General features: G+C 42.2%; 1 protein-coding gene across 1 annotated transcript; it reads right to left on the reverse strand.

Moving 5' to 3' along the window:
• Positions 1-2,260: 2,260 nt before the first annotated feature.
• vps50 (VPS50 EARP/GARPII complex subunit) lies at positions 2,261-60,564 on the reverse strand (the record flags this gene model as incomplete). Its single annotated transcript, XM_071532933.1, has 18 exons — positions 2,261-2,341; positions 6,829-6,950; positions 8,350-8,456; positions 10,333-10,451; positions 12,289-12,474; positions 14,341-14,431; positions 16,299-16,397; positions 17,619-17,713; positions 18,031-18,122; positions 28,664-28,796; positions 38,878-39,018; positions 44,046-44,144; positions 45,724-45,766; positions 52,237-52,319; positions 52,787-52,822; positions 53,551-53,668; positions 54,391-54,461; positions 60,511-60,564. Coding segments are annotated over 18 exons (1,770 nt in total), but the record flags the coding sequence as incomplete, so codon positions are not given.
• Positions 60,565-64,328: the final 3,764 nt, after the last annotated feature.

Below are 64,328 nucleotides of genomic sequence, written 5' to 3' on the forward strand. Positions count from 1 at the left end.
AAAGGATAAATATATTCCCCACAGTAGGCTGCTGAGCTCTGAGCGAGCCAGACACAGCATCCCTGACATTTTGAAACGGCTGACAGTTTGTTTAGCTAAAAGACCGCCGAGGTGTAAATAGCTGCTTCGTTGCCCCCTGAGGGGGGGGAAACGCTGCCCCCTGAAGGGGAAAACCGACATGTCATGTCTGCGTAAAACTGCTTGACGCCTATCACTGTTTTGATCACTCATTCATTCATTATTCATGTATTATTCATTCTGGCTTTCTTTTCTCTCTTTTCTTCTTTCCTTCTTTCTGTCTTTCTTCTTTTGCTTTGTCCATCCTTCCTCCTCCGCAGGCCACCCCAGAACTGCTACGCTATAAACATCACAGCAAAGTAGCCGGTACCGCTATCACAGCAAAATGCCACACTGCTCTGTCAAATCAATGCTTTGTTTCAAACAGGTGCTTTAGATGCTGTGTTTTCCCTGCTGTGGAAAATTGCTGATTGCATACCTATGCAAAGGCGATGTCAGTATACGTTCACCTTGCTCACCTTGCGTCACCTTCTGCTGTGACACACTCCGCCAATAGAGTGAGACTGGCCTTGCTGATCGCTATGGCAGCCTGTCACTGACTGTGTTTACATGCACACAGCATCCCAGTTACTAACGCACATCCCTTTTAAGGTCTTATTTTGGACATGCTGTTTACATGCACATTTAATATCCCACTTTCTAACATCCCTGTATCCACACACATCTGCAAATAATTTGTAAACAGGATATGATGTTTACATGCGCCATCAGAAGAGTTACTGCCACCTTTCTGTGGCAGGAAATATGAGGTACTGAAGAGACAAACACTGAATTATGTTATTCCCTTATGCCCTTGGACAGTTTGGTCCGAATTAGTGAACATTCAACAGTGTCTCCAATAAGCCAGCAGGAAGAGAGAGGAGACTGAAAGGGGTTAGAGTTTGTCTTGCAGCCTAGTTTGTGGTGTTACAGCTTCATAAAGATAGAATCAGAAGGATGGATATTGGAGACAGAGAAAGTCCTACAGGTGCTTGGGAGATGGAATAGATGATTATAAAAGTATTTAGGATGATTTCATCATGGGAAAAAAGGTACATTTTATGTTCCGAGCTGATAGAATATTGATAAAGATCTCATTCGACATGAATCAACAACATCAATCAATCAGCAGCTGTAGGCTTTACATTGTCACAGATTAGTCCTTGTGTGGTTTCTAATGCTGGGAGACTGGACCATCCGGAATAACAATGACATGTGTAAATTCTTTGACTGATAAAATTTTTAGAATGGATTCAAATGTTTGTTGATTCTTCTTATTCACATCTGAATTCAAGGAACAATGACTAAAACATGAGTTCAGGGAGTTTTTGATTCACACTTCAGAAATTACACTCAAGGGTCAACTTGTTGTTTTCTCCCTTTTCTTCACTGAAAACCATTGAAAAATAAAGAGCACGGTTTCGCAAAGCCAAAATGTCAATCAAACATCATATTCCCCTCCAAAGACACAAAACTTCGGTGGCACCACAGATTAGCTAGATTAAAGTCGAAGCATCACACATCTGAACACATGCCAAGACGGCTGTGAGATATGGAGATACAGAGACGAATAAGAGGCAGAAGAAAAATAAAGATGAGATTTGCATCATACACACGTACCAGATGAGATGAGACAGAAGGACACACTATTAGAGAAATGAGTGGAGAGAATGGACTGCACCATACTAATTGTCACTATCCAGTATTGGTGAAGGGAGCAGTGATTGAGGGCCCTAATGGGCTCACACGTGCACACAGACACACACACACACACCTCCCTCTTTTTAAGTGGCTCCATACACGTGTTGTCTGTGTGTTTTTTGTGTATGTGCCTGTGGTGTGTGTGTGTGTGTGTGTACGTGAGAAAGCGAGAGAGACCAGCGGCCAGATAATGATGACCCATAATGCATTATATGGCCATGCAGGCTGTGGGCACTCTCAACAATAAGGCCAGATACATGGACCGAATGGATAGAGTGAATGAAAAAAAAAAAGAGAGAGGGATAAAGAGGAGAGAGGTACATAAAGAGGGGGGTGTGGGAGGGGTAGAAAAGAGGGAAAATGAGTGTGTCAGAGAGATAGCGAGAAGGAGAGAGGAAATGAGGCATTGAGAGATGGGAAAAGAGAGAGAAAGAGATAGAGAGCGAGCAGAAGAGAAAGTGAGAGAGAGAGAGCAGAGGAAGAGGCTGAGTTACAGTCTTACCATGTCAATGAGGCTCTCCTGGATGCGGTTCAGTGTGGTTCTCAGTCTGCTGCTGATAAGGCCCAGACCGGATGACTCATACTGTAGAATAGACACACACACACACACACACACACACACACACACGCACACAGTTAGTATCTGTAGCATGCACAAAGACACTCTCCTGTATAAGAACACCCAATTTAGCAGTGTGGAAGCTACACACACACACACAGCAATATCAGCTATCATCTCACGTACTGCTAGACAAGAGAATCTTTACTCCACACCTTCCTGTCTGCTCTTACCCCAATCTAATCCAAAAGGAGGGAGGAGTAACTGGGAGGAACACACATCAAAATTAAACATTCACACCGACTACGGGACATGACAGAAGGGAGGAGAAGGAGGAGGAGGAGTGTGAGGAGGGTGAATGCACAGCAAACTTAATGCCCAAATGCCTCTGAAATCACTTTCAGATGTGCTTGATGTCACTGGGCTGGTGGCTCAGTTCGTGGGTTAGCACTTGAGAACATACATCATGCACACCTCAAGCGCTTCAAATCAAGCACACCGCAAGTGTTAAGCAGTATTTGGACTCACAAGGCGGGGATGACCTTGTGCAATAGCTACAACGCCTCTGGAGCTCCACTCTTACCAAGCAAGCAGGGCCCACCACCCTGGCAGTGCCCACCTCTCTGCCACCCTGAGTGGGCAAAGATGGGCTTGGGACAGGCTATGGATGACAAATGGACAGCAGAAAGGAAAAAACAAGAACCAACAGCTCAAATTAAAAAAAACTAAAATAAACAGGAAGAAAAAACATTGAAGTATACAGAAAAGAGCACAACAAATCAGCACTCTGTCATTGATTAGTGGAAGTGATGGGTAGCCTGGAACGATTTTGTACAACCTCACATTAAAATGGTTTTAGCATTCAGACCGGGGCGTCACTGACTTCTCAGGGAATAGCTGGACCAAAACTCTATTCTGGCCAATAAGAAACCTTTGAGCAACAGCAGCCCACGTGGGGAAAGAAGTACCTGTGACTATTCAGTCAGGTTAGGTACGGGAAGATCCAATCACTGTTGATATTGATGGCCTTGGTACATGTCAGCTTCCTGGTTTGACACCATTATGTGTCCACACATGAGCATCCATTCATTTTGAAACTGTGAAAAATACTCAGGAGGCATTGAATCGTGGGTGTTATGAAGACTGAACGGTACACCTGTTCCATCTGAACAATGTCCCTTATTCTGGCTTTATCCTGAAGACGTCTCTCAAGGATGACAGTGAGAGGGGACTGTGAGTGAGGAAGCAACATGTAAAACCAGGATGCATGCCAAGCTAAATGACGGCAGGAAATTAGGTGTCGCCTGCGTATTTGTCCTTGTTTTCTGTGTTTCAAAGACTTGACATTGGTTTTATAGAACTTTAAAGAGCATCGAGTTCATACAGCTTCTTCAACTTCAAGCGCTATTCAAAAGCTTTCAAGTTGGATTGACAATGTTTTTTAGCAACTTCCAAATTACCTTTTGATGCATTTCATATTATATATATATATATACACACACATTTACATATATATGTATATATATGTGTGTGTGTGTATATATATATGTATAGCCCTAAACGCAGCCTCTTGCATCTCAATGATTTTTCAGTTGCAGTGTGGACTCTGTACTGATGGATTTAAACATCACTGGCTTTCTCAGTTTGTCTAAGGTCACTTCTGCAGTGTGGCCCATTCAAAACCAGCTTTCAAACTGTAGTGAATAAAATAAATCTGACTATTTGGAAGTTTGTTTAATCACACAGTGGTCCACTTCTATTCTATATGGCACAGTACCAAAGTACTGTGCCATAGTAATAGGACTATAGTCGGTGACTATCTGTCTGTTCTATAGTTGAAATCCCTTTGAGACTCACAGTTACACAAGAAGCTGCATTTTGAGTATGGTAAATCCTCTCAAAGCAAGATATCAAGATATCCACACACTTACTGAAGTTGTAATTCATATCAAATAAGTGTACTTAATTGATATAAAATATTTTAACACACAATAAATGCACATATATAGAGTCAAAAGCTGGCAGTGTGCAGTTCTGCCTTATGTTCTTCTTTGGGTAACAGTGCAATTTCCATGAGTAAATGATAAAAGGAACTAATTTCACATGACTGCTCCAATGGTTTTATTATTAAATTAATAACTGATTTACTAGTGTAGCAGTGAATTTATTGGAAACCCTTTTAATTACAGCCCTCTATTTAATACAGTGTAATCAGTGGCTACTAGCAGCAATAAAACTTTAGGGATACAGCAAACACTTTGTTTCATGAAAGGAATTATGACTGTCAAGTGATGTTGACAAAATCAAGGACGTTAAGACACTTTTTAATTCAAGCACTTCCCCAAACTTTAAAATATCCAATCCAAATCCAGTCAATCAATTCAAAAAGCAAAAGCAAAAAAATACCCACAGCAACCGTGTGTGTGTTTGTATATATTGTAGTGTGTATGAGTGTTTAAGCTATTAAGAGAGCAAGGATATACACACAGGCACACACACACAGGCACACCTACAGGGAGCGACAGATGAGGAGACAGAACAAGTGGCTTTGCATACTGAGTAAACAGCATCAGGATGCTTCACTGTAGGCAGGCAGACAGATGGCCAAGCAGGGACAATAAAACTAGAATCTTCCACTATTGCTCATATTGTTGCTCACTTTCCAGAGAGCCCATCTATTAAAGTGTCAGCTCTCCGCTCTCTCTCTCTCTCTCTCTGGACACCTCTGCCTCTTCACCTCTCCTACTTTATTGCGTCTCTTACACGACCTCTCTCCTTCCCCCCCTCTCTCTCCAAATCGCAATACATTGTGATACATCCACCCTGGATATCCGCCATCTTTTTCTCTCTTCCCTACATCCTTCCATTCGCCTCCCCCTCTCCCTCACTATATCCTTCTTCCCCTTCTCCCTGGAATGGGCACTTGAGTGAAGAATCCAAGTCTTTCTCCTGGGGCAAAGCATTTCATCATCTGATGCGTGAATCACTTTTCCAATAAGGTATTTGTAAATCTGTCTCTCCCTGTCCCGGCATTTGAAAGGCCAGTTATTAATGGGAGTGGAGAAGCCGTGAGCGCGGCATCTAATGTATCTTTAGCATGTGTGTGTGTGACAGAGCCAATGGCGCAGCTCGACTAGACAGGGCCAATATGCACAGATAATGGGGTATTTACCCTTTTGAATATTAATGCCAGTCATTACTTCTCAACTCGAGAAGTCAACCCACTCCATCTTGATGCCAGCTGTGTAAAGAGAGCAGTCCCTAGGTCAAAATACCAGCATATGTGCATAACAATTTCCAGGAGCATTTTAAATATTCATGGAGACATAATGAGGTATAGAGGTATAGTGGAATAGAGGGACGGAGAGAGAGAGACACAATGAGAGAGGGAGAAAGAGATAGAGACGAGAGAGAGAGAGAGAGAGAGAGAGAGAGAGAGAGATGGAGAGAGACGAAGAGAGGGAGAAAGAAATGGCATGGGAGCTGATGTTGAGAGGAAAGAGAAAGAAGAGGAGGAGGAAAGTAAAAGCTATGCCAAAGGAAAGAGCAGAACATGCTGAGATTAAGGACATGGCACTCAAAAATGAGAAGAAAGGGAGAGGGAGAAAGAGGGAGCGAGCCTGAGAAAAGGAACCCACAGTAAAGAAGGAAAGGGGAGTTAGCGACCAGGCAGACAGTGATACTGAGGGAGAGAGATATGAATACAGGCAAACAGAGAACAGACAGAGGGAGAACGTGACAAAAATACAGAGGCACACATGGACCCACAGTGATCAGATGGAGGGGAATGAAAAAGGAACCCCTGACAAGTTGTCAAGCTGCAACCGGGGTGTCCCCCTTCCCTCGTTTCCCCATCACACACACACACACCGCAAATCTCTGTTGGAGGGGCGCCCTGCAGAGCGCTCGCCTCATCCTCTTCATCTCCTGCACCTCGGTGGGACAGCAGTCGTTTGGTTGCCATCATTACTAGCTCCCTGAGGGCGCTATCAACACAAATGCTGCTTTCTGTCTCTGTGAGCCACTAGCACCTCCGAATGGGGCTCAGGCACGGTACAAATGATATGGTAGATGAAGAGGGGGGGGGCACTCACTCCCAGTCTGAGTGACCTATCCTTAAGCTGGGATTTCCGCTGTGAGCGATGAGAGTGATGAGAAAAGAGGAAAAGAAGGAGAGGTGGACAACAAGAAGTACTGCCTGAGGGGAAAGGCACAGCATTTTGATATAGCTATTGGAAATATCAGTCCAGGTGTTAACCAGCTGATCCCTCCATCTCTCCACAATCTTTCCTGTCCTCCTTCACTGTAAACTATCGAACAAAGGAAAAAATGGCAAAAAAAAGACACCAAACTGACAGAATGACTAACGCTTACAGTAGGTGTGTGTAACTTGTCTGGTGTGTTTGGTGCCCCAGAACGTATTCATGGGTCTTTGACATAAATATACAGTGCGCAATGAAACAGTATATAATATACAGTATGTAAAGTATAGTGGACCAGTGATACCGTACCATGTCATTGCGTCCAAAGAAGGTGTAGACGGCGTACAGGTAGTAGTCAAAGAGCTGCGACACACAGTGGATGACATCGAAGGCGATGGGTTTCAGGATGTTCATCATCTGCATGTACTTCCCTTTATGGAGATGACACAAGAATAAACACAGTTACCATCAGATAGAGGAGGGGTTGTGGACTTGCGTACTGATCTTTACTTGCTTGTTTGCAAAAGTGCTCCAAAGCTGCTATTCAGCCTTCATCTCTTTCAGGATCGGAATCAAGACACAATCAAATACATTGTGCACATGATGTTTAATAAAACTTTGGTTTGTTTGTTTCTTTTGGTTTTGCTTTTTCAGAAATTCAGGTTTGTAGGACATTCATCTCTTTTGTCCTGCTTTCTGTGTTCCTGATTGTACAGGGTCTTGTACAGTGGCTACCCATCAGTATCAGTATCTTTTGGAATCCAATATTGCTCTACAGTGAATTAAATGCTTCAACTCCAAAGTAAATCTTGTAGGAGATTCAAAGAGTTAAGCTACAGTAAGTTAATCATGGCGGAACCACATCCTTTAGGGAAGAACCTTAGCCGGCACACACTGCATTTGCATACACTCGGGGGCGGGGATTTAATTTGCCAAAAAGGTAATAGAAGCAATAAGTACAGAGGTACAGGGGTGTGACAAGGTTACCATTGAGTCAGAACTGATGAATGGAGGGAAAAAAAGAAGAAATCTACTTGGCTCTGCCACTGCCACTAGTATTTCGCTCACACTCTCATTTTTCACGCCCTCTCTCTTGAATTGTGCACCAAGAACTCAGGGCGCAATCTAACTCTATCAACGAGCCGCAGAGACTGAATTAGAAGTGATTGCTTCGAATCAAAGTCTGGCTTTAGCCTCAGTTTGCCACTTGAAGTTTTTCCAGACAGTTCTAAATCAATATTACCTATTGTAAGAAAGAAAGACGAATAAAGACAATTATTTTATTTTATATATGCAGGAATGTTCTGAACTGTGAACGCGAGCGGGGCCGAACGGTTTTATTGAAAACAGCGCACCGGCCTGAAAATATGCACGGTATGAAATGTGAACATTAAAAGCAAATCTGAATTTGCATGCCATCAGCCTCGGTTAACAAATTAATTCATATTACAAAAGGACAATTTAACCACCGATAATTGCCTAGTCTAATGCCTTTTCGTACTTGACAATCAAATTGAGAAGGTTACGGCGCCAAAGGGCACGTTTTGCCAAGCAAGGGCCCCGCTGCCTTCAAACCCATGTCAGAAAAACATGTGAGCATTTCTTACAAAATGAAAGGTCAGAGTGAAGGCTAACGATGATTAGTGCAGGCCAGTCACACAGGTAGCGGCACAGACCTGAGGCCGCCTGTCTCAATGAGCTGCCCACTTAATTGGTGGTTAAATGGAAGTCTCAGCCAGTCAGAGAGGTCAACCACTACTGTGGCTATGTCTTGACCGCTTTCGAGGAGATGTGTGTGTGTGTGTGTGTGTGTGTGTGCGCAAGACTCACCGACAAGCCGGATGACGTTAAGGGTGGTGTTGGTGAGGATTGGTGCGTTGGTCTTATTAAGGCTGTAGTCCGACTTCTTCCTGCTTCTTATGGTCTCTCGGGACACACTGATTAGCGAGAGGGGGGGTGAAAGAGAGGATGGTGGAAGGAGGGTAGAGGCATGAGAAAAAGAGAGACTTACTAATATATCTTAATGTCACTGACCCTCGGCAGGTTCAGAGCCCCGGCTCTGTTACGTGCCACTCTTGCCACTAGACATCTGCTCACAGTCAGGTAATTGATCAATCAGAAGCCATTACACAAAGCCTGAGAGACACAAGGACCCCTGCGGTGGAGTCTTTGAACTGGTGATCTTAGAGAACCGGACCTCTGACACTGATCATTGAGCCGTATTAGCCCGCATTCATTATATGGGCCTTCTAATTTCTGGATGTGACCCGGCGACCCACCTGATAATTAGCGATCAGTGATTCCCGCTGATAAGAAGGGGAGATTAGCATTTTCGTGACTATAGGCTACCGCTGGGGTGATACACAGGGGGACAGGGGCTGGCAAATGTGATGCGGTGTAGGCTAATGCAAAGCATTACGCACGTCACCATGTATAACAAATGAGACTCAACACACTAACATCACAACACCAAGAATAAGTCATCATATGTTGTATTAATTATATGACAGGAAATGATATCATTATAATAATGCCTCCTTGCAATGAGAAGCTGCTGAATAAGTAATGGTATTTTATGTGTCGTTTCCCCTGCACATCTGGTGGTTAGGTGTCAGCTCCTAGGATGTATACAGATAGACACAGTACACACACACACACGCACACACACACACACACACACACACACACACACACACACACAGTCTCAGCCAGGTTCTTACCAACTGACTTTTCATAATGTTGACTGTAACTGTTTCCTCTGACTTGTCTTTGTTTGCTGATTGTCTGCTGTGTGGCAAAGTGTGAATTAACTGCACTTTTATATATATATATATATAACTGTATTGTTGTTAGTAGGTTTCTTGAAAAAGAGATCTTGATCTCAATGAGACTTCCTGCTTAAATAAAGGAATTCATTCAATTCAGTCCACCACTAACACACACACACACACACACACACAGACACACAGGTTCACTCACACAGCAACCCAAAAACAGCAAGGAGTGGGGTGTTATAACATTCATAACTCTGTTATAACATTCATAACTCTGTGCTCCATAATAAGCTCCCTAAATGATGTGGTGATGTATGACACCCACCACACCTGTTTAAAAAAAATGACCTAAATAATCACAGGTATAATATGCTGAACTGGCTACTGTTTGCATATATTATAGAATATATTATAGAACCGTAAAGATCCTTGCATCTTTCAACACTCCCTGACTAAAACCCTTTAATGAAATAAAATCCAAAATCGAGGTTAAAAACTCTTCTAAAACCACATTCAAATGTCTCTTTCACTGTGAAAATTAATCCTTTTATACAAGGCGTAGAGGAGCTAATGATTGCCTATGTGTTTATCAAGCAGCCACTAATCTCTCAGTAGTCACTGGGCAGAGGTGGGTAGAAAGAGAATTTTTTATGACGTGTAGACAAAAAACTCAATGCAACCTTTCCGCCTACTTAGCAGGGTTAGGTAGAGGCGAGCTAAAAATATCATTGCTAAATGTGTAAAAATCGGCATAATGCATGAGGGCAAGTCCCTTAAGAACCTCCTTAAAATAAAGATTCAACGATAGATAATTTGACTCAGTGCCTGGGGTGTATTACATTTAGAGAGTTCTGTGTTCACTTTCTTTCATAAATTTTGAATGACTAGGAGCGGAAATGAGTGAAAAACTGGATGATCCGAGATGCCGTTGTTCAGGACAACTTCTAAATACTGTAGGTGCACAGCATCACATCAGTTCGCTGTCAGCACCTGAGCTGGGGAAATGACAGAAAACCACAAACTTTGACCCGTGACTGACCTCTTGAGCGGGGCGTCGCCCGTCTGCTCATCCACATAGTCCTGCTTGAGCTCCTCGGGGACATCGCTGTCGCTGTCATAATCCTGGTACACACTCTTCTCCAGCTCATCTGACTCATACTGTTTGTGTGTACGTGGTGTGTGTGTGTGTGGTGTGTATGTATGTGTGTGAGAGAGAGAAAGATGGAAGAAAGAGATCAGAAGATGGACAAAGGGACAGAGCAAAGGAGGGATAGAGGATGGATGTGAGGAAGTGAGGAAGAGGGAGAACGAGTCAAAAGTTGTTATCACACACCGTTTGACACATCATCAGTGGCTGAAAACAAGAGTGAATGAATTTGCTGCCACAGAGATATCATGTCACTGCTGTTGAACACCTCAAAGGAAGGTCTACAAAGGTTTGGAAAATATGATTCCCTTTATGAAATACAAACTGGTTAATCAAGAGGCCAACAGTTTAAAAACCCACTGTGTCACAGGGCCTGTGATTAAAATATCAAAAGGTTAAATGAAAACAGAGCGTTAAATTCCCATATTTGAGGTCTATCGGGTGAATTACCATGAGAGAATTGGCTTCAGGTGAAAAAAAAATCATTCAGCTCCCAGAAAACAGAGTTCAGATAAGGCCTTCCTTAAATGAAAAAAAAACAAGATTTTCTTTTATCCCTCCTTCACAACTCTAATAACTGCACAAGCTCAGGTAACAGCCATATAGGAAAGACCGTAAGCTTATAAGCAAGCTATGGCTTCTATAAGGCTGGTGTATTAGGTAGTGCGATATCGCTTTAGTTGTTGAGGCCTGAAAGAAAAATATTATTTTCAAAAAAGAGTAGGTGACAAAGCGGCAGGGAGCCCGTGTAAATTCACTTCTCCATTTTGAAGAGAAATGTATCGCTTCTTTCAACAATTAAGGCATAAGGCGGAGCGTTGCCTGTACTTAATACACACCACAGGGTGGAAAATGTGTTTACAGGAAAATAAAACGGATTCTGATATCAAAACGATGCATTTGAACACTAAAATAGTATACTAGCTCTCAAGGAGTCCAAGTATTGCTGTGCTGAAGTTAAATCAAAGGGTTATTGAATTTAGATGGATACACAAAAACCCCCAAAAAAACCACACCACTACACAACATCGACTGTGCTGTGCGATCGCTCCAGTGTCAACACACAACCACATTTTGACAAAGTCACTCCATTATCATACACAGCTCCATTCCCAAGTTCATCCCGCTTAGCAAAGAACAAGCCCTGCCCCCATGCATACCCACTCTGTATTTTCATTAGGCCAGCAGCTCATATTAAATGTCGGGCTAAGCATCAAAGTGTTATAATAATCATGGCAGGCTGTGCACCCGCGGCCCTGCACAGATACAGATCCAAGTCAATAAAAGTCTGTTATGACCCTGACGATGACAGCTAGAGGGCTGCAGTAAAGCACTTAGCGACCACCAGTGATTATGTCCCACTTCATCACCTCATCTCTTTATTGTTTGCAGTAGTAGAATGGGTGTATCTGATTGATGGCAATGAACGACGGGATCGCCACAGCTGATATGATCCGAAGGCAGAAGACTGACGATGGACATGATGGATGAGAGGAACTAGGCAAAAACTACTGTGCTTATTTGGAATGAGTATATGAATGCTGAGTTTTGGTTTCTCCATGTCTGTACACATCTGTCCGATATATGATATGATATGCTACGATTTACTTTGAGTGATTTAATCTTAATTAACCCTACTAACTAACTACAAGTTAAAAAACAAACAGCTTAAAATCTTACTACCCTTGCCGACAACTCTCCTCAAAATCAGCAAAATGTTGTTTTTTCAGCCTTTCGACACACTGGCCAATGCATAACTCACACGGATACAACTAATTCCAAATTAATATGCAGTGAGAATCATTGTTTTCTCATACGTGTGTGCAAACGCCTCCCCTTGGCACCTACCCCGTTAGACGCCAGCACATCCTCCGTCTCCTCCTCCTTGTGCTCGATGTGCATCTCAAAGGGGTTTCCCTCCTGGAGGTACTGCTGGAAGAGAGACAGCTCCTCCTGGGCCGGGCCGGCCGAGGACACGGCCTGTCTGCTGGGCGAGACGGACGGGGAGCGACACTGGCCCATGAACTTAAACTCCTGGATCGGGGAAGAGAGGACAGAGGGACACAGATGTGGTCTAATGTTTGGTATAGTCAAAATATGAGGCACATGAAAAGAAATTGAGATTCAAAGGGGGTGAAAAGTTTGTTAAAAGGTGTTGCACAAGTTTAGAAACTTAATATGCAATTATTGATATACAATACAAAGTCAATATATAAAACCACTTTATGGTGATAATTAACAACGGCTGCATCATCAGCAATTTTGAATTAGGCTAGCACTGATGACAGTGTAGAAACGAGAATGTGGCCATTTGCACACAAGAACACAACACAAAGGTGAGATGGATAAAAATGGCAGCAATCTTGTCAGATTTTTGTACCAGCCCAGGAAAATGTCCAAATGTCAACCCACACTCTTTACAGTTTGCAATGCGTGTGGAATGGTCTGTGCGATTGGGTCACATTATGGCAATCCAAGAGGCCACCATTATTCAGCACTAGGGCCCATTAGGTCAATTCACATCATCTCTAGCAGCGCTACAGCACTGTGACAAACCAAGTGCACTCCAGCAGATGTTTGAGTCCAAATGAAACCTGCAGGAATATCTTGACCCACAACTGAGGCACAAGCAAACCGCCTGCTTGCACCTGCAGATGATGTTCCTGCCTCCCTGTTTTGTTTGGTGCCTTTTCCGAGTCATTAACCTTTAACAATGAGATGAGAGCGCTGTCCTTAGGCCGGCTGGCTTGAACAATCAGCCCTCTAGCTGTATGATTCATCCATGGAGAAATGTTCTAAGGTCTAGAACAGAAAATTATGTATTTCAAATGGATCCTATTTAACATTTGGGGAGGGCAATAGAGGTGAATAGCTTGAAGTGCCATAGTTAATATAAGGAAATGCTTGTGTATATTTGTACTGTATATTTGAGAAAAGCCTGAGTAGTTTTAATCAATCATGCTCTATACTCTTGCCAAAACCTGTGTTCCAACCTTAATAAACAATACCTGTGTGTGCTTTTAGCATTTCAGAATTTAATCAACCAAAAATGACAAATATTGAAAAGATAAGGCTTCTCATATAGCCCACAAAATTAAGCAGTATCACATGTCAAAGCTGCTGTCACAATAAAACCATTTGCTTGAGCGGATGTCTGCAACAATTTTTTGTACCTTTCCGCATCCAAACAAAGCAAAGCCTTAATCATTCTGTAATGACAGTCAGGCATGGGAAAGGCCATTACATCGGCTGTTTAGCATAAACTAATAGAGAGACATGCAAAATGCTCATGCCAGCGGGTTTATTCTGAAGATTCTTTGGAAAGTGTGTTTGTGGCTAAATGTGCTCAAGCAAGACAGGGATGTAGCAAAAACAGATTGGTTCAGTGACTAAGCTCAAAATGAAAAAAAGAGGCACATTGAATTAACTCCATTTATCTTTCTGACATTTCTTTCTTTTCCATTATCATTTCTCTGTTGTATGTGAAGTGAGTTGAACATATTGTAAACAGAACAATCTCTTTTCAGAGTTGGTTACACTGTATATTCACAGGACAACAGCAACATCTTAGAGATGGTTGTGAATGGTCTACAGTGGGTTCTGACACTCAGTGGTTTTATTTTTGAACACCTGCAGGGTATGAGAGAAGGGTATTTCATAATGTGAATGTCAACTTTACTGTACCACTTACTGATACACAAGCTGATGCACTTGCACGCGTACACACACACACAGAAACCATTGAACAGAACCTCTGTGATTCATATCCATATGCAAATGTCACAGTGAGGGATGAATGACAGTGTAGGGGATTGCTTTCCAAGAGACGTTAATTCAAATGTCAAATGAATGCTGCCTTGCTTCAATTGCCTCGCTTCAGTGACGTGACGTCTTACTCACATGAAGCTGGGCGATGTTGAAGTTCGACTTGACCGGACAGAGTTCCCATGTCTCATTTTCCAGAAACATTCTCAGTTCTTCCAATCGCGCCCTGCAGTGTTGGGGAGACAGGGGGAAACGGGTGTGGGTGGAGGGCGGTGGAGGAGAAAGAGACAGGAACACAGGAACAAAGAAAGTGAAAACGAAGACAAGAAGTCAGCTTCCGTCGATTAATTACCTCCTGCCATTTACTTTCCAGCGGCTCCTATGTTCATGGGGTCTAGATTAAATGCACTGACATAAACACAGTCTGCAAAGGTCACTGATGTGCTGTGAAAGGGAAAAAGTGTGTGTGTGTGTGGGTGGATGTTTGTGCTTTTTGTGTGTGTGTGTCCATGTTCACTGTGATCACAGCTCATGACACACACCCCAGCGCTTACTTGCTGGGTCAATATCAAATCCTTTTGCGCAAAATGTCAGTGCAGTGTTCACTTCAAACACTCCGCACCCCCTGGCTCCCGGCCTTACAGGTGTTTGAAGCAGGGGGAAATAACAGAATGTCGCACACACAGGCAAGAGACAGGGGAGACTTGGTACAGAAATGATACAGGGATATCAATTGCATTTTCACTCCTTTTGACTTCAAAATCATATGCTCAATCAACTTTATTTAAACAGCCCATTTGGCAAACTCTGGTGCCATTTTCCTATAGCTATTTTCCTAAAATGCAAAGAATTAAGAATTAAAGGAAAACTTTCAAAAAGAATCCCATCACTCAGAGACAACTAGATAGGAGAATAATAAAAGCAGAAATGTCCTATGGTGCAGCTCTCAGATCTTTATCATTTTTAAAGCTTGACAATGTCATTGTGTCCTTCGCACCCGCAGGCCAACAATACACCCCCTGATGACTGAGTCTGTTACTGCAGGCAGCTGCCAGACAAATGGAGGCGTCAGGCAGTCAAAGTTGGCTGACGGGTGATCTCTCTGGGGACGGCGCCCAGGTCGCAAATGGATCAAGCCTAATGTGAAAATGATGCGCGTCGGGAGCCTCCTGGCCAGCAGTGCCGATGTGTGTGTGTGTGTGTGTCTGTGGTGTGTGTGTGTGTGTGTGTGTGTGTGTGTGTGTGTGTGTGTGTGTGTGTGTGTGTGTGTGTGTGTGTGTGTGTGTGTGTGTGTGTGTGTGCATGAATAGAGGGAGGGAGCGTGGCAATGTGCCCTCACATCGTTGTCGGGTGGGCGAGGAAGGGCTGGGTTGAATTGATCACAGATGGTCTGGCAAGTAGGCCGATGTCTCAGTCCACCTCTTCCTGTTGCAGTCTGCCTCTCTCTCTCCCTCTCTCTGCAAGTCTGTCATTCCCAACACCTCTTATTCTCTTTCCCAGTTTTAATTACGATTTCATCTACCCATCCCTTCTCTTTTAACATCTCTGTCTCTTCCCTCTCGCCCTCCGCAACCCCATCCTTTCGGTTTGTATGCATCCTGCCCTGCCTCTGTGTCTGCCTCCTTTGCCCTTTCCGTCACAGAGATGCAGCTTATTAGCATTCTGATGTTTAAACATCTTATCAATGACACTTGACAGGTAATCACAACACCGATCAATGCAAATCACCTCTGATGATGCACTGATGTCGGTGTGAAAGCATACATATTCATGTGATCAGCAGGGGGTTATGTAATCAAGATTTAAATGTACTTCCAGCTCAGTGAGTGTTACCATATAATTACACATCCACTCCTAGGAGGGTTACGCTGGAAACAGAGTGTGTTCAAGACAGCCAACGGTTGCAACTGTGTGTAAAACTTTCTGTGAAGCAATGATAATCTGCTGTCAATGATATCTACATGTCAGATCCATCTACTTTATGCCTAATTGTTCACACCCAGTCGATCGGCTTTGTGGATGAAAGGAAATGAGGCCATATGGGAGAGACCCAGCAGATTAGACGGACACGGCCTGGCAAGGTGCTATCTCACCTGTGATAGTTTTTGAAGTAGTTGACGCTCTGGCGTTTGATGGACTCCTGCAGCACCTCGGACTTACTGCCACAGAACTCCTCGCCCACCTGCATCAACCTGGAGGGAGACAAGGTTGTAGGGTGAGGGATGAAGGAGGGAGGCAGAGAGGGCAGGGAAGAGAGAAAGAGAAACCGAGGGGGTAAGTGAGAAAAAGGGAGAAATGGGGCAGCAAGGAGGAGTGTAGGAATAAAGAGGGAAAAAAAAAAAAAAAGCCAACCAGTGGAAAAAAATTCCCCCACCCAAGACTAATTAACCCAATGCGAGGCATTTTACAGTGCATGTGGCCTTGGAAACTCCAATCTCCAAACCCCTTTTCTCTTTCTCTGACCCAAGGACCCAGCTGGCCCTGTGGTCCACCGTCAGTGGGGCAGTAAATTGATGGAGCAAATGGCAAGGAGATCAGGCTCAAGGGGCAACAAGCGGACTCATTGATGCTTGCCTATTGATCCTCCCTGAAACCATCCATTGGTTGTTGTGCTTGACAATGGCTACATTTATGTGTGCACAATATTGCGACCATTGCCAATACTGCAAGTAAGACAATATTTTGATTAAGCCACTTACATGATTCCACAATTTGACAACTCCCTATAATAGTCCTGATTACATGAGTACTTATTTTGATTATCCAGAGAATTGCGGGAATCGGAGGTTTGATTGCTTAAAAAATACATTCAATTTCATTATGGAGGTCAAAGTCAGTCAAAACTTACTGACACTCTTATAAAAATGTCACCATTTCAGTGGTTATGCATATCTAAAAATTGGATGATATTCACGTCTTGCAACACACGTAACATATACTCTGTCTCTTCAAAACACTACAAAACTGGTGTATTAGTGCCCCACATATATTAGTGTGATTATGCTTAAATTATGGTAAGAGAAAAATCACATTAATATAATCAGAGTATGGTGTTTAAATGGGCTCTGCCTTACTCACATTATGGCCTTAATCGCATAAAAATCGCATGTTTCATGTGCATGTAAACGTGGCTAATGAGAAGTTTATCGTGGGACGTGGGGCCATAGAGGCGGGTAGACTGTGTGTGTGTTGTTTTTTTTGTGCAATTGTGTTTGTATGAATTGAGTCAGTGAGTGAGTTACTGACTGAGCAACTGAGCAGGAGAGTGCTGTGAAAGTGAGTACAAGAGAGAAAGAGAATGCATGTGAAAGAAGATCCAGTTGAAAAAGAAGAGACAGAGGCAGGAGAGCGGGATAATGAAGACCAATTAGCGATAACGAGGAGAGCAGGCAGGCCCCGGCCCTGCAGCATACCTGCTGATGACATCCAGCACCACTATGAAATCGTCGTATTTGAAGTTGGACATGTCCGTCCCCAGGATATAGGCCTTCACTTTCAACTGGACATCCTGGGGAGAGAAAGGAGACCGCCACAGTTATTAATGGGAGGAGAACTTTTGATTGAACAACACCGAAACGGAGCAGGAGGGAGTGAAGAAAATGAACAATGGAAAAAACTAAGAGATACAGCGGCCAGAGTGCGACTGTGTGGAAAAAAGAGTGAAACAGAGGTAGAGGGAGGGAGAGGGAGAATGTGTGAGAAAGTAAATGAAATAGAAAGGGAGAGGGGAGATATTCCACATATAAAGCAAGAAGAGAGAGAATATGTGACAAAGTGTGTATGTGTGTGTGTGTGAGAGAGAGAGAGAAGTATGATCTCTCCGACCTGCCATATCCGTGTCAGTCCATGCTCCAGCTTCTTCTTTACATAACTGCGGTCCACCACCGACTCATCAGACTCCGCCGCCGCAGCGTCATCTAGGGACATGCAAACAAGGCACACGGACAGATTAAAAAAACAATAAAGAGACTGATAAAAATCCTATTCCTTCTTATCCAGTCATACAGGAATTCATCTGCTCATTTGAATGGACGTGAAATCGGTGCATGAGCAGACTGGATCAGAATCCGGTCAAAAATGACCAATCATACAGTTGATGAAAAAAAGGAAATGAAAAATATTGCTTTGATAATGATACAATATGAGAGTTGAATTCCTGCATTCTAATCTAATCATCTACATTCTAATATGAGTGGGGGGCCACTGTATTGACATGATTTCTATTTTTCTTTTTTTTTAAAATCTGAATTAGATACAAATTTGTCGGCGGCGCTATCAAGATTCATTTTGCATAGGGAGTCTCCTCAAACCCTTATCTTTCCAGTAACAAAGCTGTCTATTCACATTACTGATCCACAGCTCTGACAGGCTTGGCTGTCGTCAACAGTCCTGGCCTTCATCATTAGTTTCAGCATGCACTCGGTACAGTCTGAACATCAGCTCAAGGCTCCCCGAGACATTCTGTACAGAAGCGGTTGTCAGTCAGTATCCAGAAGCTGACATGAGCGGAGGTCACTGAGACTCTTGGGAGAGGGAAGACTGACAGTGACCAAGAGGGAGGGAGGGAGGGAGAGAGAGAGGGACGGTGGGATAGAGAGAGGGAGGGAGGGAGACTGCAGCCTAAGAACCCATTGGGACAATACTGGATGACAGTTAACTAAGGCGCTGGGTTCCCTGCTTGCAATAGTTGCACCAGTGACCAAAGAAGGAGAGGTTTGTAGTATTTGTCAGGTGGTGAAGCTTATTATCTTTGCCTCTTCTCTACCACTGTTGTGTTTTTTCTGACCAGTCAGACAGAATGCCACCTCAGAATTACTCAGAGAGTTGGGTGGTGCAGACATGACGGCTACTGTTTCTTTCATTGTTGCAGCAACAGTTTCCTTGGGTTGAACTTGATGAATTCTGTACTGTTTGCACCATTTGACGATGAAGAAAGCTGGCAGTGCTTAGCCTGAATTTTGGCTGACAACCCCTCATCAGGTCCCATTAATGTAGTGGTAAGACAAATAAAAAAAATCACATACCTCAAATGTATTCCCAATCATCAAATTAATTTGTTTTTCCTTGTTAAGTTTTCTGCCATTTTGCTGTTGTATATTCTGAACATTTTACAGTAATTAAAGTAAAAGAAAAAGTGGTTATTTTCATTTTTGACAGTGAAAACATACTAGAGGCAAGTATAACTCCGACCTTTACGCTGCACCCTGGATACTTTGTGATACTTCATAGTTTGTTGATCCCCGTAGGGAAACTCTGTTTCCAGCGCCCGCCCTCTACAGGCAGGTCAGAGCAGGGGGTCGGCTGCAGAACAGCACCCCTGGTAGGGATTAAGTGTTTTGCTCAAGGACACTTCAGCAGGACAGACGCTTGCTGACATGGGGGCTTGAACCCAGTAGGATGGTCTCCCTACCGACTGCATCACAAGATTCCCAAGCACGGATAAGAAAACAGCTTTTGACAATCCCCCTCAAGACAAAACCCAAGACATGACACTGAAATGAGTTATAGGAAAGCTGCCAGTGCAACACACCATCCAGCATATTTGCAAAAATTCAGCTCAGCATAATATCTCTGTCTTTTGTTAAAGCACCTCTTCACTTTCTGGATGAAAAGCCCCATTCAAGTATTGGACAAGAAAGGCAAACCAAACACAGGATACTTGAAAGGCAAACAAAGACCTGATCCATGTGTATAGGCTGGTGAAACAGTGAATCCATCTGCATTTGTGCCGATCACAGATAGGGGAGCAGATTATTGTTGAGAAACATAACTCAGGAGCATGTAGCAAAAACTTTGATGTGTCGCTGCTAGAATAATTGTATAGCTCGCTGTATTTTGAGATCACACACATTGTCCTTCACTAACAGATAAAAAAATCAACAATACACCACATGACTGGTAAACACATGACTCTGAGGAAACAAGGGAGACAGGAACGGGTGAGAATCATGGGATTCTTTTTTTTTTTTTTTGTTTGTTTTTTTTGAGGCGCTGAAATGGTTTAAAGCACTGAAGCCGAGACATACAAACACAATTTAAAACAGCTTGATTCAAGCATCTCCAAGCTGAAGTCAAAACAGACCTGCTGTGAGGTATTCCTGCTAGGTTAGGTGATGTCATCGTCCGCTGAGCAAGAGTATCCTTGCCAGTTTTTTTTTACAGAGGCTGAACAGCACGCATTTCACCTTTGCTTTCCAAAAAAAAAGAATGATACACAACAGCATAACAAAACTGTATATCAAACAGTAGAAAAAATATTTTTTGGGCATTTGTGTTGACTGTGGATGGTGAAATTGAGGTCACCTTTCACCTCTGCATCAGTGACAGTGAAAGCGGTTTCATAATGGAAGCACCGGAGCAGAAAGCACATCCATATACTGCAAACAAGGAGCACATAGATTCTAGTAGAAACATACATTTTATAACCCACACATATATTTATTTATACAAACATATGCTCAGAGAGAGAGAGGGAGAGAGAGAGAGAGCAGGAACAAAACCTTCACAAGCAAGACCTTGAGAGGGTAGTGTCAAGGCAGGTCAACTTTATTTATATAGCGCCTTAAACTCAAAGCACTTTGCTACAAAGCTCTTTACAAGGCTAAAAGAAAAGATAAGGGGAACAATGTAAACAGACAAGAAAGACTAAGCACATTTCAAAACAAGCACGTAATTCATGATAAGCTGCAAACAGCTTGGCACTTTGAGAAGGCGTGGCAGTCACGTCACATTTGTTGTTTCAGTCTGTGTCTTCAAAGAGGAAACCGAACTCCTGGCACAATAAAAAGTTTACTTTAGGCTATATATTCATGTATAGTCACAGAGCTGACAAGAAAGATAAACTACGCAAGGCTTCCGTAAGTACTAATGGGGTGAAATCCCAATATTTCACACTTGGTAGAGGAACTCGCCAGGGGTGCCCTTTGAGCCCGTTGTTATTTGCCGTGGCGATCAAACCTTTATCTAGCGCACTTAAATCTGCCAGTTTTAGTCAAGGAATTCTCAGACAATTCTCATTGTTTATTTCTGACCCGATATCTACCATCCCCCAGACAATCGAATTGCTAAACAGATTTGGAACTTTTTCAGGTTATAAATTGAATTTTTCAATGCTTAATCCTAGGATTATACAGAGAAGTATAAACTGGGGTAATTCTAGAGAAACGTTGATAAATGATGGTCCCTATTTTTAACCTCACAGTATCTCCTCAAATAGACAAGCTGGCACTGATGTTGATACACACAAACACACACACTTGTGCATGCAAACAAACTACAGTAACTTGATAGCAGGGAGGTGATGGCCTCAATGAGAAACAAAGTGGAAAGAGAACTGTGTCCTGTGCAGACTGGTTCATCTTCTATTTGACATTAACCTCACATGTGACATTGTTCTTTTTTTTTAAATCAGGTTGCATGCAAACCAGCATTCACCCACTGGAGCGGTACTAATCTCACTCCAGGGTATACAATCAGAGGCAGAAAGGATCTACTAGGCCCTGTACTAGATTCTGTCAGGAGGCTCAACACACTAAAGGAGAGAAAAAGAACTCACGAGAAATCCACGTTAAGTTTCATCTGGTGCAATAGCTTGCTGGGAAAGCTGGATTCTCATTCACATCATTAGCGGTGTTATCAAGCCAATGCAATATTTTCAATTAGTTGCATAGTTGACTGCATGCATAGAGAAAAATGTGTAAACTGTAATGCTCAACAAACTTCATATCAAATAGGATTAAATGCTGGATGAGTTCTTTGGCCAACTTTAGCCTGCTCTATCGGATCTGCCCTCTCATGAAAATCGTTCCACTTGAGCGCACAGAACACTTTTGAACAAGTGTATAATGGGATGTGCATGCACCAGCCACCATCAATTCTGCCTGCAGTAAGAGTTCAGTTAAACTCAAACAGAGACAAGAAAAGCACACGGAGACTGGCCAATTAATAATGGAGCTCATGGTTTAACTGTTATGGTGCAGTACTTCATAGTCCTTCACAGTCCTTCATAAGGTTGAGTATGGATGTGTACTATGGACTGTGCAAAAGTCTTAGGCACCCTAGATTTTTTATTTAAATTTTGTCTTAGATGTTTATTTATTTGTTTTCTGCATTAGTGTGTCAGTAGTACGTTTTTTTATATTTAGAAACTTTTAATTTCATTATTTTTGAAATCCGCTTCATGGATTTTTTTTTTACATGTACCTAAGACTTTTGCACAATACTGTATGTACATCACAACACACAAAAGACATACAAACACACACTCACAAGACTTTTGCACAATACTGTATGTACATCACAACACACAAAAGACATACAAACACACACTCACACGTATTCACACACACACACACACACACACACACACACACACACACACACACACACACACACACACACACACACACACACACACACACACACACACACACACACACACAGGTGCAAACTATAATATCCGAGTCATGAGAACCAGCTTTGTTTTAATTACATTGAATCACACATTTACTTGAAGCGGTCAAGTGTTTTGTTTTTTTATTTCTGGAGGAGCAAACCCTCTCCTGCTACCAGGGAAGGATAACGGGGTTTTTGGGCACCAGACCAGCAGGCTTATTTGGCAGCCAAAGAGACACTACTTTCATTACGGTAGATCACATTTAAATTCTGGCTAGCAAAGGATAACATTACACCTGGCGGTTATCAGGAACAAAATACCATGTGGAAACCAACGCTCATATCTTCTCCACCCATCAATTGATTACAATCAACAGAGCAACAGATGCAATAGTGAGTGATGTGCTACCTCAGGGCCATGCAATGGAAACTCCTGCGTTTCCTTGATGTTAAGATAAATAGGAAATATAGCATTCTTATTCAACTCTGATTCCTATCTTCACCGGTAGAGCAATCATGCTGCATTCTCAATTCAAAACCTCCCTGTGATTTCATATTACCTCCACCTCCATGTCTGTTGAGGTACAGCAACTATCAGCGTTTTTGTGCTTCAGGTCCATAAGAATCGCGCTCTAATGACAGGTTGGGTCATCGAACAGCAATCTTGACTTCTGATAGGAATGGAGCGCCGCTGAAGAAAAAAAATGGATGTCTGGGACTCTCACTAGACATCCTATAAGTTTGTCTGGACCAAGAGGAAAGAAATGGAGAACAACTGTTTTACTCGCTAAAAGACAGGCGAACAGAGGCTGTGGGAGGCATAGTGACAACTTGACATATCTAGGTTCCATTTAATGAGCATAAGGAGGGTGGGGTGGCACAAAAGTGGGGGGAGGGATACAAACAAAGTGAGACTGGGATTGTGAGAGCTGAGACAACCAACAAGGGAGAGAGAGAGACAGCGAAAGCAGAAAGTGTGATTGATATACAGATGACACAAGACTCAGAAGAATTATCAAGTCAGAAAGAGTGAGGATGTGTAAACAGAAAAGGAAGAAGAAGAGGACCTGACTCCCATAAGTAAGATTAGTGGGAAGAAATGTAGAGAGGAGAGAAACAGCAGAAAAATTGGAAAAGGACAATATGAGGAATAACTGAAAGGAATAAGAGGGAAAATGAACACAAAAAAACTCCAAAGAAGCAAGTAGGAAATGTATAGAAAAGGACTTTGCTCTTGTATAGACCCTGGTTTTAATGTTTAAAGTTTCCATTCCCACTGGGTAGAAAGAGTAGGACAACAAATGGACACCAAAGAAGAAGACTAACTTACTGAGACATAGGGGAACACTATATGATAACTGTCCTTGATAAAGCATTATTTATTTTAGTTAATTATGTTAATTTTTGTTTTTTAACAGTTTACTAAGCATTAGTAAATGCTATAAATAAGTATTTGTTCTGGAATGAATGTAACAAAAAATTTACAGTTTATCATTTACATATTGTATCATAAGCAATAAGTTATGACAACATTAGCTTTGTGATTACGTTGGTTAAACATTTATTAACAAAAATACAATGCTCCATTAAGTATTGGCTAGTGATGAACAAGTTATTTAAAAAAAATATGAATAAACATTTTTGTGTTTCCATTATAAAGTTGATAAATGAGTGGGAGAGCCGAGCCAAGCTAGTCCGTAGGCGTTTGACCTTTGGGGGGGATTGTGGGTAACACAGTCTTTGGTGACTCACTGGAGAAACACCCACAGGGGTCCCAGCTCCCCACTGGCTCCAAACTATGACTCATTAAGTGGCAATGTGTGCCTCACTTTGCAGAAATCTGCAAAAGTTCAGCAGAAGACAGATCAAAAGTCTGTTCAATTTCACAAAATGATAACAACCCAATCCAAATGGATGCAAATAGAAAACACATTGCTTGGAGATTGTCCGTGAAGGGCAAAGTAAGACACCCAGCGCTGTATAGGGTTGCATCACGCTGCACAGGCGTGGGTGGTGAGTGGGTGAGAGGAAGGTTCATTGTTGCAAATTAAATTTCAAATGTTAACTGATATTCTCCACAGACAACATGGCAAGAAGGGATGCCAAAAGCATTTAAGAAATTGAAATAAAGAAATAAAGCAGAACAATTCACTTTGACAAGTTCAAGATGTGCTAAGCAATGATCTATCTTTCATTCCAAATCAGTGGCAAAGAGACGTGGCATCATCACAGCATTGAGGAAAATAGTAGAGAAAGAAACTGCACTGGACAACCTCAAGGCCTATCTTGCCAAAGCTGTCATCAAACCCCCATGTGAAGCCAATGGAATCACACGTTCAACCTGATACCCTGGCCTACCTTAGTCAGGAATCCTGACTAAGGTAGGCCTGTTTTTTCAACATCTTTACTGACATCCTGACTCAGGATGTCAGTAAAGATGTTGGAAAAACAAACAACAAACAAGTCGGTCATGGAACAAGAAAAGCAATTTACTTGCTGATAGCCCTAGCAAATGAAAAAACCCAGAGAGTAGACATCTTAACAAAGACCCAAACATGGGGAACGAAGGGCAGATGGAGGCAGTGAAAAGTGTAGCTGTCGACTTCTGTCGCAATTGCCCCATTACTCAATTTTCCAGATGCACTTGCTTGGCTGGAGTAGTTCTCTACATGAAAATGCTTAAATCAAGGCCGGCAAACATACTTGATGTGATGATGATATTTGAGGTACCACTTCAAGTATAAGGCTTTAGCGGATACTGAAAGCAGGAAAAAAAATCTCCCTGGTTTCAGTAGCTCCTTTACACCTTGCACTGACATGCATCTCAAGTGCAGCTAGCATCCAAGTACTCATTACCAGCAATTCATTTACATCTGGCATTGAAAATACGTCTTATGTATCCACATAGAATTGGATTCATGCAAATCTGCATTGCATCTGAATTTTTCCATCACATTTCCATAGGTTTTGCATCTGGATTGATCAGTGTGGTTGTATCCACCTCTGACCACCTCAGAAGGTGGTTTGTACAACTGGATTACAATCTGTCTTTTTCATGCTGTTTTTCCACTGTGTTGAGAAGGTAGGAAAAATGCACGCGAATGCACGGTCTTTCACCAGGTGGAGAGAGCAAGGCACAGTTATTTTTTTCATGTATTAAAGAAATTCATTTTTTGAATTCAGTGGTACAATATGAAATTCTAATTCAAATTCATGCAATGAAATACAGTCTCTGCTTGCACTACTCTCTTTCCATAAAGACACATGTTAATGCCCAGTCAAAAAGTTGGGTCACTATATTGTACTTAACTTTCAAGTGTGGAGATCCGCTGAAGCAGAGGCATTTGGAATGGCTTGAAAATGAATCCATTTACCACTACCACTATATAGGAAGATTAGAAGAAGTACTTCATGGTCAGTAAACCAAAGGCTATTTCACATAGCTTGGCTCCACAGCTTAGTTTCTCTGGCATGTTCCTACCAAGCCAACATGATGTGTGAAGGTCAATTCCCCAACCTTTTCTTTATCATGGCAGGGTGGGTAGCCTCAATGCATGTCAATATTAGCCTCAGTCCATGCCCACGCTGCGTATGAGCCTGTATATGAGCCACACACACGTGGATATTTATTTTCACACACTCAAGTGCACTCACACACAGAGCAAACCCGATGCCTGACGGCCATCAGCATTGATCAAACATGACTGTGTGTGTGCTACAGCAGCAAATCTGTTCTGTCAGGTAGGGAGATGACCCTGGCCCATATCACATCCTGAAACAACCTTTCCTTTTATCAAGTGGTGACATCAATTACTGATACATTACACTGACCAGCTCAGTATATCAAGATTGCCACAGCCCTAAATGCAATGTGATGCTCTTTCACTTTCTCACTGACTGAGAGGTGGGATTGTGTGTGTGTGTGTGTGTGTGTGTGTGTCTGTGTGTGTGTGTGAGAGAGAGAGAGAGAGAGAGAGAGAGAGAGAGAGAGAGAGAGAGAGAGAGAGAGAGAGAGAGAGAGAGAGAGAGAGAGAGAGAGAGAGAGAGAGAGAGAGAGTGATCTTCAGTGGGTCTGATAGTCGTGAATGACAAAGCATGTAAATCACTACTCTGAAGGACCTCACACACACACACACACACACACACATCAGGGGAGACAGAGAGGTAAAAGTCAGGACAAAGCAGGGGCCGAGGACACCTTCACATAGAGGACAGAGGTGACAGCCAATCAAATCGTGAGATGATAGATGGCCCCATGGAAGGGAATATGAGGCATGCCCTTTCCCTTGCAGAGAGGATGGCTACATCTAATGAAGGATCCTGAGGGCCCATTATGTCACCAACCATTCAGAACCTAAGGGGCATCCTTATGTCCTCCTCCCATTTGCTTAATGAATTCTGCACACAAGGGAATGGACATGAACCATCTTTCAATGTGCTGTAGGAATAGCTAATATGATAAGCCTGCATTTGGAGCTAATGTTTGTCTTGACAAGACAAATGAAACAATGACACAAACCAAAGTCCGGTGAGGGAAATTTATCTTACTGCAGAGCTTAGTGCAAACCCACAAAGTGCGTATTGCCCTGGCAACTGAGCTTCTTAAGGTTGTTGTTTTCACACCTGGGTTAGTGACACAAGCGGGACTCGTTGATCCAGACATAAGCCTTGGGTTTGGACAGATGCAGTGTACAGTCTCCTAACTGTTGTCCCTGGACTAGGACTTGGGTGCAGCTATGCTCAGTTTCCTGTGGAGAGGCAATCAGCCAAGAAGAAACTGAACCGCCAAATATATCTGAGTTTCATGATGACTGTTTAAGTGTGATTTCTTAAAATAAATCACTAATATTTTTGTATCCAGATGACATTGGAAGCTCAGAAATGTCATCGAAGAAAACATAAAAGCGCTCTATGTGTGGACAAAGTCACAATTTTACATTTATCTCAGTGATTGGCTATTTGTGGTGAGATATCTGCATCATAAGGAACTGCCACTGCTGCACCTGAAACACCCTGTCTGAATTACTGTCTGTTGGCAGTAGGGAACAACCACAAAGTCACACATGACACATTTCACAACATGCATCATTCATGGTTTATCATCTATGCATCGTTTATCCTTGAAAGCATACTACTGGGTCACAGGGGGTCAACACTGAAAGCTTAATAATGTTTATATATAATTTATATTCATGTAATTAGGATAGTGTCAACACAAAATAAATATGATAATGGCATGAAAATTAATATTTGCAATTACAATTACTGTGCCTCAGAGCCAAAACGGATTAGAACTAAAATGCACATCCTTATGGGCAAGTATTGCTGAGGAGAAGAGCTGATTTCCCAATGTCAACGTCAACAAAATTATTATTCCACTCCTCTCGTTCAAAAACTTCTACATTGAAAGGCAACTTAGTAAATGCCACTTCACTGGCAACATTGCAACAGCATTCAGTACCCATAACACTACAAGCGTGTGTGCTGCACCAAAGCACTGGCACACGTTCAAAACCATTTTCTTTTATATAGCAAGGTTCAGCGATGCCTCTCTGAAAGGTGTAGACCTGGTGAACCTATGTGGAAATCAAATTAATAGCAACGTGGGCCCGCGCTCCTGGCAGTTTGCACTGAGTCTGTGTAAACTGATTTTTGCCCGTTCTTTCTTCGACGTATGAAAAAGGATACAGTGAGCAAATGTGCATTTTTATAAGAAAGCCTAAATGGAAGAGTAGAGAGAGAGAGCACGAGAGAGATTTAGAGAGTGAAAATAAGAGAAAAAATGAGGGCTTCTGGCGTTCTTGAAAGGTAGTTACTGTAATCTTTCTGGATGTGTGATGTACTGCAAAGACTGGATGTGTGATGTACTGTACTGCAGAGATGAGATGTTTCAAGACTTCTTCAGGGAACTGTGGGCCTTTTGTCTTCACCTGCCAATGACTATTGCAACAGTTGACATGTCTGAACTCACAGCACTGCTGTGGAGTAGAAGCTAAAATTCTGAAAAGTTCCAAAGGTCACATGATCTAGGTGTTAGATTCTACCATGAGCAGCAGATTCTTACCTGGGGTGGGTGTGGTCTCCTCTTTGTCACGCTCCTCGTGCCACTGCATGGTGCGGTGGTAGCTCAGCATCACCTCCCACAATGCCTTGCACAGATCTGTCAGGCATGGGATGTAGCTGTCCGGGGTAATGTGCTGCCAACAGAGAAGTAGCAAAGACAAGGTCATTGACTTTCATCAGCATTTAAATTCCTTGACATATTTTGTGTGACTCTGCTACTGTTTCACAAGTTTGTGTGTGCTGCTAGTAGTAGTTGACATTTGTATTTCAATATAGGAAATTTTAAAAAAGCCCATTTCGGTGTTCATTAAGATGGTGATAGTGAAATAATGGTGCTGAAATAAAACACATGGTGCTGGACTGCTCTGAAATAAATTCTAGGTCTTCAGGGTATATGATGGTTTTAATAATTGATTTTAGATTAAAGAGACATTCAGCAGGAAAATTAAACATGTAGCTGATCAGCTGTCCTCAGTACTGTAGCTTTTAATTAAGGCCTGCTTATCCCTGTCATTCAAGGACACTACATTGGACAAAATCTCATTTCTCAAAAGAAACACTTTGCTTTCATCTCATGTAAGGACTAATTAATGTAAGGACTAATTAAAAAGACGGTGTCATTAATAGGTTGTCTTGCTATTGCACAGAGAATTCAACTTCAAACATGCCTCTGCTGTGCACAAAATGTGGGGCATCAAGTTATACGACTGTGTCAACTTCCTTGATGAGTTCAAAAGCAACATGCATAAATGATAGCCTACTGTGATAATTACATAAAGGTGAACAAGACTCAATTTTCATTTTGTTTATAACAAACCCTTTTAGCAATCATTCATGAATGTAAAGGGAGTTCAGAGGGATATTCTCTCTCTGGACAACAATGTACCTCAAGGGATAGAAAGTACTAATTTGGAATAATGCAAATTACTGTTGCTGTCCTCCACACATCCAACAGACGAACAGCAAGTGTGATTCTGAGCTCTCGGGAGGCCAGACAGAGTAGAGGAAGGGCATGTGTGTTGATTGCTAGCACAATTATAAATTTTGGAGGTCACTGACACAGTTCAAGGCTCTACGGAGCAACTCGCCAAACAAGCATCGTCAACATGTTCAGACAAATTGATCAGTGCCAGATGAAACGGCGCTGTCGACAGCAGCTCCACATGACTCGTTTTAAACATGATTATCAATAAGTGTGTCTAGGCCCCCTGTTACCTTTCACAACAGCAATGTAAATTACACACAACAAGCCTCACAACACTGGTGGTTTCTGTGGAGAGGAAACAGTGCATAGCAACATGGACCCCGACTGTGGAAAAGCTAATATGTTCTACAGCAGTTCTACAGCAATTTATGTATAATAGTTCTCTCTTCAATCTTCCTTTGGCTGGCTTCAGCAGTTTACCACAAGCCTGTAAATTAGGCATGGCTGGGCTCCTGAATGATAAACCAGCCCGGGCATTTCTCTGGACAGAGCATGTCTTGGTGAGACTTTGAGGTAGATTCACAACTGTAAGCCGTCAGCAAGAAAGTGATGTCATTCAGTGACCGCTATCTCCAAAGACATTGTTGTGAATGGCAGAGCTGCTGCCCAAGGCAACTAAAATACACGGCAGGCCTGAATCCATCACTGTCAAGAACTATTAGAGTTGTGTGAGGTTGCAAGGGTGAAATACATTCAATAGCTATTGCTTAGGAATGTCAATAATATCGCTACATTGAACAGTGAAGTTTGACCCGAGCATCAAACTGAGCATCAAATAGCTCCAGGGCTTCAAAGTACATAAAAGTGCCAAACTTTAAAATGAAATATCCAACAATATCAACAAAAAGGAATTTGTTATATATCAAATCTCAGAGTATTGAAGGTAAGGTAATACAGTCATACACACTTCACCACTACAAATACACACTACTCTTATCAAATACTCACTGTCCACCATCTGCTCTCAATAACAACAATATGCAACAGCTGCAGTGATGAAGATCAATTATGCTCTTACCAATGCAATAAATCCTCAATTCAATTTGTTTTAACTGCACTTGCTGGGTAGTGGACATTAATCACTTTTCTTACAAAGAGAGGGTGTTTTGGTACCCATGTACAGTGGAAATTCATCACCAAAAGTAACATTTTGAAAAAAACAAAACAAAAAAAAAACACACATGTCTACAGCAAACTCTTTAGTTATTCTTCAATTGCTAAAATTATATGCAATTAGGCAACACTGGGAACAATTAGAATGCAGTTTGCCAGTCACCCAGATAGGAGACAGTGATATCAGATGGGTTAACGAAATTGACAAAAGCACTTAATGCGGAGTTGCCACAAATTGAACTATCATCACCACTACTGAATCATGAAAACAGGAAATCAAAGGTGCCCATTATTTGGCTCTCAGCTGGTTCAGTTTGAAAGTTGTAGTTGAAAAAATGTTGAAATAAAATGCAAATCCTCAAATCATCCAAAAATAATCCTGATTAATAATCCTGAAAATAATAAGGATTATAATTTTAGCTATACTTATACTATACAGCCCAAGTTCAGTGGTGATCTTATGAAGTCGTAGTCAGTAGTCAGGCTCTATCAACTGCATCTACTGGTTTGAGTTCACATGAAGTACAGTGACCCATATCTGGTGCAGATGTTGATATGGTTGTATACTGGGCTTGGTGTTACAGGTCACAGGATGGCAGAAAAAAAAAGTAATTGTGTGTGTAGAACATAGCTAGCAGCTTCAAGCCAACCTGGCTCTCCTCTCATGCTTCAACAGGCACAGCAAACACACCAGAGGATTGCTGATCCATTTCATCTAAACCACTTCACTCACTCTTTAATGCCAATGGTATTTGCAGTCAATATTACTCTCATTCTAGTGTATCCAGTATTATACACTGTGGCTAACAAATACTACTAAAAGAACTACTGCTTCTAATTACTGCTTCTACTATGACTACTATGAAGAAAGCTACATGATATAGTATTAGAAGCAGTTGTAGTAGTATTAGTATTAGTATCATTATTATTATTGACCATCAAAGAAAACAAGTAAACACCGGTGCTTAAGAGACAAAACTGAAATAAATAAACTTTAAGTTACAAACGGACCAGATTGGTAAACTAATGAACCACATCTGACAGAGAGGCTTAGCTTTGCCATTCCATGTTCTCTGGCAGCCATCCATATCACCGCACCATGTTGCCAAGCAACTGGGGTGAGGGGAGATGATGTGAGGGTTTGAGGGCAAGAGGTGTGTGCACGTGCATGTGTGTGAGATCTTCAGTGGGCCTGATGAGAAGAAATAACCTCATCCACACCTCCAGCAAACTGCTGTCCCGTCTGTGTGTGTGTGTGTGTGTGTGTGTGTGTGTGTGTGTGTGTGTGTGTGTGTGTGTGTATGTGTGTGCGCGCGTACAAGCTGAGGGCTAGAATGACAAAAGTGCACACTTATGCCGTGTCACACCCGCTGTAGGTAAGGTCACACAGGAAAAAACCTTTATATTTGCAGAAACAGCCGTCCTCCATGCTGAGCACCGTGTCCTTACAAGTACAGCGATGGGAGCATGGAGGAGTATTTTAAATGCAGCCTTTTTAGAACAAGCTATTTGGTTTTCTGAAGATGGTTATATATCACCATGTACCTAGAACGTGTTAAGCGGTGTCAGGGAGGTTTTGAAAAGAAAGCGCTGAGTGCATTTTCCAAGTGTGTGTGGGCAGGTGGGTGTATGCATGAAGGGAAGGCCACACATTCAACAAAGGAGATAGGACAGTGCAGGTTCCCTTGATTTAGCTGATTCACTTGCTTTTTGGAGACACAATCATACCCCCCCCCCCCCCCCCCCCCCCCCCAAAAAAAACAAAAAAAAAACCTAGGATCAGATACAAAGTCAGCAATCTGTAGATCTGCCGCGCCAGCAAAGAAACAAACATAGTCTCTCCCGACAAAGTACTCTCCTGAAGAAGAATCTCTCATACACAAACACACACACACACAAATTAATCCGCTCACTCTGGCAAGCCACTGGAACAATGGATCAGCAACTTGGAACACCGGTTTGCAAAACTCTGGTCCAACTTTGATCCAACAAGTATGATGCTTTTTAAAACATTTAGGGAGTTGGGCATTATGAAGTTCATTTGAAAGCTTATAACATTTCTCAAAGATATTTTGAGTCACAGTGAGGGAATCATTTAGCAAATGTCTGCAAAGATGTCTGTATGTCAGGTTATTGTTGGAGGAAAACAACATTGTGACTCATCACTGCGCAGGTATTATTCTGCTTTGTTTTCGATCAAATTTGTTACACTGTAACGGTTATCTAACCCTACAGTATTAAACAATTAGCTGCTGCTACAGTTTAGACTCAAGAGTGTTTCAAAATATAACTTTTGATTCATGTCATCCCATTGAGGATAAGTAAAAAAATGATAATGTTGCTAACGTTGGTGACAGCAACAACAACAAGCTTTATGGTATTAGCGGCTACCTTGGGCTCAGAGCCGGACTGAACAGATACTTAAACGAACCCCCTATCAGTCGGTCCTGGTGTATCATGAAGGATGCAGAGATCAAGGCGGCTAATAGCGTATTCCTCGGAGTGGTGAAGAAGATGAGACGAGAGGGCAGAGACACAACCACACACCACCAGGCGCTGACAGCCAGTGATGAGAAAATAATACACCACTCATATTCCTGCAATCCGGACCACCCCAGAGGCCTACTGAACAAAGTCTGGTTCCACATTCAGCTTCACTTGATCGCAGGGGAAAAACAGAGAGCTGAAACCATCACCATTCTTCTTCTAAACCATTGGAAATGGACAAGAAATACTGCAGCATGAGTTTTAATGAAGAAACACCTTATGGTACTCTCTGCCAGTCCACTTGAATCAACTTACATATGCTCCCCCAAATCTACAAAGAGAGCAGCTCCAGCAAGATCTACACAAACCACTGCCAAGTTCCACAGTACAGCCGGTCTCGAAACAAGGGAAATCATAGCTGTCAGTGGGCACAGGCAATAACAATAGCAATATACTAATAATTCAAATGCACACTGTTTGTGCTGTTTGATTTTATTTTTATATGCTTATACAATATAATTACAGATGTGAGAGTTCACTTAAGTGTTATGGGAGACCCTCACTAGACAACCGAAAAAGATGGAGCAACACACTCACAGCCCGATCGCCTGAAACACACTCACATTCTGAAGTGTGTAGCCCTGTCTGAAGATACTGAAAATAACAATTATGGACTGGATACTCTTCAATAACTATACACTTAATGGAAATGTACAAATAAATGTGTTTCAGCAGCAGTGACTAATGACAATTGACATGAAGGGGATAGGAGATTGTTTCACACAGGAACATTTTTGAGTGATCAAAAATGTTCCTGTCTCATACGTAGTTTCATATGGGTCATCACAAAAACTTGTCGAGCACCACACCAAGGTTCATGGGGCTTGACAATCCCTGAGGAATTCAGATGGAGAGGAAAACCCGAGTGCATTTTGCTGTAGTTCAAAGTACAGACAGGACACAGGGAAAAAAACAAGAAGCACCCAAAAACAAAATGAAAAAAATAAATAAAAATAATCGAATGATGACTGGGGCATCCTGGCCCAAGGATAACAAATCAAACAAAGCATTCCTTTGGAAATAAAACCTCTCTTCATGATCAACACCCACAGGGCTTAGATGTTTATCGTCGCTGTGACACAGTAATATTACTGCATAAGACCAATTTCCATCCAGAAGAGCGGGGAGATAAGGGGCACAATGTTTCTGCAGCAGATTAGTTTCATTTTATAATGAAGCTAGCTGCATCAGTGATTAACTAAACACAAAAAGCATTGAAAACTAGACTGGAGCTGCCTAGGATCATGGCACTGGTTAATATGAAAAAGCAATAACGTCCGTATCCACGCGACAGCCTCGCCAAATGGTCCGTCCTTGAGATATACAACAGCACTTAAAGGCCGCCCAATATCAAAATGATGGGACATCGCATAATAAAAAGGAGGATGGACCTTGCGTAATCAACGAGCAGTTGTTTGAAATCATTGTCAGGGTGTTTTTTCTGCCATCAGCTAATGGCTGTGTGCAATACAGCTAACAAAAATAATGCTTAATGAGTTTTAGATGAGCAAAGTTTGAACAAAGCAATTTCATTGGTCACAAATTCATAAAGAGTGGCCATCCCAGCCTGATGAAACGTGGAATTTGCTACTATGTTACCTAGTGTGGTAGTAAGGGCTAGTAAGCCAACTGTCTTGCTTTCACTTGCTTTCATGCTTACATGCACCACTTTGAATTAAACTTTTGAAACAATACATATGTGTTGGTAAGTGAACCAAGAGGGCAGTCTTTTGTGGGATTATGGGTACTTAAATGTTACGCCCATGCAGCTAAACGCCAAAACCATAATTACAGCACATTCCTTCCCATGCAAATATTACTAAACATCGCACAAAAAGTTCGGAACTTTGTGTTTGGTAGATTATTTCTCTGTTGTAACAATGCTTCTTGGCAATACATTTTATACCATTGGAAAGCCTGTTTATTTCCCTTTTAAATGGTGCCTCATTTGTAAGGAACATGCATTTGTGGGATGAGCAGCACAGCTGAGTATGTGGGTTGTGCTCATGTAAAATTTGCCAAATCTTCTCTGCCAATGCCAAACAGCTTATTCTGCTGTTGCTATTGACTCTTGTTTGGTGTTGTTTGGTGGATTGGATGATTGAAGTCTATCAGTAACAAGGAAGAAACAAGACATATTGGCAATTTTACAATTTATTCATTTAACAAACAGTCAGGAGCCTCAGTAGCGTGTGGAAGAACCATACACAGCCAAAACAGCCTGGCACCTCCTCCTCATGCTGGTCACCAGCCTGCTCACACACTGCTGTTGTCACAAGTCAGCCAACGTGGTTGTGTCGGTCACTCTAGCACGAACAGCACGCCCAAGCTGATCCCATAAGTGTTCAGTTGGGTTGAGGTCAGGACTGTTGGCAGGCCATTCCATTCTCTCTACTCCCAAATTCTGGAGGTAGTCTCTGATAAACCCCGCTCTGTGGGGGCGAGCGTTGTCATCTTGGAGGATGGAGTTCGGTCCCAGACTGTGGAGATATGGGATTGCCACCGGTTGCGGAATCTCATCTCGATATCTCTCTGCATTGAGATCGCCTCCAATGATGACAAGCCTCGTTTTTCCAGTGATGGAGATGCCGCCCCACACCATCACACCGCCTCCACCAAAAGGTGTTACTCTATCGGTGCAGCAATCATCATAGCGTTCTCCCCGTCTTCTCCACACTTTGACCCTACGATCCAACTTCCGTAGGCAGAATCTGGACTCATCGCTGAACATAACGTTCCTCCACATGTTCAGGTTCCAGTGCAGGTGCCAATCAGGTACCTGATTGTCAGCACCTGGGGGTACCGGAAGCTCAAAACAAGAGTCAATAGCAACAGCAGAATAAGCTGTTTGGCATTGGCAGAGAAGATTTGGCAAATTTTTCATGAGCGCAACCCACATACTCAGCTGTGCTGCTCATCCCACAAATGCATGTTCCTTACAAATGAGGCACCATTTAAAAGGGAAATAAACAGGCTTTCCAACGGTATAAAATGTATTGCCAAGCAGCATTGTTACAACAGAGAAATAATCTACCAAACACAAAGTTCCGAACTTTTTGTTCGATGTTTATATTAGGTCACTTCGTCTAAAGCCTACAAGTGGTTAAACTGTTAAATCGTCACTCTCATGATAAATTCAACTGCTGCTATTTTGGCACAAAATTTGTATACAGCACAGTATACAGTGAAGTAGAAGTTCCTACAGATTTGGATCCATTTCCATCAGGGAGGGAAGTCAGACAGTAAAAAGAGCAGGGAATTGATGAGGGGTGAAGCAAAACGATAATGATGAGCTGTTATGTAAAATTCATAAGCCCCTTTCACAATAAGAACTGACCTTTCTGAGCATTCCCATTTCCCTTGAATTTTAACTCAGCACGACTAAGTGGCAAGTTCAGAGGGTCTAACGTGGGTCAGTTTTTTCTTAACCTTTATTTATCCAGGGAGTCGACTGGGCATGCTTGCTCTTTTCCAGCAACACCCTGATACACATTCATCCTGTTCCACACATTCATCCCTGGGAGCAGCACCTCAGCAGTAGTTGCTGAAGAAGTGGACAATGTTGCTCATTCACCCACATTTTCCCAGCTGGTCTGGGGATTTGAACTAGCAACCTTCCCGTCACCAGATCTTGAACCTCTACACTACCATCACCCCACTTTTCCATTCTATTTTCTATACCTGCTAAAGAGATGATTAGAAACAAGTCACTGAGTGCCCCTAAGCTCCAAAATCCCAAACACCCTCAGAGAGGAACGCTGGGAAAAAGACTCAGAAAAGTCTAATAAGACAACGTTATCAGCCTGTCTGATTTTCCACACCTCTTCAAGAACATCTCAGACTGGTGTGAGTACTTTATAAGCTACGCTGACATTTCACATGGGTACCTAGGGCAATCTTTTCTTTTGACACTTTATTGAAGTACCCATACAAGTGTCGACTTTGGGGATAAATATGCAGAACTAGACACCTGCCTCAGACAAACAAAATAATATTAAGTAAAGAGTTAAGGAAGTACAGAAAAGTCCTGACGTCCCCCCCAAAATTCACTGAAGTCTATATGCTGTCAAAACACAGATAAACTGCGTGTGGGGCACTCACATCGATCTTCTTGTGTATGTGTGTGTGTGTGTGTGTGTGTGTGTGTGTGTGTGTGTGTGTACCCCCATCAATCACGATCACATAGCCAACAGTGCAACGACACATCCCATTAATCTAGAGTTGGGGAGAAAGTGTGTGTATGTGTAGTATCAGTGGGCTCACCCAGGCAACGCGGTGTGTTGACAGGGTATCCATCAAACACAAGTAAACATTAGGACATGTCTGTAACTACTAGTGTATAGCTCTATGCAAATTATACAGGGGAGCCGTGAGACACAGACTAGTAGCTGTCAGTCTTTTACGTCTTTTTATAGTGACAAATTTAAATGGTTCCCTGTTCTGTTAAGTGCAGCATTGCATGTGTGAAAAGACCTAGTTCGGAGCACCACAGGGGTGATATTTTGGTCCGCTGTTCCCTTATTAAAAACATGACAAACAGGGTCAAGGATAAGAAAACGAAGACAGCTGACCTGAGCGATATGAACGGGCCGTTCCAGCAAGGAGGAACGCTCTCCCTTTACCTCTTTATACCGCAATCTACAAGACCCAGGTCAGATTGTAAAAGGGCCCCAGGGGGAGACAACTCACACCCAGCAGTTTGTGATGAATTGGCCAGGTTATTGCTTGCTGGGCAGGCAAATGCGATTTATTGCGAACTAAGGATAGCAGGAAGGGAGACATGGAGGGGAGGGAAGAGAGGGTGAGATCAGGTGAGAGAGAGAGAGGGAGAGAGAGAGAGAGAGGGAGGGAGGGGGAGAGAGAGAGAGAATGTGTGAGAGAGAGTGCATTGAGGCATTAGGCCAGAACAGAGAAACCAGTCAAAAAATGCTATTCAGTGCATCGGTTCTGCAGCGAGAGCAAGATTAATTATCTCATAGTGAGCGGCTGCGATAGAAAGCGCCTTTCGCTAGAGTGAGAACTTTTTTTTCCTTTCTCTCAATCACTTTCTCCCCGCTCTCCTCTCCTCCTTCATTTCACTCTATTATGAGTAATATGTACAATCCCTTGTCATGAAATAAGGCATTTTTCGCTTGGCCAGAGGGCAATAAGAGAGCTAGGGGGGTTCCGTGTGTAAATGTGCAAGTGTGTGTGCGTGTGTGTGTGTGTGTGTGTGTGTGTGTGTGTGTGTGTGTGTGTGTGTGTGTGTGTGTGTGAATGTGTCCTGGGGTATTTGTCATTTTATCAGAGCTGTGGACAGGTGGTCTTATCTTTTATTTGAGCTCTTCACTCACTAACTAAAGCAGTGGTTAGCCTTCACCCAGGCATCTAGCCAAGTCAATGGAATTTTTCCAGGCAAAAAGCTGCTATGACATTGATAGAATGTGGAGAAATTGGTGCAATAGATTGACCACCCATCTAACACAGAGACAGAGTGGCTTAGCTGTGTGTGTTTGTGTGTGTGTGTACGGTTGTGTATGCATGACCACACTTAAAAGTACATATGTTTACACACACAGCAACCCCCTTACCGTGCAGAGATCCTTGTACTGCATCTTCTGGAACTTGGTGTCGGCGTTGCCGGCGCACAGCTCCACATATCCCAGAACGACCTGGAACACTGTGTTGTGGATGGCCTGGGTGAAGTGCATGTGGAGCTGGTCCATGGCCGTCTGCAGGAGAGAGCCAAACACACTGTTATGGGAGAATATGTGTCAACTGTCCAGAGATTGATGCCAATCTGATCTGCTAGTGTGGACCTGTGAAGGGCAAACAGCAGGGAAGTCACCAAGCTAACTTTTAGATGGCAGAAACTCAAGTTTTATATTATTCACTGACATATTACGTAAGTTATAAAAGAAGCCCCCTAAGTCTAGTCCAAGTGATAAAGGGCCTTTTTGTTTCCAGGATTTCTAAGATTAAAGAGAGCATTCATAGACAGAGCACACATAGACAACTCTGTACTTAAAACAGAAGGATAATTCCCACTGCGAAGAGCTTATAGCCTAATAGTAGGCCCAATTGATGTCTATGAAACCAGCCCAAATTGTTGTGACAAGTGCAATCAATGGGGCAATTATGAAAAATAAGAACACACATTTGTCACATTTGTGGTATGGCAATGCAGACAACTGCACTCCACCCTGTCCACTCTTACTCTCATGAGTATAAATGGACCAGTGTCCCTACAGTGTAGCTTGAGCCATTTCATGAATAAAATATGTGAATAAAACATAATCTGGCCACTCAAATATAAAGACAAATTCCACTGTTAGATATCATCAATCTGTGAAGTGTGGTTCCTCAACCGACTTGTACTTGTGTACTCCTACTTCAGTTAGTGATTTCCCAGAAGGACTTTCAACAACTCCCAGAGAGCGTGTGTGAACTTGCTGAATTCAGCTGTGGGTTATGCGTGTAGATGGAGAGAACGATAGTGATAGCAATGGTAAGAGTAAGAGAGTGACAGTTTTTCCAGTCGAGAAAAAGCAAAAGCTGCGGCCCTTACTCAAAACACAACATGTCTTGTGGCTGCATTGCATTCTGGTCTATTGAGGCTACTGTCAGTGGAGAAATTGGTATCTCTGGCTCTTCTATAATGAATTCAAAGAAGTGAGGGACTGACACCAAAACCATTCACCGATGATATTTTAGATAGCTGAAACATTTTCTGCTATCAACCTCCACTGTAGCTGCGATGGAAATGTCAAGGTGACGTCACATCATCTCCATTTGGCCAGTTATCCACAGCAATAAGAAAAATACAACACCAAACAACAAAACGGGCTCAGTGTACTGTACATCACCAATTTGCTGCTTATAAAAAAGTTTTAAGGTGGATTTTTTCTTTAACAGAAATATTCATCAACATACCAGTCAGTTAAAAAGGCATAATGTTAATTAAGTGACATCTGTCTTCTTCACTGATAACCTTTACATCCCTTCCTACTCAGAAAATCAACTGACATTCTTTATTCCTCTGGGAAGCCAACTGTGTATTTCGGGAAGCACCTAATAGGAGTCACTTCCAAAATAATCACAGTCTCTCTCTTGCATAGTTTAATCACAGTGCTAGGACATGTATGTGTTATGGATTTCCTTGAAAATATTACTACCTAATAATATCCAAATAGGGCTACTTGTACTTTTGTTTTATAACCTTAAACGATTATAACTTCAATCATTACATCATTAATCATTAACAATCGGGGATGTCATTTTGCAAGAACACACAAAATGCTCTTGGTCATGATTTCACAAAAACATCTATAGCAGAATCTGGCTCTACTGCAGTGTCCTCTGTTTGTGCCTTCCATCTCAAACTCTTTCATCCCGGTCCTTATTCTCTTTTAAGTTACAGTTACCATCGCTTTCTCTTCCCAGCTCCCACCCACAGCCCTGCAGTGGGACCCCAGTCAGCCGAGGACACTGGAGTCATGGGAGGCGTGGGTGCAGTGTCGAGCAAAGCCCTATAGGTAATGGGTGTTTCAGCTTAATTAGATTTTCTTCCTACAAGCTCATGATCACAGAACCTAGCCGCCGTCCATCCTGGCTGCCCGCTTCCACAGGAGCAATTTCAACATTTCTTTCTTCCTTTCTGAGCTAGTTTCACTTCATCCGTCCTAAAAATATAATCAAAATCACTGGCTGTGCAAAGCATGAATTGTAGATAAGGAAAGGAAGCACAATTACACCTCAGTTCATTGCCCAGTGCCTTTTAACTCCCATTAAAACCAAGCCACCACACTTAAGACGAGATTATTAATTAATTGTGCAACCACACTCTTTCTTCTGCAGCTATTTATAAATAAACAAGCAGATGCTTCATTCAGACAAATTAAAAAGTAAAACCAAATTAATGTTAGAAAAGCAATCACAGTGTCAGGCTCATTAGACTAAGAGCAGCCAGTGCGTTTGAGCCAGGAAATGAGGGTGAGGGACAAGAAGCCAGTGTCTGGAGAAAAAAAAAAAAATTGTCTGAGGTGATATGTCGTGTCAAGACCCTTGTAAGGCCGATTACCTCTTGGATGACACAATACGTGTGCGCAGCCAAGTGAATAGAGCCAGAATAAAAGTGTCTGTGTGCACTGCAGCAAAAAACACTGAGGCAAAAAAAAAAAAAAAAGTTTCAGATAAACAACATGGAGATGGGCCAACTGTGAGACACATACAGATGCAGAGAGGGTGCGACAAACAAACAGATTCAGTAAGAATGAAAGAGAAAAAAGAGAAAGAGAGAAAGAAAAAAAAAAGCAACCCTAATAAGCACTAAGGGCTGCCTCGCGGAAATGGTTCGCTCCACACAGCAGTTAGTTAGCACTTGGTTTTGAAAAAGCTCATTATCGCAGGAATACAAAAAAAATTATTCATTCTCAACAAGCCTCCATGATGCATTCTCCGCTTCATGGATGACTGTTAATTTTCAAGAGGCACAAAGCTTATTTACTAACATCAACATTGGCTCATGTTTCCAGCAACAGTGACGGATTATGTTGTTGGTTCTTTGTTGTATGGTTGTTTTGATGTGAGTGCGGTTCTTTTTTGGTCATTTGGACTGTTTGTGCATTTCAACAAGTTAACAACTAGCTTCTCATTTGCAATTCCTAGAGTTTCAACCCTTGAATACCCATCACACAATAGTGTTGACCTGTATAATATGGAGTTGCTAAGATAATTTGGGTTCATATTGTCCCTCACAGTAATTCACAGAAATGATGTTGGGTAAATAACAGGTCAGTGCGGTTTTATCCGGTTTGGTTAAATACGAAGTACATTCTAAAAAGTTATGATGATTTGTTCTGGACAACCGGATACTTTCGAGTTGTTTTGTTGTTTTGTGTGATATACTGTATGCTTTGTGTGTTTGTGTGTGTCTGCATGTGAGTGTGTTTGTGTGCTACACACTAATAACAGATAACTTCAATGTCCTTCCAGCACCCTGATGTGATCAGTTTTACACGCTTGACAGCATGGCAGGTCGTAGTGACAGATAATCACAGGGACACACACACACACATACACACAGTCACCAAAGAAAGGTAAATGCCAAAAGACGTCATATCCCATGAAAACATCAAGCCTTATTCTCTTGTCGTGCGTCTACATCAATTTCCTAGCATCGACAATCACCCATCTCCAGGAAGTAGGATAAAGCACATGGCTTCCCTCATAACCTGGGCCTCCACTGATTCCGGCTGGGAAAAATGAAAGTGGGTTATTCACCGAATCTGGAAACCGCTGATAAGGGAGTACAAAGTTTCTAATGGGCCTGAGCCTGAGATTCTGGCTTGGAGGAAGGGAGAATGGGAGGGAGGAATGCAAGGCGAGAGGGATCGGGGCAAAATGAAACACTTTCATGTGGATGTAGAGGGTTGCAGGTGATAGGGACCCTGACATGAGCTATCATCACTGTGTGACAAAAACTGTGGGGTTGGGGAGGGGACACAGGGCGAGAGAAAGTGAGCCAAGGGGGAAAGAGACTGAGGAAGTAAGACAGATAGACGTAGGGTAGCATTAAAGGATGTTACGGGTGTCATTTAGAGTTATACCTCTTTTACGACTATGTCTAATTTAGATGTAGTTAATTTCCTCCAAATGCCATATGTAATTGGATTTTTTAACATTTACTCATTTTTTGTCGTTTTTAATTTTATTTAATTTTTACAAACCTCATGGTTGTATGCCTCCGCCAATAAACTTTGTTTTATCATTGCAAGGACAGTCTTTATTTATTAATCATATATAATTCATGTGATTATTAGGTCAACTTAAAGGATTTTGGTGTCTGCAAAAGTAATTGACAGCACTTCCACCAATTTTGTAGAATGACCCAAGATCGTTTTCTCAGCTACAGTGGTAAGCAAAACATTATGAAGTCACAGTGAAGTTGACCTTTGAACTTTTGGATATAAAATGTCATCACTTCATCATTTTATCCTATTAGACATTTGTGTGACATTTTGTCATAATTAGCGTATGAATTCTTGAGTTATGGCCAAAAACGTCTTTTGTGAGATCACAGGGACCTTGACCTTTGACCACCAAATTCTAATCAGTTCAACCTTGAGTAATGAAATTCCCTCCAGGCGTTCCTGAGATATCGCGTTCATGAGAATGGGACGGATGGACGACCCGCAAACATAATACCTCCGGCCACGGCTGTCACCGGCGCAGAGGCATAATGAAAAGACATGGAAGTGACAATAATGTTGTGTTTTGAGAGATCATTTTCTGGTTCAGTCTTAAGTTTCTTCCTGTAGGCGTCAGGTGATTGACAGTAAGCAGAATGCAACGTAATCGTAAAGGTCTCTGAATGCACACACCGATATGAAACCACTCAACTCAAGCACATACAGGCACAATGAAATAACGACAGAACAGGGAGACTTAAAAAATGAATGGCAGCAAATGGCTTCTTCTGAAGGTAGGATCTCCAACTATGCTGACTGCATTCCAGAAATAATTTAGAGGAGACAGGCAAAGTATAGGATTGGCACAAAATAAAAAATAAAAAAACGTAACACTTGAAAAAAAACTCCATTAACCTGAGGAAACAGAGAGAATCCAAAGTAGGAGAGACAGAGACAAAGACACGGAAATGAAGTGACGCATGCAGCAAATGATGACAACAGGCGGGCCGTCACATCCGCTCATGTCCAGCCAACCCCTCGTGACCCTGCGGACGAGCCGCGCCACTGACCTGCGTCTTGCCCAGGAGCGTGTAGGCCAGCTGGACCTTGGTGTAGTGCGAAACATCAAAGTGCTTACAAGTCTTCGACAGGGCGACATCCAGCTGCTCCTGGAGCCAGAGAGAGATAGATGACAGAGGCAAAAATGAGGAGAGGGATTATCAGCGTTAAGACTGGGGATTTAGATATAGAATAGATGGGGAAACTGCTACACAAGGCCAAGGGCAGGTAATTGGACGTGTGTGTGTGTGTGTGTGTGTGTGTGTGTGTGTGTGTGTGTGTGTGTGTGTGTGTGTGTGTGTGTGACATAGAAGAAGAGAGGGAGAAAAGAGAAAGCAAGAGAAGGAAAGCATGAAGTACAGGGAAGTGCAAGTTTTCAAAGTCAATGTTGTCACTTCCCATTTTCTATCACAGAATGAAAATCCATCTGTTCATTAGCACTTCCTACTGCTAAAGTGCAAAGTCAAAATGTAAATGGGACTGCAAAGGTATTTTATGACAGCTCATTTAAAGATACAGTATATGCACTAGGAAAAATGTGCCACTGTACAGTAAAGTTGGTTGAAAAATGTGGAAATGTGATTAATTAAATACAGGACTATGTACAGTGTTAGCTTGTTTTGTTCAGTGTGACAGCATGCTTCATTCACTAAAAACATGGTCAACTTGATGTGATGCCAAATGGCAAATACTTCCAAAGAAAAATACGTACAGTACTGTCATCAACAAAAAATCCACTGCTGACACATTCTCTGCATGTTTCTGTGCCAGTCCATGCTTAGAATGCAGATAATGATGATTCATTTTGGTTGTATTTGCTAGAAATTGCTTAGCTCGGTTGACTGGCTGGCTGCGTTTCCACACAGGGATGCGACAGTAGGAGAGTCTTATGCACACTACAAAGAGTTATATGTGTGTGTGTGTGTGTGTGTGTGTGTGTGTGTGTGTGTGTGTTTGATGGGAAAGAAGGTGCCAACAGACAGCAGTTGGGAACCAAGGGAGGCTACACGCTAGGCTGCCCATCACCGAATTACATCCTCTGTCGGCACAGTGAAGCATGTCAGGACTGAGGAGAATATGTCTGCAGTGGGGATGGCTTGTATGTGTTTATGTGTGTGTGTGTGTGTGTTTTTGGCTCTTATCGCTCTCAGAAGAGAGGAGTAAGCCACTGACAGCATGTACTAAAACTCTAGCCTTGATGTGTGCCTGTGTTTAACCATACGCTTTCAGTGGACTTTGCTTTGCTCATTCACAAAGTCATGCTGACACACACACGATCACCTTAGTGCACGTTTATGCATGCGTGTGTGTACATGCACACCTAGATGGTTCCTGTGTACAGACAAAGCTCTGGGTAATTACTCTGCTCAAACACGGCAGCAGTGGTGCAGAGAAAATTGCTTTGCATACCATTTATCACACACAGCTATCAAAACACAGCAAGAGATGAAACAGATATAATTTACTGTGCTTGTCATGCTCGCTGTAATGACTTTTTTTTTAATGTGTCAACATTTGACAGACACAGAATGAAAAAACCAAACTATCAAAATGCAGTATAATTTGCCTCTTTCAGATGAGGGGTCCTGGAAAATTATGAGGCTAGAGTAAAATCTTATACACTGATAAATTTGACAGTCGCTTCACTAATAGCACTCTCAAATAATGGAATAATGGAAAAGCACATACCTCTATTTGCTCAAGAGTGTCTTGCAGTTTGGAATTTAATTCACTGTGGGGGAGAAAAAGGAGATTGTTGAGGATTGGGTTCTCAATGAACCAGAGTATGACACACAAACACACACACACACACACACACACCGAATTGCTGGTTCAAGTTGCCCCATTAACAAACATGGCTTGCAGGTTTGCCTCTTCATACACCACAGGGCAAGAAGGGAGCAACAACATAACTGATGGATTTATTTCTACTGAATATTTTGGGAAGGCAAGTGTTTATTTTCTCATTCAAGAAATTGTACCTTTTCTGTTGGTGGAATTTCTGTTGGTGGAAAAGACAACTGTATCAATTGTGTTCGCGAGTGTGTGTGTGTGTGTGTGCATGAACCAGACTATCACAGGTACAAATCACCTACACACACTTGGACAGCGCTCAGATTCTGTCTCATCCTGGGAACCACAGAAAATGCTTTCAACTCGAGCAGCAACAGAAATCACATCTACTCTCTTTCTCCAAAGATGCCTCTTCAATTCCCCTTGCAACTTCCCCCGCACTGTGCCCATTCACAATCATCCTCTCCTCCACCGTCTCTCCTTCCCTGCCTCTGTCCCTCCTGCGCTTGGGGTCTTTCTCAGGTCAGCCCGCTCTTATGTTGTGTCTTGTGAGACCGCGGTCGCCCAAGGGAGAGAGTGTCCTTAACAAATTGCTAATTAAGCATCTTAGCTTCAGTTGGGGATCGAGAGGGGAGGAGGAAGAGGGGGAAACAGAGAGAAGATTGCAGAGACTCTCACGTCTTCTGCAAAATAGGTAACAAAATTAATTTCTCGCTCTATATATACACACACACACACTTTAACGTGTATGTGTGTATGTGAGAGAGGGGGGGGGGGGAGTGGAGAGAGAGATGGAGGGTGAAAGTACTAAAAGAGTGAAAAAGAGTGACAGGGTGTATGGGAGAGAGAGAAATAGATAGGAAAAGACAGAAAGATTACTGAATCACATTATGAAGAGAGTGAGAGTGTGTGTGTGTGTGTGTGTGTGTGTGTGTGTGTGTGTGAGAGAGTGTGTGTGTGTGTGTTATGTGTGCATTATGTGTGTACATGCATAGCTCCCCCCCTACATAACGGCACCCCTCCACGATCAGACAGAATGTATAAATAACAGACGAGGAGAAAAACTTAATTAACAATCTGTTCCCTGCAGGCAACAGGAGGATTGAAACGGCAGGAGCAAACTGGGAATCAGCGGCTTTTTTTTTTGTTTTGTTTTGAGGTTTTTTCCCCATTTTCAATTATTGCTAGTGATAGGTTACCGCAGGGGCTTGGGGCAAGTCTCCTCCATAGTGGTGGTCTGACTCACTCAACAGGCGAGGTGTGGACACCTATGCTGCGGGGACACTGCGGGGACGCTCAAGTGTTGTATGATGACATGAGCGGTCTGCTTGCATTTTATTGAGCCAGCAGTTCCGAGGGAGAAATGGAAACAGGAAGGTGGCAGGGGACGGGCCTTGAAAAGAGAGAAAGATGGAGAGAAAGGACAACCAGCAACCACAATTAAGTGAGTGAGAAAGTGGGGTTGGGGGTGGGGTGAAAGGGAGAGAGAAGCAGGAAAGAGTAAGGGGGAGAGAGAGAGAAGAGGAGGATCTGGAGAAAGGGCAGTGGGGAGGAGAGGAGGTTAAGAGCCCTTTTCTCAGCGGGGTACAACTCTAACTCATGGGGTTGCAAGTAAACACAAACACAAATGATGCACGCTATTGCAACTGATAAATGCACACATGCGCGCACACACACACACACACACCATGTGACATGTAATCAGGTGTTTAATGAGTTTTCTCAATGTTCGCCTCTGAACCTGTATTGTAGGAACTAAATGAAAGAAGATTCCTCTACTTTAATCTAGAGGCAGAAAGAAAGAAGACCAAAGAGAGCTTCAAAAGAAAAAGAGAAAGGCCGAGTGAGAGAAAAGTAGAAGAGAGAGAGGGAGAGAGAGTTGTCAAGTTCCAAAGACACCCATTGGGCGCTCTAGTTTTCCCCTAATAAAGGCCTCAAGGACAAAATAAGAGTTCCTCTCAAAAAATGCCACACTGGTACACAATCACACAGCCATACAAATGATGCTTCCTAAGTAATATATACTAAAACCACAAAGGGGAGGAGGAAGGGCGTGTGGCTCTGAATACATTTGTGAGCTACTGCAGTGCTGGCAGTGTCCTGTTGGGCAGCCTGTCCAAGATTGTTTGTGCGTGTGTGTATGTCTGCATCTGTGAACACCCTGACACAGAAACTAACGTAGCAGCCCTCTGCCCTCCTTCCCACACGTTGATCCTCCTGAGCATGCAGCTGAACCACCCTGTCCTTCCAACAGATTAGGACGCCCGAACAAACCGCCTCCCTCAATACTAAGACGGCAATTAGCCGAAGTGGATATCTGCAGGAGCTTCACCCAGAATGACTTCTAGAATTTGTGTGACATCTGACACAAAGTATATTCTGAGCTGTGAAGTGAATGTTGATCTCTACATATTTGTATTTGTGGGGTGTTGAACAATTACTTCACCAGGCGCTGAGATTTCTGGCTTTCAAAACTCATATTCCCGCCCGTACACTCTGTTTTGGAACAAAATGTCCCCACCAACTGGAATTTCTTTTTGTTTTTAAGATTTATTTTAGGCTATTTGGCTATTCATTATGAAAAGTTTTGTGCCCAAATTGTGCTCAACGCGTTTCAGCTCCATGGCCTTTATCAGGGTATGGAAGCCTCAAACCTTTCAAATCATGTAAATTTGTAAAAGAAAAAGAACACAATCAAACTATTGCAAGCCATACTGCATTAAATCCAATGCCAAATTGCATTTATTAGACAATATACTAGCGATATAAAACCATCACCATCTTTCCCCATTAACTCAACACATTTCAGCTGTTCATGCACTTTACTGTTCTGAAGGGATCACGATGCTGCAGAGAAGATCCAGGCAAGATTGCACTTGACACTGCTTTACCCCTTTGTTGTTCTATCACCACGGTTTTTGGTTTATAAGCACAGCACTGACATGTGGGGGCCTTAAGCTGCCCAACAGTTGCCCCTGTGGACCGGGATAAGAATAGACTGAGGCTGAGTACCTGCTTGCTTGGCAAAACAAGGCTGACTTTTAAGGGCTGGCAATGGGGACAGGAGAGGAGCAAAGACAAGGGGCAAGGCACACAGCCTGAATGTATGAAGAACTTCTTGCAAAAGCGTCATAACAGGGTTCAATTAAAGTGCATAAAGTTAGGCAACAAGCTACTTAGAGAGGGCAATAGTGGGGTCAGGATTGTAGCTTGAAGTTTAGGGCCTAACAACATCCAAGCATCATACTCAGCAGTCAATTTGAGGAGAGATGCGAGGGGATGCCATCCCCCTTGAAATAACAATGGTCAAAAACCATCCCCTTTGTAAAACTGCCATCCCCCATTTCATCCCCCTTCATGGCACTAAGATATCATTTAGCCTAATCAAGAAACGTGTAAGCCATTTATTATTGATATTTAATCATTTTAGAGAATAAAGCGCATCTGGAGTTTTCAGCAAATCCAAGGGCGGGGGGCACATGCACCTGCATTCAGGGATGGACGGGACATCGGGCCGCTCTAACTGTGGACCGGTCGGGAATATTTTTTGACTAGCCCCGTATCTTTTCACAGAGGAAAAAAAGCATCAGAACAGCGTTCTGAGAGTGAATTTGACGAAGGAATGCGTGTTCCAGTTCTGAAAAAATAAACAGACCGTTTAAACAACTGGTTCTTTTCGTTTTAACACCATAGTTTGCCGGCTGGGCGGTGTTTGGACCTTCGGGCCAATCACAGTGCTTAAAAATGGAAAACTCCACCCAACCGGGAAGCTGGGCCACGTTAAACAAACAGACAATCAAATGACATGTACAGACAGTTCAATTTGAGCCGCGGAGCTGACAGGTTGTGTTGTGAAACTGTCGAGGAAGAATCATCTAGACATTCTGTCTTATTTTCAGCCCAATGTGAGTGAGAAAGCAACATGTTCAGGTGAATTTAACTAGTAAACAGACGGAAATTGTAATTTTCACATGAGCCATCGTTGTGACTGAAATTACTATAGCCTAGTGTAACTATTGCTACCTAGCAGGGCAAGGAAAGTGAAGGAATATGTAGCTATCTATTGTTGTTTGATTAACTGTAACTAAATATTAGCTTTAGCTAAATAATTTGCAGTGGTGCAGCCTATTATGTACTATCTTTGAGTTAAACTGAATATAGTCATTTAAAAAGTCTCCTATAGACAGCCATCAGTCCTGTAACTTCTAAATACATGCACTGATCTGTTTAACAGAGCCAAACAGATTAGAGGAGACAGACCAGCAGAGTTCAGGTGAGTCAATGTGTACAAATTAATAAAGCTAAAATAAGTGTATTCCTGGTTTTGCTAAAGATGTTGTTGATGCCATAAAAGTGATGCCCATGCCTGGCATCCTTGTGATAAGGAGCTATGTCAGAGCCATGTGGTTATCTGAAATGACCAACACCCCTCCAGCCAATCAGAATAAAGTATTCAGCCAGGCATAATAAATATTATGGATGATATTTTGTACAATCACCTTTTAAAGTTAATGTCCATTCTATCAGTACCCCCTTTTTTTTTTTTTTTATGTTTGCAGCTGTTAGTGCTCAGTGTGATGGAAACCTTACATTAAATTATAATAAGTATATAAAAGAATTCCATTCTAACATACAGAGGTAGGCTACGTTATAAAATCTTTAATTTTATCAATTTAACATTCATGGGTTAACAACTGTATAGTGATATGTACAGTACATTAAAGGATTCATCGATGTGAAGCATCCTGTAATAGCATAGAGCAATAACGTTAAGTTATGTTAAGTTGTCCTCTATCTTTGACCAATCCTAACTACTTAGGAGCAGTGGGCAGCCACAATGCAGTGCCCAGGGACCAACTCCAATTCTGAGGCCAGTGCCTTGGTTAAGGGCAATGGCAGGAGTATCTTATACCTAACATCCGTAACATGCGTGTCTTTTGAGTGTAGAAATATCTTTGTGCTGTTACAATAAACAGAATGGTAAGCAGCTGGTCCCCCACCCTCCATGCTGTCTTCGCCACTATCAAATTGTTTGTCCCCCACCATCCCCCTGAAATCTTTGTACAAATCGACTACTATTGCTTTTAAGCAAAAAAGTATGATGCTCCTCCATATACTCAGTTAGCAAAAGATAAAGTACGGAAGTAGACATAGCAACAAAATAGAGTTATAGCCTAGTATAGTTGGGTAATGCACAGTAGGCCTGGAGGCTAGTTAATAAGACAACTTAGAGTGCCCCAGTTTGAGCCAAAGGAACAGAGGAAGCAACTACAATGTGCAATACTGTCATGGGTTCTTCCAGTTAGTCTAATATTGAGGGTTGAAACCTTTCAAGCCATTGAGGCAGAGACAGCTCCCAGGTCCCAACACATTGGCTCCAAGCGAAGTGAGACTGACTGGAACTGAACTGCTGCTCTTTTTGATAAACAAAATCACATGTGAAAATGTTAGTTCCCATACACTTACTCACACTGCGTCTGTATAAGGCGTAACGAGAGAAGAGAGAAGGGGAAAAAATGTCAGCTGTGACGTGCATCCCTACTCAATCACTAATCAATACATAAAAGGAACACTGGCACCCACCTACTGCTACAAATTGAGCACAATTACCCAGGAAATCAAAGGGACAGAGATGATTGCCCCTCTAGTATTAAACTTGGCTTTTTTCCTGTGTGCTCAGGAGCACAATCATGTGGACACACATACACACACGAGAGGAGAGGAGAGGAGAGGAGAGGGTTTGGGAATAAACACTTTCACAATAGGAGATGTGCTATCAATAATGTACTTAAAGCTGGCAGCTGACTGTGTTAAAACCCATTCCAATATGCCAAGCCCAAATATCTTGAAGAGAACAGTGGACACATGTACATAGCCTCCCATTATTTCCTGCTTTAAACTTTGCACTTTTTTTCTAAGCTAAAAAGCCCACTGACAATGTTAATACGCATCAAAACTCTGAAAAAGCACTCTGACACCATAGCCACCACAAGGTAATGGCAGGAGCAAAACAAGTGAAAAAATAATATAGGCCTTCATAAGAGTTCTCAGAACTGAGCAATTAGACTACAAACTACAAAAAAAGGCTAAACAAGAACTGCATGAATCATGTTTATTCTGCGCTTCAAAGTAGACAAAAGATGTGTAAAAGTGGAGTTTTGATGATTTTAAAGGAGATAACTAATTTTCACAATTACACTACCCTTTTTCCACTTACTAAAGCTAAGGAGGAGCTGCCCCCAGAGGATTTCCGATAACTAACAATATTCACTAACAATATTCAGAATTATCACAGTCAAATCATATTTAAATCTATTAAGACCAGAAAAGTTTCTATCCAGCCACAGAAAATGTAGTTCATGCCTACTCCCATTTGGATACAACTAAGAACCACTCCATCATACATACCTGATGCAGCTGTAGTGTTTGAAGGTGCTGGCAGCCTTCTGACATTCCAGACAGAGCTGGATTGCACCTGGATAGTCTTCCTCCTACCAGAAACATGGAAATGAGGTCAACTAGTGGCATGTAGGAAAGTTGGAAATACATAAACTAGAGTTGGACATTTCATTTGTGACCATTTTGCACATTTGAAGTCAAGTTTTGTCTGATCTGGTTTGACACAACTATCTCCTTTGAAATGCTTGTTACTATAGATACTGCCCATATAGCCAAGGATTGTACTCAGTGATAACCAGTCAAAACCATTGCATATAATATCGCTGGCCTTACAGTCCACCTGTATTGAGTAGAGCAGCTTGTATGCCTTCACAATAGATATGAATTTGTCAGAGCATCCTGAATGCATTTGCGTGGGTTAAGCTTTCAATGCAGAATCCCCACTGTTTGATGTTTGACCTTTGAAGTCATTCATCAGCCTCTCTTTGTATGTGTGTGTGTGTGTGTGTGTGTGTGTGTGTGTGCGTGTGTCTGTGTGTGTGTGGGGGGGTTGCAATACCTCAAGCATCTCGCTGAGTCTTACATCTGTTCTTTGCTGTGAGAGGAGGAATAACGACAGGAAGAACTGAATACAGCACACAATCACAAACAGACCACAATAATACGAAGTGATAACTACTTTAACACTAGTTACACGCTTGTCAGCTGTGAGTGTCTTGGGAGATGATAATATGAGATGATAACAAGTGTAAGTGTTAAGTGTTAATGTATTTCTATGACAGTCATGGAGACAGACAACACCTCTAATCTTATTAAGACAACAAGGGGTTTAGGGTAGAAAAACATTATTTGTTTACAGTCTTGGATAACTGCTGAGTGATGAGATAAATAGGTTGGCCATAGAGAGCAATTAAATGGACTGGTAATCTCATTTCCCATATTGCAATACAAAAAAAATGCCTAATAACAAAAAGTGTGCAGATGTGTGAAAATAAAGTATGCTTGAGTAGTTGCAATCGTTATTATAAAGCATTTTAATCGCTGATTGTGCATATTAGGTGAGTTAGTTTGATGTGTTGAGTGGCGGTTTTAAATAGCTGGTCTACCACTGGCATTTCAGACATGCGCAGTTCAAGGACCCGATTAAAACCATACAGTAACTGTATGGTTTTAATCGGGTACTGTAGGACTGTAGGGAAATTTTCCTTTCGCTTGCCCCATCGGAGTGCAGGGTCAGCTGCAGAACAGCGCCACAGGAGCTGGCAGGGATTCAGCATCTTGCTCAAGGACATGTGTTTGTGCGTGTTTGTGTGTATACATTACCAGGGTCTTGATGGTCCTCAGCGACTTCAGCAAGCCTGTCAGCAGCTGTCGTCTCCTCTGATTGGCTAGTAAGCCCAGGCTGGCCTCGGTGAATCCCTCCTTGGCCACGCTCAGCTGCCTGCACACAGGGAGTCAGAGTGCAGCAGGAAACAGCATCAGAATCGGATATGGCATCACAGCAGGTTGATATGGCATCACAGCAGGGTGATATTACCATGTTTAAAGGGCATTTCAAAGTGCTTCACATAGTGGTGGGCGGTACTACCAGATAAGCCAGAAAGGCTGGAGGCGAACGATCTTTGCGCGCTTACGTTCTGCGGACTTAACGTCAAGCAGTTTGTCATTGCTCGCAAAATTGCTGTAAACGTGTGGGTAGTGTTGCTTTATGAGTAGAACCCATGTGCATTTGTTTGTGCAAGCAGAGACATGAAGCTTGAGGGGACAGAAAGTAAAACGAGTGCACCTCCTCCGACCAAACAAAAGCCAACAGAACAAAGATGAAGAGATTGTCTGAAAAGGGGAGCATCCTCCTTCGTGTGGACATGGTTTGGTTATAAAAACTCAAACATTGAGCAGGAAACTATCATCTGCAAGCTTTGTCACACAACTGCAAAAGGTGTACGTGTGTGTTCCAAATAAAAATGTGTTAAATTCAATTTAGGCTAATGTACAAACCAACTATTGCTATATTGGTTGACCAAAAACATATGAAGGGAAGGAACAGTTAATCATTGGTACAAGAAAACCGGTGTAGTACGAGGTGAAGTATGAATGGGCTATTTCTGCATTTGTGTCATCTGTTAGTAAACATACTGTATATAATAGAATATTGTTACTCACCTCCTTGCATTAGTGCAGATGACTGCTGCTAGTTGTAAGTTGGTTTGTAACGCCGTCACTCTCTCCAGCTCCTGCAAACAAGATAGAAGTTAGCTGTGAAAATTACAGCAAGTTAGACAAACAGAGAGGAACACTATTTCTGATTCTCAGGAATCCTTTGCCGTTTGTAACTTAAGTTGTTGAAGCATCATTCTAGTGTTAAGTAACAGCCCAGAAACCATTTTCTATCATGCTGAGGGCATAGTAACATGCTGTGGGGCGCAAAGATATTGTTAGACTGGTTCATTTGCGCTTCTGGCAGTGAGATATGTCTCTAATGATGGCCTCTACCGAACAAATCACTGCCCCCGCCAAGCACTGCACACACACTCACACAACGTATATTAGGGCATTCTCCTCTGAGATACATCCTGCTGTGGGCACTTTATGAAGATAGATAAGGATAGATGATGTTATTAGCGTGCGGCATGTACCATCAGTGCCCAAGCACAACACAGTTCAAGAGGTCCATCCTTCCAAACGCACAAAAATCCAGAGAAAACCATTCTTTCTGTGAAATCTTAACATCTAAAAACGGATCAATGAGCACTCTTCTCTCAGACAAGAGTTCAGTGACGATGCCACTTAAACGACCCCTACAAAAGAACAAACACACCCTTAGCAAACACTAGAAATACTGGACAAACTGCAGCGATTTTTTTCGAGTTCCCACTTTCTGTTTTTTGTTTTCCTCTTCTTGATGTGCCAGATGTCCTGCCTTAGGTGGGAGATGTTTGTTCCATGATCCTCTCTTTTTGATGCTCTACCAACCCTCCCCAAAAAAAGGCCCGCTGTTCACAAAAACGTCCTGTTAACACTGTCAGATATAAAACTGCCATTTAAAAACAGAATATAGAGTGGGGAAATTGCTTTTCAACGGCAACAAAAACACCAACAAAGTGGCAGTTCAGCTGTGGGGATTCAATCAATGATCCCATTCAAACTGATCTCCCTCATGATCTTAAGTGTTTTATCTGAGGGGATATTTCCCATGCGACTGTTATGCTTTTCTGCTCACCAACTATGAAATTGGGGCTTTTGGATAACAGCAGCAAGCTTTGATACTCTCCATCCAGAGAATCGGTTTTATGACAATTTTTAAGAAGATAACGTTCTTGTCTGGGCAAACAGATTTCAAGGAGACAGGCCAAAGAATCTTGACACCCTGGAAAATCAAACATACAGCTGTATTAACTTTAAATTGTTAATAACATTGTTCCTAATCTTCAGCTGCTAATAGGCTGGAAATTTAGAGTTTATTCACACATTTTTTCCCATTTGCAGTGCATTCCATTGTTTGTTAACCAAGTCAGTAGTAAGTAATGTTGGTATGAGCCTGGTGTAGGTGTCAGGTAGCAGTAAAGTAGTGCAGCCAAAATTAAGTATATCAGAGTCAAAATTTACTTTTTTTAACTTAGGGCAAAAAATATCATTCGGCCCAACTCTCATGTTAATGCAACTCAAGCATTTCACCAAGTCTTTTTACTTATCACATAACTGAAACCCAGAAAATACAAACTTTCTTGAATAAATTCATATTGTATCAGTCAGGACAGTTTATTAATGAATAGAAGGCACCATGGTGGCCTTTGTACACTCAGAAGTACATTAAGACATGTCCTCAGAAAATGCCCTTGCCAATTAAGCAGAGTGAACTAGCTGGGACTGGGATGATTCACCAGGTTCAGCTATGGACTAATTTAGAGATTGGACCCAACAGACCGATTCACACGCTGGGAGCAGCACAGCCACGCCATTAGCACCTACGCACCTTTAACCACTCTAAAGCTCTACTATGTCTAGCCTTAGCAATAGGTCCAAATTCACTGTAAATGTCTGTAGATCTAAATGGATGTAAGGCCTGAACAGACTCATTAAAAAGCTAACACCTGTATGAAGTGAGGGGGTTTTGAGCTGTTTGCTGTACAGGTTTCCAACACCAAAATCCCCAAATCCTGACCTCACCAGTATCCTGAAAGTGATTAAAGTTGTGAAGTAAATCAATAATTTACTTTATACCATGAAGCAGTATAGGCTGGTCCAGTGCAGTTCAACAAGACTCTACAGTGTTGTTGCACTCAGGAACAAGCCCAGTCAATCTTCCCTATCTCACATTTGTGTTTGCAGACCTAGGAAAGAGCCATTTCTCTCCCACATCCATCAGAACCTAATCTCTTGTGCTACACCAGACGAAGAAGCACAGTCTGGCTTGCACTCTCAGTCCCTTGTTGTTAAGGCCTGTTATCAAGACATGTGATATACAGTAGCTGGCTAGGTGCTTGGCTCATGATCTCACAATAATAAAAATAATAAACTTTATTTATATAGCACTTTTCCAAACAAAGTTGCAGAGTGCTTCACAATCAAGAAAAATCCAAACTGAACAATGATAAAGCTCAATAAAACAGAAAGATCCATGAAGGTAAAAAAAACAAAAGCGGTAAGAATAATCCAGGTATAGAGATAAAACAAAAGGAATAAACAGACCAAGTAACAAGGATATAGTGAATAAAAGCCAAAGGCTACATAAAGGCTTTACAATAAAATAAAGCTTTAAGACATGATTTAAAACATGACACTGACTCTGCCAGCCTGAGCTCCTCCGGCAAGTCGTCCCAAAGCCTAGGAGCCCTGACAGCAAACGCCCTGTGACTTTTAGTCTTTAGCCTGGATGCAGGTCAAAGGGGCTTTGCCAGAGGATCTCAGGCTGCGTACAGGCATGGCACAGCTTCATACGGGAGCAAAAGTGTAAAACTCAGAAAGATAACTAGGGGCCAAGCCATGCAAAGCCTTAAAAGTAATCAGTTAAATGTTAAAATCAATTCTAAAAGTGAAGTGAAGAGACGCTAAAATAGGGGCGATATGGACCCGTCTCTTAGCCTTAGTTAAAAGCCTTGATGCAGAAAGGTAGAGACAAGCATGCAATTACTATCACACACACAAGCCCACATGAGGATACAGACAAAAACAGACAAGTATAATAAGCACAAACGCATGCAAGCACCCACACACACACACACACACAGGCACACACAGACACACACACACACAGAACACGCCAAGCGCTCAGTGTGTAGCCTGAGGCTCCAATTTGTTATGTGCTCCGAGCTGTCCTGTCTAACGTGTCTGTAAGCTACAGTGTAACATTTGACAGATGGAGAGCTCATTCAGTTTAGCTTCTGTAAGAGCAGATAACAGTACGCGAGTCTGACAGTTGGTCAGTTGATAGGTTTTAGTGGAAAGTAGAGGTTAAATACCTGCCATCCATGTTTGGGATAATCTTAAAAAAAACTACTAAGTGGAGTAAGACTTCGAGGAAGGAGGGGCTGAATTTCAGGCAAAACATACAAACGTACAAACACATACGCACACACATACTGCACATATAGGTACTCAAGCACAATTAAACGATACACCCCAACTCCCACGACATCCACATATACAGGTGCTGGTGGGAGGTGAAGGTCAGGGAGGAAGAGATGTTTAGGCACAAGGGAGTTTTTTTTTTTCAGTCTTCCCTATTCATATATTCAGAAGAGGTCCACCCCGCGACCTCCCAGCACATTGACTATGCACTGGCTCCCTGTTGCCCATCCCGCCTATACATTCTAATGATGCCGCTGTTAGGGAACTGCCCTAGACCCACTTTTGGAAGAAAGTTGAGGGAAAATGACAGCAGGACGGCACTTTGCACACACACACATGCAGGAACACACACTCACACACTAATATTTTCACAAAAAAGCATGTAGTAGGGTTAAATCTCCACATCCACACACAATTACCTAAAGAATATGCAGGCGTGCTCACATATCTCAACGCACATTACCCACCCCGCCACATCCACTCCCCCTCAATTTCTAATCTCCCAAGTGAAAGAGCCACAAGAACCCTGTTTAATTGGCAGGTATGACCACCAAGGCTGGACAAATTACTAATCCCTCTGAACAGAGGCAACTGGGGGTGAGTAGACAAAGGCAGTAGCAGGAATTTCGATGAATGGTAAGTGCTTCCAATGGAAAATAATTGAATACCAGTCCAAGTCCATTCCTCTCCATTGGTGCTGACTGACTTGGCAGTATATCTGAGGGCTATCCACTGCAAACTCATTACAACTTGGGCTCCTGCGAGGTGTTCTCTCCTCTTTCCTGACAAGGCAGTGTAGTGTCACCCAGTTTGGCCACTCAATTCTACACTGCCTCTATTTTAAGTGGGGAGATAAGAGAGGGCAGGCATTTCAAATCACCCCACTAGCCATTTTATGGATCCAGCCATTTAACTGTACCATGCCTGGGGCAAGGAAAATAATGTTAAGTCTAGTCCGGATGTCGAGTTTGAAATACGGAACTCAACTTCGGAGGCGCTTGACTGAAAGAAACCAACACGCGACAAGAGAGGATGATCAAAAAATATACAATATTAATCAGTACTCAATCAACAATCAATACTGAATCAATGATTATGACTGCAACCATTGCTCGAGAGCCAAAACAAACAAAAACACTTGAAGGTGCTTGGAGGTTGTCATCAATGGATCTACTATGTAAAAGCAGGTGCTCTCATATAAGAAATGTGACCACAACTCTAGCCTCTATGTAACCTTTCACCCCCCCCCCCCCCCCTTCCTCCTGTGTCCTAGGGAGACGGAAGTAATAGAGTTCACACCGCGGCCACAACAGCAGAAGAAAAGACAGTCACTGCATCACTATGAATCACAACCCGTAGTCAGCATGCCGTCACTCCAAGTGCAAGGGACGTGTGTCTACTAAGTGTGTGTGTGTGCACTACTTATGTGGCCACTAATGTGTTGAACAGAATGCGAGCACAGAGGTTGTGCAAGTGAGCCAGCATTGTGCCCTGCGGCTGTCTGTGAGTGCGTCGGTGTGTATTTCTGTGCACATGTGTGATAAAATACCGCATAGAGGAGATGAGAAAGAAAAGTGGTGGAGAGAACAGCAGGAGTGAAACTAGTGGAACTCTCCGTTTAGAAGAAAGTAAATTACAGAACAGCAACCACAGAACAGTGAGAGGAGACTTGGGGATGTGTGTTTGAGTTTTTCTCTACACAACACATTTCAGCTTTCCGTAAGAAGGTCAGAACACATTCCCATCCTTCCAAGTCTGTTTTTGGTCTTGGTTCTTTTTGTCTCGTGTCTCTCTAAATGCTAGGAAATCATTCAGTGTAAAAATCAGGCTTCCAATTCATTTCGGAGTCAATACTGAAGTGACTTCCTAACTCCACAGGGCATTTGCAGACCTATTGGATGCGGGCAAAGAGGAGGTCAATGGAAATGCCCCCAAAATCCCTGGCAACGCCTACTAATAAGCTCCGCTGTCATTTCGACTCAGCAGTGTCACGGCGAGGGTCATAAAAATAATGGCCAATTTACTATTCACAGACTGACCTTAAGATGGCTTAACAATGGATGCAATTTCACTGCAATTTCACTACATAGTAAATTTTTTTTTATAGCTGCCAATCATTTGCAGCGCCTTGGCAGGATCAAGGATCACTGACAAGACACAGAGGTGGCATACAAAGAGACCCGCCATTCCAGATCTGACGGGATATACAGTAGCTAGTGAACTTGGTCGCCTGTAATCCACAGTCTCTAGTCACTTATGGATCTGACCAAAGTAGACAAAATAACTGCTGCATTGAGATAAAAACACACACTGGTTCATATCAGTTCATTTCAACATCACCAACCCATGTCTATCCAAAGAAGGGATTTTATGGACTCATAATAAAAAACTAGGTTATCATCCCTGTTTCCTTACCCCATGGATGGAGTCAAATCTCCTATTTCCATGGTTACAGAACTTCTACCTTATCTGGATGGCAGCCGACACATGAACACATTCGCTCATACCCTGATAGCATCAGCATACCTAGACGTCCGCTCATAATGTCATAATGCGAGAAAAGTTGCTGTTCTGAAAAACCCGATGACATAACTGATCTGTTTCGCAATGTAATTACAGTGGCTGAAATACTGTTAAAGATGAATGGTTGGGCTAAGAAAAGCAACAGAGGGGATTCTTATTTGATGCGGTCGTGAGTTGACATCAGAAACTTACCTTGACATAAGCAGGCTGTTTTTCTAGAATGAGATCGGCGACCTTTTTAGAAACCTACAGAGAGAGAGATAGAGAGAGAAGGTAAGAGAAAGGGAATACAAAAAAAAAGAGTGAAAAGACATTTTGAGGTTGTTGCCAAATGTCACCCCACAACAACAGACTGGGCTCTGTTATCTTGCTATCAGGATGGAGCAGGAATAACAATCACTGATGTCTGCATCTACAGTAAAACGTACCCAAAGCCTTTGAAGAGACTGTCTCCCTTTTTCCATTTCATTTCCTTCAATGTCTTTCTCAGTGGAATTATTCTAGTTTCTTTCAGTGAATTCTCCTTTCTCTCTTTCCCCCGTTGTATTTTCCAATTTTCTATCTTTAACCACTGACTTTGATTACTTTTCCTTTATGCATTTTACCAATTTGACACAATGGTTCCCCCAGTTAAGGTGAAATTGCAACTAATTGTTTAAAGAGCATGTCCCCCTACGTATGCAGGGGCACATGCTCTTATGATGATGATGATGGCATCTTAAGTAAGGTCATGAGGTTGGTCTGACCCCCTGCTATAGTGCTTTTAGTGGAGAAGACAAAAGCTTAAGAACACAGAAGGTCAATGGAGATTAAATGGAAACCTAGACTCAGTAAATTTGAAGGACCATCAGGTCATACAGAATGGATGGGGAGCTAAGGTTAACTCCCATTTTTGACTCCCATTCAGAAATTACAATGCTTTACAAAGATGTTTTTTCAAAAAAATTAACCTACATGATTTAATTGTAAACTTGAGCTTATATGATCTTTTATTGCATTATTTTGTTATACTAAGTATAATAGTATAGTACAGGATATGACTACTTTCCAGTTTACCTCCCTATTGGACACAAACATTAGTGGGCTACATTAATCTTGAGCAAAGTTAATCCATGTTAACACTGGGTCCCCAGTGGCAGTCACGTTGCTAAGTGCTATAGGAAGGGATATTTATACAAAATGACATCCTCATGCATGTTCAATAGGGGCTTTTTTTCTGTCACTCATAATTCCCAACCCTTACTGCAAATGCATGAGCTGGAAATTCAATGCGCAGCTCATTATAATGAAACTAAAATAAAGGCTATATACACAGAGAGCAGGGTGAGTGAAATTGCCTCAGGCAGCTAGGAGAAGGTTGTCAGGCTACAGTAAGGACACAGACAATAAACACACACACAATAAATGTAACCAACTATCTTTCTCCTACTTACAATATACCATCTCTCTCCCACACAAATACTTTACTTTATATGTAACAACATACACACAGAAACATACACGCAAATCTCTACATACACACACACAAAAACATATTGTACAGAAAGCATGAAAATATTCAAATCACACAGTGAGGAGTTGTGCATAACTGATAGTATGGAACAGACTGGGGTAAGGGCGGGGATGACATTTCAACATGTGTTAAGTATGCATGGAAGCCAACTAGAGACCTGAACAGATGGTGAATGCAGCTCAACTGAAACCGCTGTTCATACCACAGCGCGAGTTTGTGTGTGTGTGTGTGTGTGTGTGTGTGTGTGTGTGTGTGTGTGTGTGTGTGTGTGTGTGTGTGTGTGTGTGTGTGAATCTGTACACACCTCCAAATGCAAGAACAGGATGGTCAGGGAGAAAAAACAACCCTAGGGGTAAAGTGACTGAAAAAAGATTGGGCAAGAAGATCAAAAAGGCGGAAAAAGAAAAAACATTAAAAGAGTCACATTAAAAAAAAAAAAGGCCTGGAGTGTACACTAACAACGATCCACTCCCCTCAGCTGAAATGCACAAGCCATTATTCAGTCCCTAGACCGTTCACAAAACTTACCCAAAACCATAGCGCCACCTATTGGTGATCCTTCGACTGTAACACATAACACTAAACTAAACTCTTGAAATGGAGTGAGATAAAAACCCAGCTGGGAGTTATCAAACCCACCTGCCTGAGCCACCAGGCCAAAGACAGAGCCTCAGGTGGACAAATGGAGGCTAACTGTGCAGTGACTGGGTGTAACGTTGCACTGACACTCCCAGTTAGAGCAAAAATGAACTAAGCCGGATAACTAAAGCAAGCATACTGCATGTAATATTTAGTAGATGCTGTATATATTGTCAAAAGCTATCAACAAGTGTATTCAGACACACAAAAAGATACTGAATGCATGTTTTAGTGGCCACTATACTGAATTAAAATGGAAAAAAACAGAAAGCAGCAGGAGAGGAAATTACTGTCACAGGACATTTAAAGCCTAGAACATTTTGCCACTTTACACACACTACACTCTTCAGATTTCTCACATTAGCCACCAGCAAGGAGACACAAACTAATGCTGGCTGTGTTTAAAGAGCAGTAACAATGTCATGCAATGTTTAGACAGTTTTTCTAACACTAGCTCATTAGTAAGTGGACTGTACACTGTAGGCATATATGGTGTAACCAGAATGAATGTGAGGCATTTGCTACTTCTTGCTGGTGTTTACTGAGATGTATGACTTAATTAGAAAGCTTAATAAGCTAGCACTAATTAGGTAAGGGTTGGTAGCAGTGAAAAGTATCAAGCAGCTAAGTAATAGTGAAGGTCAGTCACTGTGGAGTCTTCCGGGTTAACATCGCTAAGTACCAAGACAGCAGTAGATGATCCACTGGTGACACTGAGCAATCAACCTATATTCACTTTGAAGCCATCTTTGTGTGTGTGTATGTGTGTGTGTCTAAATAATTAGAGAACTTTCAAGTAATGATCGCGCTCTCTTTCATTCATACTCACACACACTCACACCACCTGAAACTTCCTCTCCACAGCAAGACATCATTTCAGCCCGATTTAAACACAGGGGGCAATTTAGCAGCCAGACGGTATTAGCAGTGCTTAATTTGTGCCGGATCCTGCCGAAACAGGATCCGGCACCTTGCGGTTTTGGACTACCTGCATTCCAGTACTTATTTGCATGGACCCGGCACCTCTGCTGGCATGAAAGTTTTTTTTGTTTTTTTTTTGTCATGTAATAATCCCAATAGTTGACTCTTCCTTTCCCCTCCCTTCCAAAAACCGAATTGGCTCATTTCCATATGAAGACAGGTGATTGCCCTATTAGAAAGTAGCAACAAGCGCAATAGTAATCACGTCACATGAGTGAGCTGCTCTGCAGAGTGTGTTATAGTAAACCTCAGACATCGTCATGGCTAAAAGACAGTTGAATTTGCTGTCCATATGTCCGCTGTGTGGACTATTTTTGGAAAATTAGACAAGGTAAGCATGTTTTGTTTTTTTTGTAAACTGTTCTCTGCAGGGACAATAACATCTAAATTCATATTTGCATAGATTAAAACAGAAATTATTTTGAGTGCGGACCTGTAAGTCCCACAGTTTTACTGTGGGACATTGCGCATGTTATGTTGAGTGTCCAGAAATAATTGGTAATATAATTGGTTGAGTGAAGGGCTGTAAGCCCCATATCAGTGTGGGCATTTCAAAACCAGCACGGTCCAGCTGAGTGTCGCATTTAGGTCGACTTCTAGGTGCATGGCAAGACCATGACACCTTTTATTGCTGTCATTTCATTATTCACTGACATTGTTTCCTACGTTCAAAGTAGATATCCTATGAAAATATTTGTGTTGAATATTGATGCGTAACTACTCGAGCCAGAATTTGTCTGGTAAATGGTTGAAGCCACTGCAGTTTCCTTGATGTGTTTATGTATGATTAGGATATCTCACAGCCAAGTATGTGGGCATTTTTATGTTGTGCACAGCGCAGTTATATCTTTAGTCCACTACTTGAAGGGCAGGTTTG

The sequence above is a fragment of the Centroberyx affinis genome, unplaced genomic scaffold (genome assembly GCF_046629955.1).
Source record: "Centroberyx affinis isolate AG114_WGS23_722 - 3 ecotype Tasmania unplaced genomic scaffold, CSIRO-AGI_Caff_v1 ptg002288l_1, whole genome shotgun sequence".
NCBI classification, from domain to species: domain Eukaryota; kingdom Metazoa; phylum Chordata; class Actinopteri; order Beryciformes; family Berycidae; genus Centroberyx; species Centroberyx affinis.